The sequence below is a fragment of the Hemitrygon akajei genome, chromosome 3 (assembly GCF_048418815.1).
Source record: "Hemitrygon akajei chromosome 3, sHemAka1.3, whole genome shotgun sequence".
Taxonomy (NCBI): domain Eukaryota; kingdom Metazoa; phylum Chordata; class Chondrichthyes; order Myliobatiformes; family Dasyatidae; genus Hemitrygon; species Hemitrygon akajei.
In genome coordinates, this window is record NC_133126.1 from 195,149,266 (window position 1) to 195,210,213 (window position 60,948).

A 60,948-nucleotide genomic window follows, 5' to 3' on the forward strand; every position below is an offset into this window, starting at 1 on the left:
AAGGGCCATTCCCGAACAAAAGTTGCGCACGTCTTTCAACCTTTAAACCGTGGCAGGTAGGGAACGTATAACTTTGCACTTTATTTTTTCTATTGTAGACATCTTTCAATATAGCTATTGCAGTTTTGATACTCAGACCAGGGTATTACTTATACTGTAAAGGGCACTGAAGGTCAGAAAGATATACCTTGATGTACAAATGCACATTTCGCTGATAGTGGCCCCGCAAGTAGACAGCGAGCCTGAGTTACAGGGGAAGTTTGGATCTTCATACCTCGTAGCGTTCGAGAATGAGGAGTGAATTCATCGAACTCTACGAAATAATGAGGAATATAGATAACGTGGACTGTATTAGCTTTATTCACAAGGTTAAGGGAGCCCAACCGTAGTCGGTAGATATACACCAGGAGAGAAGAGATTTGAAAAGAGACGGGAAAGACTTGCTGTTTACAAAGAGGGTAGCGATATCTGGAATGTGCTGCTATTGGATGATCCAGGCAGGTGTAATTAAGTGACATTTTTATAGTTCTGTGGAGTGAAATGTCCTGGAGCAGTATAGCAACAAAATCTGGAAGGCAAAATCTCCTCTTATGTGCAGGAACCTTAAAGAAATCTATTCAATTCTATTTTTAGCTCCTTCATTACATGAAGTCAATTTACTTCACAACAAAAGTTGGAGAGAATGTTCATTTTGATGAGAAAGGCAATCCAACAGCCGCTTATGACATCGTAAACTGGAAAATTAATGCAAACGGTAGCCTTGAAGTTCGGACCGTTGGATATTACAACGGATCAGGTACTCCGGGTAAAGAACTTGTATTGAACCTGCATCAGATTGTCTGGAGCGGTGGTAAGCGTCAGGTATAGTTGCCCTTTGAAAGTGACCAATTTTGTTAACAGTTAAATCATAATAATACATATTCTAATACTAAGTCATTGTATTCAGCCGCACAAGTAAAGTACACTTGCATACATTGAATTATGGTATTAAAAATACTTAGTGAAGGGACACGGAGTCCAGTTCAACTTAAGCATCACGTTGACTCTATGGATTAATACGAGAGACTAAATTCTGGAGTAAAGCAACCGTAATGACGTTAATTCCATTTAGTAATATTTTACAGCCAACTTAAGCTATATAACACGCTTGCGGTAAATATTAAGTGACAATGTAGACGTCATAATGTTAAAACGAAGCATTGCTGAAGAATTCAAGACATTCCTGTCCAGTTGTAACTCTTGCCATTATTTCCGAGTTCCCTACACAACTAGTTATCCGAGAAACCTTGGTTGTGGGCAGTAGCGGTAATTCCATACTTTTGGATGACATGAAATGAATTTATCATTCAAACTCAGAGAGATAGAAACAGCCCTGACAGAGCAGAATGGTGACCCCGGTGCACGTACAGACTGCCCTCCAAATCTGCTAAACTTAGCTCCTCTTATCTTCGCAGTCCTCAGTTCAAATTTACACTGGTTAATATTTGAATAGTACTTCTATAAATATTGAAGTCACCATGAACAGTTAAAATGTTCACATAAAAACTAATTAACATGGAAAAAGCTTGGAAATTTCCATGGTGTTTCATCTGATGAGAAAAATACAAGCTAAGTTCCAGCAGCAGACTGTCTGTAGCATCGACTTTCCTGAATGGATTAAAACGGATGCACCACGACCCCACCACCAACCACACCAGCGAACATTGCGTGAACAATTCTCATTACATATTGAGGAGACGTTACATGGGGATTTGTGGTATTGGAGCTCTTAACAATGGGCAGATGGCATTTCTGTTACTTAGAACATAGAACAATAGATCACCATAAGGCTCTTTCTTCTCACGACGTTCTGCAACCATTTTAACGTAAACTATGATCAAACTATCCCTTGACTTTAAAATAGTTAATAACCTTCCATTCTTATTTTATTAATGCGTCTATCTGAGTCTTTTAACTCTTGCTAATATATCAGTAGTTATCATCAATCATGCAGTGCTTTCCATTCGCAACCCATTCTCTGTGTGAAAACACTACCCATGACTACCTCTTCACGAAACTGTCCTACATTTATCTCAAACGGATGATCTCTGGTAAAGGACATTGCTTCCCTGAATATAGGAGCTGGATGTCCATTCTATCTATGCCTCTTATAATCTTATATAGCTCCATTAAGTCGCCTCCCATCCTTCGCTCCAAACAGAAAAGCTCTAGCATGGTCAACCGGTCTTCGTAAGGCATGTTTTCTGATTTAGAGAGTGTCAAATAAAGCTCGTTTTACATCTGCTTTAAAACTCCCGCTTGAAATCCATAATGAGGAGACCAGACATGAACGCAATGTCCAGATATGATCTTATCAGAATGTTATATGTAACACTCAGGTTCTGTTAGCGCCTTCATCTAGGGGAAACCTGTGAAATCTCGTTTGGGTAGATTCTGCATGATGTGTTCCCCGTTACAATTCTGTACCACGAAATAACGAGCAGTACACGATATGCAATTAAAAGATTGAGCTTTATTAGTCTTAAGTTAATTACAGGTTAGTAAAGAACCAGTAAAGAAATACATTCTTGGCTTACATTCCATGGTAAGCCATGTCGGTAGCTATGGACTCGCATAGCAATCTTTCGAAATGGACGAGAATACCGAATGGTCAGGTTTACTTTTTGGTGACAATTGTTCATGACGGTTTTAAGGTTTCATACTAAATTTAAATTCAACCTGTATTATGATGGTTATGTTTAATCCCCATCACTGTTTTGATATACCAATATTGTAAACCCAGCAACATTGTCCTACACTATATAACAACGCATTTGTTACAACAGTGCAGAATTCTGAATTGCACAAGTACAGGGAATATGCACTAATCTTTCCAACGGCTGAATGACCAACAAAAATGCGGCACAGTTAAGGTGATGAGGAAATTAGCAAATTATGCTCTTCCTTTGTATTGATCGTGGAATGATCAATGCACAATGCAATCAGTTCATTGTCTTTGAAGCAATCTGCGATTCGCATCCAATAGCAACTCTAAAATTTGTAAAGAATAGAAAAGCGAAAACATTCAAGGAACATTCAAGGTGCAGTGCTTGTTGGAACTGTTAATCAGGTTAAGTAAAAGTAATAGGGTCACAGACTAATTCCACACATTTGAACGGCAGTCAGTATATTCCACGTGCAAATAACCAAATATTGTCTGTGTTTTTCGTTCAAGATTCCCCGGGCAGTCTGTTCTGAAAGTTGTTCTCCCGGTACAAGAAAGATAGCCAGGAAAGGACAACCAATTTGCTGTTTTGACTGCAAGTCCTGTGCGGATGGAGAAATTACTAACACTACAGGTAAGCAGATATACATGTTGGAATCTAACGTTTAACCAAAGTGATTCCTGAAGCGTCCCTTCAATGATGGAATGGTCGCGTTTGGTTTTCACAGACTCGACAGACTGCTTGAAGTGCCCTCCCCTGTACTGGTCCAACGATCGGAAAGATCAATGCATCCCGAAGAAAATAGAGTATCTGGGTTTTACCGAAATCCTGGGCATGGTGTTGGTGTTACTCTCTCTGGTTGGTGTGTGCATGTCTGGACTGACAGCGTGTCTATTCTTTAAACATCGAGACACACCTCTGGTTAAAGCTAACAACTCTGAGCTGAGCTTCCTCCTTCTATTTGCGCTAAGTTGCTGTTTTTTATGCTCGGTCACATTCATTGGCGAACCGTCACATTGGTCCTGTATTTTACGCCGCACGGCGTTCGGTGTCTCGTTTGTCATGTGTATCGCTTGTGTTCTGGTCAAAACCATTCTGGTGCTGACGGCATTTAAGGCAACGCATCCCAGCAGTAACAAGTTGAAATGGTTTGCTCAAAGACAGCAGAGGATAAGTGTCTTCCTCCTGGCGTCCGTGCAGGTTATAATATGTGTGCTTTGGTTGCTAATCGCGCCTCCTTTCCCCATGATCAACACTAAATATTACCGGGAGAGGATAATTTTAGAATGTGATACAGGGTCCTCTGCAGCCTTCTACTTGGCGTCGGGTTATATCGCCCTGTTATCGTGCATTTGTTTTGTCTTGGCCGTTCTGGCACGGAAGCTGCCAGATAACTTTAACGAGGCAAAATGTATAACATTCAGCATGCTCATCTTTTGTGCGGTTTGGGTCACTTTTATTCCGGCCTCAGTGAGTTCTCCTGGGAAATACACGGTGGCGGTTGAAGTGTTTGCCATCCTGGCGTCCAGTTTTGGATTGCTGCTCTGCATTTTTGCACCGAAGTGTTTTATTATTGTAATCACACCGGAGCGAAACACCAAGAAGCACATTATGGGTAAAGTAGATGAGAGGAATCTTTAAAGGTGCGTATCGATATGTCCTGGCCTTTAACACCATAGAGTCGCTGATTCACAGAGCAATACGGCACCCATGTAGACCCTTCGGCCATGGCCGTCCATACACGTCTTATTGTCAACCCAGCTGATCTCAAATGCCTGCGTTCGACCTGATCCCCAGATACTGCACCACTCCATGTAGCTCTCCAAATGTTGTTAAATTATACCATTGTATCTTCTTATTCTCGTCTTCTGGCATCCAGTTCGATAAACTCACAACAGTCTCTGTGAAGATGTTTTCCCCTCAGGTTTCTTTCAATTATTCCCTTCTCAACCGAAATCTATGTCCACTAAGTCTGGGCTGTCCTAACATTAGGAAGGATTGCTGTTCATGCCTTTCATAATTTTAAGCAATTCTATAAGGTTGAGCTCCCTTCGCTTCCGTAACGGAAAGTAAAGACCTAACCTGGGCAAACTATCCCTAAACTAGGATATCTATGTCCTGGCAATATTCTTTCTTTTCAGTTTAACACTGTTTTGCTATAACAGAGTGACCAATACTCGAGAAATAGCTCCAAGTATGGCCTCACGAATGACTTATACCAATGAAACGTAATGTCTCTACTCGGGCGCCCTATCTGATGAAGGACATCTTAACAAATACCTTTTATTACCATCCGACTGTATATTCCCCTACAATCAACCAACTACACACTAGTACCTTTCGGTTCTTCTTTTCCACGTCCCGCTTCTTTGCTCTACATTTAGAAGCAATGTAGAGTCCCACATTGATATTACTTTCTCGGATGTACTTATATTGAAATAATGCATTAACGTTCCGCTGCAGCAACGGACACAGAACTTACATTCATCCAGTTATTGGACTGAATTAAATGTTTTGATATGAATCTTCTGGTATTTTATGAGTAGAAAGCTTGAGTTAACGTACGGATTAATTGAACGGTCTGCAATCAATAAATGTAATTGCTACAAACGTAATAAGTCAATACTTTGATTTATGCACTTCGCGTATTTCATAGATAAAAACAAGTAACCATCATCGGGTCAGTATTGTATGCACCCGGTGCAGTCAGAGTAAGAGTTACTGACTCAAGGAGATCTATAGCACAGGAAAAGGCCATAGGTCCATGAGACGTAAGGACAGAATTAAGCCATTCGACCTGTTGAATATGTTTCACCATTCCTTCAAGCCGTGTTAGACCCTTTCTGGTGCCTTCTAACCAGAATCATAAGATCACAAGACGGGAACAGAATACGACCACTTCTCCGTGTCCTCTGGTCCGAGATTTTCCCATTTGATTTGCGAGTCAAATTCTTCAGATAGAGGTCGCCTTTATAACGACACAACTGGCAAAGCTGTTGAGTCAGATGCAATAACAATATTTATAAGATAGTGAATGTTTAGAGTCATTTGGTTGTAAAGTGCGCCAATTTGACTGGATTAAATTGGCGCCATTGTCGGCATGGATGCATTGGGCCGAAATACATAGATGTGGCTGTGCAACACACACAAAATACTGGTGGAACGCAGCAGGCCAGGCAGCATCTATAGGAAGAAGCACTGTCGAGGTTTCGGGCCGAGACCCTTCGTCAGGACTGACGCATCTCTGTTCTGAATGGGCGCCCTGCAAACCTCAAGTCATGTCCTCTCGTACTAGACTCCCCCACCATGGGAAACACCTTTGCCACATGAACTCCGTCCATGCATTTCAGCATTCGAAATGTTTCTATGAGGTACCACTCATTCTTCTAAACTCCAAGCAGTACAGTCCAAGGGCGGTAAAAAGTTCCTCATATGTTTACGTCCTGACGAAGGGCCTCGGCCCGAAACGCCGACAGTGCTTCTTCCTATAGATGCTGCCTGGCCTTCTGTTTTTCACCAGCATTTTCTGTGTGCCATATGTTAACCCTCTGGCTTTGAAAATTCTATAAGTTTCAAGTTGGTCGCCCCTAATTCATCTGAAATCGAATGCATCCTGGCAATCAAATGCTCTTCAATCCTGGAATAATTTTCGTGAAAATTATTTTGTACCCTCTCCAATGTCTGCGCATCTTTTCTAAGATAAAGGGCCCAAACCCGCTCACAATACGCCAAGTGAGGCCTTACCAGTGCTTTGTAAATCCTTGCACTTATATTCTTGTTTGTCGTCGTCAGCTCATGGTGATCGTATGGATAGTGTCGGTGTCCATATCGTAATCGTTGCTTCATATGGAAGTATACTGCCAGGCCTTTATTCCGTGAAGATACTGCTGCTTCCCTGTTTGGACCACTTCGGATTCGTACCCAGGACCGTCCACTGATGTCACGACAACACCGGTCATTACTAATGTCCGCACAATTACGACAACCATGTCTTTCGGAACCCTGGGTTGCACAACCTCTGATCCCATCTAGCTTCAGAGTTTTCAGTTTCCCAAGACCTTTTCCCCTCGTAATGGAAACATCACGCACCTCTGACCCCTGACGCTCTCGAAATTCCACCATACTGCTCGTGTTTCCGCAGTGAAAGCTGAGGCGAAATAATTATTCAATTCGTCTGGCACCTCCTTGTTCCATATTACTACCTCTGCAGCATCGTTTTCCAGCGGCCAGATATCCACTCTTCCCTCTTTTACACTTTATGAATCTGCAGAAACTTTTGCTATCGTCTTTAACATTATAGATTAGATTAACTTTGTATTCCACCCTTCCTGATTAACGATTTTTCAGTTGCTTTCTACTGGGTATGAAAAGCTTTCCAGTCCCCTAACTTCCCAGAAATTATTGTTCTATTATGCGCCCCCTATGGCTTTAAGCCATAAGACCATATGGTAGAGGAGCATAATTAGGCCATTTGGCCTGTCGGATAACTCCGTAATGACATCATGACTGATCCAATATCCATAAGTCCGTTTGCACTTCCGATGTTTGAAATTTCTCCCCTTATTAGATAATAGTCTGCGCTATCGTCCTTTTACATCATCATGCACTGCCCTACACTATATTCCAGCTAGCTCATTATTGCTCATTCTTCCAATTTGTTTCAGCGCTACCTTCTCCTCCACCTATCTTCATAGCATCCGTATACTTTACAAGGAAGCCGTTAATTCCACTATCGAAATCACTGACAATGTGAAAAACAGCGGTTCCAATACCGACCCCTGAGGAACACGACTGGTCTCTGGCAGCGAACCAGAAAAGGTTCTCTTTATTCCCACTCGCTGCTTCTTGTCTACAGTCAATCCTCGATACCTGCTAGTATCTTTCCTGTAGCGCCATAATATTTTAACCTGCTAAGCAGTCTCATGTGTGTCACTTTATCAAATGCCTTCTGAAAATCCAAGTAAATGACATTCATTGTCTGTCTCCTGCCTGCCTATCTTGCAAGTTGAATAGGGAGTTAACATTGGCATGTGGCAAAGGTAATGTCGCAGTAGTTATGGGGGATTTCAACATGCAGGTGAACTGGGAGAATCAGGTTGGTGCTGGACCCCAGGATAGGGAGTTTGTAGAGTGCTTAAGGAACAGCTTGTACGATAGCCGACCAGGGACAAGGCTATTCTGGATTTAGTGTTATGTAATGAACAGGATTTGATAAGCGATCTTGAAGTAAAGGAGCCATTAGGAGGTAGTGATTATAATATGATAAGTTTTTATCTGCAATTTGAGAAGGATAAGGGCAGCTCGGAGGTGTCAGTGTTGCAGTTGAACAAAGGAGACTATGGAGCCATGAGGGAAAAGCTGGCTAAAGTTAACTGGACGGATATCCTAGCAGAAAAGACAGTGGAACAGCAATGGCAGGTATTCTTGGGAATAATGCACAAGGTGCAAAATCAGTTCATCCCCCAGAGAAGGAAGGATTCAAAGGGGGGAAAGGGGCCACAGTGGTTGACAAAGGAAGTCAAGGATTGCATAGCATTAAAAAAAGGAAGTATGACAGAGCTAAGGTGAGTGGGAGGACAGATGATTGGGAAATTTTTAAGGAACAACAGAACTTAACTAAAAAGGCAATACGGGGAGAAAAAATGAGGTACGAACGCAAGCTAGCCAGGAATATAAAGGAGGATAGCAAAAGCTTTTTTAGGTATGTGAAGAGAAAGAAGATAGTTAAAAACAATTTTGGGCCCTTGAAGAATGAATTGGGTGAAATTGTTATGGGAAACAGAGAAATGGCAGAAGAATTTAATACGTACTTTAGATCTGTTTTCACTAAGGAAGACACAAGCAATCTCCCAGATCTATGGATGGGCCAAGGACATAGGGTAACAGAGGAAATGAAACAGATTGACATTAGGAAGGAAACGGTGATGAGTAGACTGATGGGACTCAAGGCTGACAAATCCCCAGGTCCAGATGGTCTGCATCCTAGGGTACTAAAGGAGGTGGCCCTGGAAATTGCGGATGCATTGGTAATCATTTTCCAATGTTCCTTAGATTCAGGATCAGTTCCTGAGGATTGGAGAATGGCTAATGTTATCCCACTTTTTAAGAAAGGAGGGAGGGAGAAAACAGAGAACTATCGACCTGTCAGCCTAATATCAGTAGTCGGGAAGATGCTATAGTCCATTATTAAAGATGAAATAGTGGCATATCTAGATAGCAGTGATAGGATTGGGCCGAGCCAGCATGGATTTACCAAGGGTAAATCATGCTTGACTAATCTATTGGAGTTTTTCGAGGATGTAACCAGGAGGTTAGACAAGGGAGATCCAGTGGATGTAGTGTACCTCGATTTTCAGAAGGCATTTGATAAGGTCCCACATAGGAGATCGGTCGGTAAAATCAAAGCTCATGGCATTGGGGGGAAGACATTTACATGGATAGAAAACTGGTTGGCAGATAGAAAGCAAGGGGTAGCGGTGAATGGGTGTTTCTCGGAATGGCAGGTGGTGACTAGTGGGGCGCCACAGGGCTCGATATTGGGACCACAGCTGTTTACGATTTACGTCAACGATTTAGATGAAGGCATTGAGAATAGCATCAGCAAGTTTGCTGATGATACTAAGCTGGGTGGCAGTGTGACATGTGATGAGGATGTTAGGAGAATTCAGGGTGACTTGGATAGGTTGGGTGAGTGGGCAGATACTTGGCAGATGACGTTTAATGTGAATAAGTGTGAGGTTATCCACTTTGGGAGTAAGAACAGGAAGGCAGATTATTCTCTGAACGGTGTAAAGTTAGGTAAGGGAGAAATACAAAGAGATCTAGGAGTCCTTGTTCATCAGTCACTGAAGGTGAATGAGTAAGTGCAGCAGGCAGTGAAGAAGGCTAATGGATTGTTGGCCTTTATTACAAAGGGAATTGAGTACAAGAGCAAGGAAGTCCTCTTGCATTTGTACAGGGCCCTGGTGAAACCACACCTGGAGTATTGTGTACAGTTTTGGTCTCCAGGGTTACGGAAGGACATCCTGGCTGTAGAGGAAGTGCAGCGTAGATTCACAAGGTTAATTCCTGGGATGTCAGGACTGTCTTACGCAGAGAGGATAGAGAGACTGGGCTTGTTCACGCTGGAATTAAGGAGATTGAGAGGGGTCTGATTGCAACATACAAGATTATGAAGGGATTGGACAAGATAGAGGCAGGAAATATGTTCCAGATGCTGGGAGAGTCCAGTACCAGAGGGCATGGTTTAAGAATAAGGGGTAGGTAATTTAGGACAGAGTTAAGGAAAGACTTCTTCTCCCAGAGAGTTGTGGGGGTCTGCAATGCACTGCCTCGGAAGGCAGTGGAGGCCAATTCACTGGATGCTTTCAAGAAGGAGCTAGATAGGTATCTTATGGATAGGGGAATCAAGGGATATGGGGACAAGGCAGAAACCGGGTATTGATAGTAGATGATCAGCCATAATCTCGGAATGGCGGTGTAGGCTCGAAGGGCCGAATGGTCTACTTCTGCACCAATTGTCTTTTGTCTATTGACTTCCACCAATAACTCTTAACAGATTTGTCAGGCAAGTTAACCCTTTACAAAAACCATGCTGACTTTGACCTATTTTATCATTAGACCTCAAGTACCTCTAAACATCATGTTTCATTATGGTCGGACATTTTTGTAACAACTGAGGTTAGGCTAACTGGCTTACAATTTGCTCTCCTTTGTCTCCCTCTAATCTTAAGGAGTGGAGTGATATTTTCAATTTTCTGGTAATCTGGGCCATTCCAGATTCAACTTATTCTTGAACGATCATGACAAATGCATCCGTTATCTCTTCAGCAACATCTTTCAGGACTCTGGAATGTAGTCCACCTGGTCCCGGTGACTTATCCACCTAAAGACCTTTGAGCTCGGCTCGCAGAGTTTTTCGTCTCGAACAACAATTTCACTGATTCCTGCTTCCTGACTCTTATGGACGTGCTGACTAATCCTCAGCTCTATCATAGTGGATCGAATCGTCCTGCCACATTGGTTTGAACCATTCCCAACAGCTCTAGCAAACCTGCCTTCAAGGATATTGGTCCCCTTCGTATTCAACTGGACTTGACTCTTTTGTAAAGTTCACACCTGCCCCAGAAGTGATCCCAATTATCCAGAAAACTGAATCTCTACCGCGCTTCCAATTCTTCAGACACGCGTTCATCCACCACCTCGTTCTATTCTTGTCCGCACTATCGTGTTGCTCGGACAGAATTCTCGAGTTGCGATCCTGTTTCACAGCTTCCATCCTAGCTTACTGTATTCTGCCTGCAGGACTTCTTCCATTTTCTACCTATGTTGTTGCTAACAGTATGTACGACAACTGCCGGCAGCTCATCCTCCCTTTTCAAGATTTTGTGGACGCATTCAGACACATCACTGACATTGGAACTTGGGAGGCAAAATACCATCCGTGTTTCCTTTCCGCGTCTGGAGCAATGGCTATCTGACACCTTAACTACAGAGCCACCTCTTACTGCTGCCATCCGGTTCAATTTTCTGCAGGGCAAGACTCAGTGCCAGAAGCACGGCCACTGTTGCTTCCCCCAAGTAGCCCCCAAGTGGCTCTCTGATCCCCTTTAGTCCATTGTGGTACAGATGGATCTGAGTTTAGGTTCTCCTGAAATTTCAACCATTCAAATTTCAATCACATTATAATCACTGCCCCATAAGGATCATTTTACCTTAAGCTGTATAATTCAATCATAACGCCCAAACTAGAACAGCTGAACCAAGAGCTTTTCTAAAAATCCATCTCCAATTATTCTAGTCACTCCTTCTCTCAGAATACAACCCGAGTTTCCCAAACTACATGCATATTATATCCAACATGGCTATTGAAACACAACCATTTTGGGATTTTTTCCATCTTCCGCCATAATTCGTAGACCACATCCTTACTACTGTTGTGGGGTTTTAGGGTGAACTCTTGCCCATAAGGGTTCTTTTACCTTAAGCTCTCGAATCAATTCCGGTATTTGCACAACGCCCACCCCGGAATAGTTGAACATCTGGTGGGCTCAACCACGAGCTGCTCCAAAAAGTCATCTCTGACCCATTTCCGAAATGTCCCCTGTTATGGTCCAGCAGCGGCATAATTTTCCCAATCTACTTGCGCATTGAAATCCCCCAAGTCTGTTGTAACATCGCTCTTCTTCTATGCATTTTCTGTATCCCGTAGTACCTTGTGGATATTTCTGTTCGGGATTAAACTGCTTACACTACTCCAGGTGCTGTCTGACCAATATTCTGTTTATTCTGCATCTCAGTCTAGCGTTTACGTATATTATAGACCTCTCGAAATAAAAACCTTTATTGAATCGTTCATAAGTACCCGACGCACTCTTCACACATCTGAGTTTCGAATTTGTACCCCACTTAGACTATCATCTACATATTTATTCCTTTATCAAATTGCACGATCACGCACATCTGTACATTATATTCCGTCTATCGGTTCGCTGCCCATTCTCTTGATTTTAATGAGCCCGTTCTAAGAGCTCCCGCCGACTCCGTGTTTCATCAACACTACCAGTTCGTCTACCTATTTGTATATCGTCCCAAAACGTGGGCACAAAACCATAGACTCAGTCATCGCAATCACTGGCGGTTACCGACAAAAAAGGTTGCAACACCGACACCTGTATACACCAACACTAGCCAACCAGAATTTGTTCCGTTTATTTCCACACTCTGCAATTAGATGATTGTACGAGCTTCAGAAAAATATGTCAAAACTTTGGGTTTTGTATTTCAATGAAAACAGTAATAGCAGTGGTTGAATATAGACTGCATCAAGTGTAGTCAGAGTAATTGAGTCAATGAGTTGTAAATGAGTTGTATAGCACAGAAACTGGCCCCAGCGACCATTCTAACCACTCGTTTGTTAACATTAGTTCTATTTGCCGGCATTAGGTTGCTATCTTACCATGCATTTAAGTACCTGTCTAAATAACAGTAGAATGCAGTGATTATACCTGACTCCAGATTCAACCTTATATTTCAGGTATTAACGATTATTGGTGTACAATCTCACCCATCAGATCTCCTTTAAATTTGTCCCCTCTCAGCTGAAATTCAAAGTCAGTCTTTCGCCCATAGGTAAAAATGTTTCAGACATTGTATTCTGTCAATGCCAATTATATTATAAGACCATACAACCATAAGGTAAGGGAGCGGAATAAGGCTATTTGGAACATTGAGCCTGCTCTGCGATTTCATCTTGGCTGATGTATTTCCCACTCAATCCAGTTCTCCTGCCGTCCCCCCGTAACCTTTAACGCCAAGTCCAATCAAGAACCTCTTAATCTCCACATTAACTCCACCCAGTGCCCTCGCCTCCACAAACTCTTGTGGCAATGACTTCCATGGATTCACCACTCCCTGGCTAAAGAAATTCCTCCTCATCTCTGTCCTAAATGGATGTTCCTCTACTTTGATGCTGTGCCTTCTGATCCTAGATTCTCTAACCAATTCACACATCCACACTATCTAGGCCTTTTGACATTCCATAGATTTCATTGAGATCACCATGATTCTTCTAAATTCTAGCGATTGCACGCCAATCCTTCAAGGGCTGCATGTATGATAACCGTTTGATTCCAGGAATCTTTCTCGTAATCCTCTGAAACCTCTCTAATATCAGCACATGGTTTCTTAAATAATGGATCCAAAACTGCCCAGAATACTCCGACTGAGTCCACACCTGTGCGTGGTACAACCTTAGCAACACATTCTTGCTTGTATATTCCCGACTTTTTGAAAAGAATTTTAATATCGCATTCGGTTTCCTCACCACCGATTCAACCTGAAAACGAGTCTTTTAAGAATCTTGCATTAGCACTTCCAAATCCATTTGAATTTCGGTGTTTCAAATTTTCAACCCGTTTCGAAAATAGTGTATGCTTTTATTCGTTCTATCAAAGTGCATGACCATACACTTCCAACATTTTTTTCGCATTCTCCTAATCTGTATAAGTCCTTTTGCAGCTTCTCCGTTTCCTCAACAGTACCTGCTTCTCCATATCATTCTCAGATTTGGCCACAAATAAATTTCGTCATCCAAATCGTTGACATACAACTTAAAAAGCAGTCGTCCCAACACTGATTCCCGTGGTATATCACTGGTCACTGGCAATCAATTCGAGAAGTATACCTTTATTCCCGATATTTGCCTCCATCCGATCGGCCAATGCTTTATCCATGCTTGTGTCTTTCCTATAATGCCGTTGGTTCTTATTTTGTTTCGTCGCCTCAAGTGTGGGACTTTGCCCAAGCCCTTCTGAAAATAGAAGTACAGAACTTCCACCGATACTCCTTTGTCTACTCTGCTTGTTATTTATTCAAAGAATTCCACCTGATGTGTCAGGCAAAATATTATCTTCAGGAAACCATGCTGACATTGGCTTATTGCATCATGTACCTCCATGTACCCTGAAACCACACTCTTAACAATCGAGCCCAGCACTGTCCATGCCACTGGGACGAGGCTGACCCTGAGAGTGGGCATGACGGCAGATCAACAAAGGCCGGGGTGTGGGAGCAATATAGAAGGCATAGGATTAGTAAATCCCAAGAGGATTTCTTCTAAAGGCAGGGAGACAACAGCCGTGTCTTTAACGGACGTCATAGCCAACAGAAAAGCCAGAGACGGCAGAAAATAGACCAGAAATTAATGGGAAGTTGAAGGATTGGAGAACTTTTTAAAAACCAACAGAATAAAACTATGGGGGAGAAGATTTTGCCTCTGAGAGTGGAGTGATATTTACAATTTTCCGGTCCTCTGGAAACATTCCCAAGCGATGATTCTTTGAAAAGCATTATTAATCTTCTACAATCTCAACTACTACCTTGTTTAGAACCATGTGGAGTAGTTCAACAGGTCAGGTGACTTACCTATCTTCAGACTTTTCACTTTACCAAGCACCATCTCGCTAGTAATAGCTAGTACATTCACTTCAGCGCCTTCACATTGTCGAACTTCCAGTATACTACTAGTGTATTCCACAGTGAAGACTGATGCAAAATACTTATTTAGTTTGTCCGCCATTTTCTTCTTCCCTGTTACAATCTCTCTAATGTCATTTTCTACCAGTTGAATAATGCTTTTTGAATCTCTTATATTCTTTATGCAACTGAAAAACGTTTCGGAACATTTTTGGTATTATTGTCTAGCTGACTTTCATATTTTATCTTCTCCCCCCTAGTTTTATTCTGTTGGTTTTAAAAAAAAAGTTCTCCAATCCTCCAACTTCCCATTAATTTTTGGTCTATTTTCTGTCGTCTCTGGCTTTTCTGTTGGCTATGACGTCCGTTGAAGACACGGCTGTGTCTCCCTGCCTTTAGAAGAAATCCTCTTCGGATTTACCAATCCTATGCCTTCTATATTGCTTCCATACTCCGGCCTTTGTTGATCTGCCGTCATGTCCGCTAGTGCCCTTTCCAATCAATCCTGGCCAGCTCCACTCTCAGACAACTGTAATTCTCTTTATCCTACAGTAGTAAAGAAACATCTAAAGTTAGCTCCTTTCTGTCTAATTACAGGGTCGATTCCATCATAGTATATCCACTGCGTCCGAAGGGTTCCATTAACAGAAGGTCCCTAATCATATCCGGTTCATTACACAACACCAAGTACAGAACTGCTCATCCCACTCGTGAGCTCCACCACAAGCTACTCTAAAAAAGCCATTTCGGAGGCATTCCAAAATTCTCTCGGGTACAAGCATGAATTCTATTTTCCAAATCGATATATATTATATATTGAAATCCTAATGCCTAACGGAACGTTGCCATTTTGACATCAACTCCTGGCTAGTGTTTGGAGGCCTGGAAATAATTACTGTCAGGGCTTTCTTACCTTTGCACTTTCTTAACCCTGCCCCAAGAGGATTCCACGCCTTCCAATCGTATGTCACCCCTCTAAAGAAAATGATTTAATTGCAGGTCTCCCTTCAGTTATCTTCGCTCCAGGAAATATAAGATAAGTCTCTCAAATCTCTGCACTTAATTAAAGGCTTTCAGTCCATGGACACATCCTCGTTAACATTTTCTGCAGCAGACTCTCCAGCACAAGATCATCTTCCTATATTTTGGCAAGCAGAAATGGGCAGATTTCTCCCGGTGTGGACTGATTTACAACATTCCACCATAACTTTCCAAAGTTTAGATTCTATGACCTACCAATGAAGGCAATCCTACCATAGATATCCTTCGTCATTCCATAACGACATCCATAGAGCTGTGGACTTTAGCACCAATATCTCTCTGTTCGTAAGGATGAGGTTGTGCTCTACCATTTACTGAATACGTCCTTCACCTTAAATCTTGTTTCAGGAGGTCAGCTTTCAATTAAATCTGCAATTGCTCTCTACAATTTTATATTGAACCTACATACTTATGTAGCCTTAGAGAAAACTAGCTTGTTATGTTTTGGTTCTGCGTCATATACCAGCAGGATTACTGGTCTTGGAATTGATTCTTTGAATCAGGAACTGAAGCGAGAAGTCAGGACGTCAAGGATGTAACATTGTTTCTGCTTCTATTCTGTCTACGCCTTTAAAAAGTCGAAAGGTTTCAATGAGATTCCCCTCTCATCCTTCTGAATTCCAGCGAGTACAGACAGCAAGCGTCCCTCGTATGATTACCCCTTCATTCTTGGAATCATAATTTTGAACCTCCTCTGGACTCTCTCCAATGTCAGCACATCTTTTCTAAGATGGGGTGCATAAAACCGTTCTCTATCTTCACGTTGAGGCCTCACCAGTGCCTTATAAAGCCTCAGCATCACATAATTGCCCTTGTATTCTTGACCTCCAGAAATGAATGCTAACATGGTGTTTGCCTTCCTTACTACCGACTCTAACTGCAAGTTAACCCTTAGGGTGTTCTGCACAAGTTCTCCCAAGTCCCTTTGCATCGCAGAGTTTTGGATTTTCTCCCCGTTTGGAAACATGGTACGCACATTTATTTCTACTACCAAAGTGTATGACCAAGCACTTTCCAACACTGTATTTCATTTTGACACTTTCTTTCCCATTGTCATAATCTGTCTATGATCTTCTGGATTTTGTCTGTTTCTTCAACAAGATTTGTCCCTCCACCAATCTTCGTCTCATCTGCAAACTTGGCAACAAAGCCATGTATTTCACCATCTACATCATTTATATCCAGCATAAGAAGAAGAGATCCTAACCCCAACCCCTGTGGAACACCACTGGTCACTGGCAGCCAAACAGAAAAGGATCCTTTTCTTCAACTGTCTGCCTCCTACCAATCAGCCATCGCTTTAACTTTCCGGGAGTATCATGGGCTGAACTGAAACTCTTAACAATGAGCAAATGTATTTTCACCATTTAGAACGTAAAACAAAACAGTACGGCACGTCATCAAATGATGTTGTGCCGACTTTTAAACCTACTCGAAGATATTTTTCCTCCTACATATCCCATAAACCTCTATTTCTTTTGTCAATGTGCCTACCTAAGAGTTTTTTAAATAGCCCTAATGTATCCGTTTATTCCACCTTTTCTTGCAATAATATCCTGGAACTTGGCACTCTCTATGTAAAAAATCTATCTATAAAATATCCCATCGAGGTTACTCCTCTTATCTTAGCCTGATGTTCTCAGGTATTAGACATTGTTGCCCTGGGGAAAAGAGCCTTCCTCCTTTATTCCAAGGGGAAAATAAATAGTTTGTTTAAACTCTCCTTATATGTTCTGCAGTCAAGACAACATGCTGGTAAATCTCTTTTCTGCCTTTTCCAAGCCTTCCATAGAATTCATATAGGGTAAACGAACACAGCACTCCCGGGTGATCGAACCAGAGCTTTATAGAGCAGTAGCATTACCTCGCAGTTCTCGCATTAAAATAAACAGAAACAATGGAGTTTAGGAAAAATCGAAATTAAGCGAGGCTCCCATTGACCTGGGAGTCTCTGCGAGTTGCCGAATTTTTAATTAATTCCACAGCGCCCGAATGCAAGGTGGTGTGTTTAGCCATTTCATTGTAAACTTTATTGATAGATATGGAGCTGCAAACAGCTCTTTCCAACCGAATGAAAAAAGGTGAATGGGCAGTTTTCAATTTATTTTGCTGTATAGTTTAAGAGGATAAAAGAGGATTCAACGACTCTTCGATGCGGAGTTTGTGGGCAGTCAAATTTAGTCTGCTTCCAATTGCCTTGTATGTGTCAGTGTATCAGGGTCACAGTAGATCTCCACACAGGTGCAGGGTATTCGGCCCCATTCAAAGTACCAAGTAATCAAATATCCCTTTAAGATTCCCCGGGCAGTCTGCTCTGATAGAGGTTCCCCTGGAACGAGAAAAACCGCCAGAAAAGGACAACTGATTTGTTGTTTCCAGTGGACGCTTTCGTCAAACTTGTAAAAACCATCTGATTTAGACCCTACAAACTGCATCGTATCCTCCGCTGTTTTGGTTCAACGAACGGATAGATCAATGCCTTATGAAGAATATAGAGTAACTGGTTTTTAACGAACTCCTGGACACTGTGTTAATTTTTTTCGCTCTGGTTGGAATGTGCATGTCTGGTCTGACAGTGGAACTCTTCTCTCCACATCGAGACACACCGCTGGATAAAGCTAACAATTCTGAGCTGAGCTTCCTCCTCTATTTTGCTGCTATTTCTTAAACTCAGTCACATCGATTGGCGAACCGTCAGAATGATATTGTATGTTACGCCACGTAACATCTGATGTCTCGTTTGTTCTGAGTATTTCTTGTGTTCTGGTCAAAGCGATTCTGGTGCTGAGGGCATTTAAGACAAAGCATCCCAGCAATAACAGGATGAAGTAGTTGTGACAAAGACAGCAGTGGATGTGTCTTAATCTTAGCGTCTGTGCGGAGTTTAAAATGTGTTTTGGCTGCTCATTGAGCCTCCTTACCGCAAGATCAACTCCAAGTGATACAAGATGTTCTGGACCCTTCTAATCGGATCGTCTGGAGACTTCTGCTCAGTGACGGGTTATAACGCTCTTTTGTTGTTTATTGGTTTTGTCTTCGTCTTTCCCGCACAGAAGCAGCCGTATATATAACTTTAACGACGTAAAGTCTTTAGCATGCTAACCTTCCCTGAGGCTTGGATCCCTTTTATTCGATCTCTCATTTCTCCTGGGAAATACAAGGTAGCGCATTAAGTGTTTGGACACCTGGTGTCCAGTTTTGGTTTGCTGCTTTGCTTTTTTGCACCGAAGAGTTTTATTATCGTAATCTTTTCAGAGAGTAACAGTAAAGAAACACATCATGGGTGAACTGGCATGAGTGGAAATTTTAGAAGTTGCGCATTAATATGTCCTGTGGCTTAATAATGTGTGTTTATGATTGCATCAGTTCACTCTAAATTTAACAAGGCGTTTACTTAATAGCAGGAAATAAAAGGAATAGATTAGTAGGAATCTATCACTTGGCAGTGATGTAATTGATTTTTCCCTGAGAGTTAGAGATGCGCGTTTAACCAATAAACGATCTAATATGCCAGTGCTTTGCATGTTATTGTTCTTCTTGTCAAGGCAATAACAGTAGCATCTTAACATTGAATGCATCAGTTCTTTGCTTGAACAAGATCAGTAGCTTGTACCTTCTGCTGATGTGCATAACCTCAGTCTGCTTCCCCTGTTTGCACCATAGATAATACTATGCACCATCTGATCGTCTCTCGTATTTCTTTGTTCTAGGGGATGAATTACAAATTCTCCAGTCTAATTTTACCTCTGAAACCTTTCATACTTCGAACCATTCCCATAAATATCTATGAAAACCACGGTTCGAATTTAGATCAGCACATAAAATGCTGGATGAACTGAGGGAGTCGGCCACATCTGGGAGGGAAATGTAGAGCTGAGACACTTCAGCTGCTAGAATGAAAGACAGATGGAAGATAGCAAGGGGTGAAGAGGTGCAGGGAAAGGGTGGAGAGAAATGATAAGTAGGTCCAGGTGTGAAAGGCCGATGAGGGGGCCGAGAGTGGGAATAGTTTCTGAGGCTGTGAGACGTAATATGGAATGTTGAATGGGATGAAGATGATGGAATCCAACAATATCGGAAAGTGGAGCATGGAATAAATGGAGGGAAGTGTGGAGGGGAAAGGATGGGAGGAGGATGAGCTTGACAGGTAGATGGATAGATTGAAAGCGTGGGAACAGTTACGGTGATGGAGGCAGGAGTATCGGGGTGAGAAAGGGACAGGTTACAGAGCGGTCTATTCAGCTGGAGAAGTCAGTTTTAATTTCTATTCATGCCATGGTGAGCTTTCCTGGGAAATACACTGTGGTGGTTGAAGTGTTTGCCATCCTCACCTCTAGTTTTGGATTGCTGCTTTGCAATTTTGCACCTAAGTGTTCTATTATCGTAAGTACTCCGGGGAAGAACGCAAAGAAACGCATTATGGCTAAGCATTAAAGACGAGAAAGTCTGCAGATGTTGCAAATCCAAAGCAACATAGAGAAACTGCTGAAAGTCAGGCAGCATCTATGGAAATGACTAAACAGTCTATATTTCAGGCCGATACCCTTCTGCAGGAATTGAATTGAATTGAATTAATTTTATTTCTTACATCCTTCACATACACGAGGAGTTAAAGTCATTACGGATTGTGCATTATGGCTAAAGCGAGATGAGAGGGAGCTTTAAAGATAAGCATCAATACGTCATGACGCTGAATACAGGACATTTCTTTGTGGCAACTGTTTCTGAATATAGAAACCCGTTCACTAATTATGTTGAACTGAAGAATTTAATATTCATCCACCACTTAGTGCTGCAGACATTCGTTCTATTCGGAGTTAGTGATCACTCTGTACGTTTGTAGATAATAATCGATTTTGTACGCTCGTGTATTCGTGCAACTATGCTGGAAGTTCATCTGCCTTATCCCGTATACTACAAGAATTCAAATATATCAACTTCAGTCCTCTATTTGCCACTGTTTTAAGCCAGTTACCTTAACTTCCACAGTATCACCCGCCTTTCCAATGATAATTCTTGCAGTGAAATATATGCAGGACAGCAGTCGCACCATGATGGATATTATAATTCCTAACATAATCTGAGGTCTTACCAACATATGCCTCCACAACCTCTCCACCAACTGTTCTAGAACTCTAGTTCCCATGTCTCTGGAACTCCAGTTTAAACCCTACCGTACAGCATGAACAAATCTTCCCGCTAGAGTAATTAGCCCCCTTCCCTTTCAGGTGCAAACCGTCCCTTCTGTACAGACTCCACCCTTCCTGAAATATTTACGAACGGCACCCAATTCTTGTGAATTTCCTGCAAAATCTGATGAGACATTGGCGTACCATGATTACCCCATCTATTAACAAACGAAAAAGAAAACAGCCAGCGTTATCAACATAAAGTAACGCGTTTTTTTCTGGGCGACTGTCTAAGCCTACCTTAGTTTTGCCTTATTTCTAACCCCGCTCTCTGATTTACTGAATCGGGTGATGTCTGCAGAACTGCAATGGCTGGAATTTCTGGAAACAATTCGGAAGGCAAAGGATATAGACACCCCAAAGAGATCAAAATGCAAGATGATAAAACCGTAGCAACAGGAGAATTTAATACTAACATAAAAGGAGGGCAGAAATAGAGGGCATAAATAGGGCCAAAATTAGAGCGAAGGTGGAGGATTGAGAAGCATTTACAAACCAACAGAAGGCAACAAAAGCAGTATTTAATAAGTTAAGCATGTAATATGTGCAGTTGTGAAGGCCAGGTCATTATGTACATTTAAGGCAGTGGCTGATATATTCTTGGTTGGTCAGAGCATGAATGGATACAGAGAGAAGTGAGGTGACTGGGGCTGAGAGGAAAATTGGATCAGCCAAGCTGAAACAGAGGATTAGCTAAGATGAAACAGAGGAGCAAACTCGGTGGACCAAATTCTGCTCCTATACTTCATGCTTGTATGGTCTTATATTAAGTAATTCACTTATGATCGTGGACAGGAACTCTTACAATGTTTATAAAGCGGTGTGCACTGCATATGAAAGAGTTAAGTAGCTATTCGTGGACAACCCAGATGGACGTCTTTCAACCTTTTGATTATGGCAGATTTTAAATGCATTATTTAAGTACTATTTAAGTAATGACACAGACCGTCCGGGTGAATAATAGACCAAACCCAGGGATCTGCGACTGACAAGGAGAATGCTGTGGTTGGCTTGGTCCTCTTAACCAAAGGCGCGTTGGCTCTGCTTCTTTTGTCTATGCCTCCAAACACATATAAACCTGTCTGGCCCTGCCTCAGATAATTTTAACTGGACACTACATTTTTGGAGGCAAAGTCTTTATCTTTGTGCAAGAAACTTAGGGCAATCTGTTGGATTTTGTACACAAAATAAACGCAAGGAAATCTCTTGCACTTTATTTTTAGTTCTTCAATTACATGAAGTAAACTTACTTGACAACAACAATCGGGGAGAACGTGCATTGTGATGAGAACCACGACTCTGTGTATACAACAGCCTTCGCTCCAAAGAGAAAAGACCTAGCTTAATCTACCTTTCCTCATCCCTCATAAGACATGTTTTCTAATCAAGGCCTGTACCTGGAAAAGCTCCTTTGTACCTCCTATAAAGCTCCCACAAAATTCCTATAATGTGAAGACCGAAAATGAACACATTTCACGTGCGCTGTACCTAGTTTTATCGACTGCAAATTTATTCCGAGGCTTTTGCACGAAACCAACAACAACAAAAAAGAGAGTTTGGGATAAAAAGAAGGTAAACGAAGTTTCGTTTAACCTGGTGGTAACTGCATTTTCTGACATTTTTATTTAGTTCATTACTAAGTGCCTAAGCACGGATGTTGTGTTCAGCCATTTCATAGCAAGCTGTGTTGGTATCTATGGAGTCGCAAACAGATCTTCCCAACCAAGTAAAAAGCAGAGTTCAAGGTGAAATCGTCCAAAAAATACCAGATACTGAGTTTTCGGGTGCTGACAATCCGAATAAATTCACATCCCTTTCAGTCCGTCAATGTAATAGGGTCAGAGATACCTCCGCACAGCAGGAATTCAGTCGGCCCCAATGTAAATTAAATGATCAGATATCGCCTATGCTTCTTCTCTTCCGGTTACCTGAGCAGTCTGCGCTGAAGGTTGCTCCCCTAGAACAAAATTTAAAAAAATAAACGGACAGGGAAGACAATTAGACTGTTTTGCCGATTGCACATCCTCTGCGGGTGGAGAAAACACTAACAGCAGACTTGTCTGCCATTTAATCTAAGAGATTCCAGAAACGACTTCCACATCCAGTTAGTGATCAATTTTTCCCCTCATCATCCACAGGCAGCTTTGTTTCCTCCCCTGTTCTGGTCCAACAATCCGGGAGATCAAAGCATTCCGAAGTAAACAGAGTATCTGTCTTTTACCGAAAGCTTGGACATGGAGTTGGTGGTTCTTGTTCTGGCTGGTGTGTGCTTGCATGGACTGAAGGCAGGTCGATTCTTTAGACATCATGACACACCTCTAGTTAAAGCTAAAACGTCCGATGAGTTTCCTCCTATTTGCGTTCAGCTCTGTCACGTTCACTGGCGAACCGTCAGACTGGTCTAGTGTGTTACGCCACACGGTATTTGGTGTTTCGTTGTTCAGTGTACTTCTTGTGTTCTGGACAAAAACGTTCTTCTGCTGACAGCATTTCAGTCAATGCATTCCAGTAATAACTAGATGAGATGGTTTCGTCAAAGAAAGTTAAGTACCTTCTACTTGGCGTCTGTGCAGTGTTTAATATGGGTAATTTGGCTGCTCATTAAGCCTCATTTCCCCGTGATCAACTCCAAATATTAGAAGAGGACGATAATTTTAGAATGTGATATGGGATCTTCTGCAGCCTTCTACTTAGAGTCGGGTTATATCGCCCTGTTATCGTATATATTTTTATATCTTGGCCTTTCTCGCACGGAAGCTCGAGAATGGAGATACCTCCTTCTCCCTGATTAGGGAGCGAGAGAATTTGTGGCATGTCGAATGCTGGGTGAGACGCGAAGTCTTTGGGTTAACTGTAAGTCTGTGTCTTTGCTATTGCTTTGCACACACATTAGCACTCGGAGGAGGTGTCGATACTTGCTTTTTTTGGCGGTTGGGTCAGGGGGAATGTTTGCTTGCTGTCGCTTACGCCTGGGAATGAGGGGAGCTGGGCGGGACTTTGGGGTTCTTATGTTTAACTCTCGTTCACTCTTAGGGCACTTCTCCGTTTTCGTGGATGTTTGCGAAGCAAAAGCATTTCAGGATGTATATTGTATACATTTCTCTGTCGTTAAATTGGACCTTTGAAACTTTGAAATAACTTTAACAAGGCATAGCCTATAGCATTCAACATGCAGATCATTTGTGCGGTTTGGTTCACATTTATTGCAGTCTCTCTCAGCTTTCCTGGGAGTACATGGGGGCGTTTGAAGATTTTGCTATCCTGGCGTCCCATTTGTATTGCTGCTTTGCATTTTTGCACCAGAGTGTTCTATTATCGCAATCGCTCCGCAGAAAAACACAATGATGCACAAATGGATAAAGTGTAATGAGAGGAAACGTTAAAATATGAGGCTCAGTATGTTCTGGTGCATATCATGTGTTTATATTTCTCTGAGAAATTGATCCAGATTACACAAAATCCGTTCACTTGTCAGGCTGAATTAAGTGATTTAATGTTGATCTATTGTTTAAGATTAGAATAATTTCTTTTTTCCCTTAAGGTTAGTAAACAATATGAAATTAAACGATTTATGCGTTTTGATATGCTGTGTTTATGTATTTCACGGCAGGGCATAACAATAATGTATCATTATTGTAGCAACTATACTTGAGCAATCTCTATTTCATTTCTCTTTGGAAAACCTTATGCACTATTCCTCAATTACAAATACTGTACATACACTATTACATTGCATTTTCCTTTTACTGGTGTGCTTTTTTTTTTGTTCCACGGAGAGTCCATTTTTAACTTGCTTCTGAAATCTCACAGCCAATGCATATGTATGAAACCACATACAAAGCTTTGATTAACACATAAAATCCCAGAGGCACCCAGGGAACCGGATCTAGTGGCATCGAGATTCATCGTCACCGAGGAGGACGTTAGAAGGGCTTTCCTGAAGATAAATCCAAGGTGACGGGCCCAGATGGCGTCCCGGGACGTGTTCTCCGGGTCTGTGCAAGCGAGCTAGCTGGAGTGTTTGCTGACATCTTCAACTGCTCCTTGCTTCAGTCAAAGATACCCTCGTGTTTTAAGACGGCAACGATAATCCCGGTGCCGAAGAAGAGTAAGGTGGCATGCCTGAATGACTATCGACCTGTGGCTCTGACATCAATTGCTATGAAATGCTTGGAGCGATTGGTTATGGCACACATCAACCATAGCCTACCGGTCAACCTCGACGTCTTGCAATTCGCCTACCAGAGCAACAGGTCAACAGCAGATGCCATCTCTTTGGCACTACATTCCTCCTTAGAACACCTGGAGAATAAAGACGCATACGTAAGGCTCCTTTTCATTGACTACAGCTCTGCCTTTAATACCATCATTCCAAATAAACTGATTCCTAAGCTCCGGAACCTGGGTCTCAGCACTCAGATCTGTAGCTCGATCTTCAACTTCCTCACAGACAGGACCCAGGCTGTAAATATAGGGGACAAGCTCTCCTCTACACTCACTCTGAGCACTGGTGCCCCATAAGGTACTCATCCCCCTGCTGCACTCATTGTACACCCATGATTGTGTAGCCAAGTTTCCATCGAACTCAATAAATAAGTCTGCTGATGACAGCACAGTTGTAGGCCGTATCTCGAGTAATGATGAGTTTGAGTACAGAGAGGAATTTAAGAAACTGGTGGCATGGTGCGAAGACAATAACCTATCTCTCAACGTCAGCAAGACGAAGGAGTTGGTTGTTGACTTCAGAAGGAGTAGCGCCCCATCTACATCGGTGGTGCGCAGGTGGAACAGGTCAAAAGCTTTAGGTTCCTCGGGGTCAATATCACAAATGACCTGATTTGATCTAACCAAGCAGAGTCCACTGCCAAGAAGGCCCACCAGCGCCTTTACTTCCTGAGAAAGCTGAAGAAATTTGGCCTGTTCGCTAAACCCACACTAATTTTTATAGATGCACCGTAGAAAGCATTCTTCTAGGGTGCATCACAACTTGGTGTGGAAGTTGTCCTGTCCAAGACCGGAAGAAGCTGCAGAGGATTGTGAACACAGCCCAGCACATCACACAACCCAATTTTCCATCCTTGGACTCACTTTACACCGCACGTTGTCGGAGCAGTACTGCCAGGATAATCAAGGACACGACACACGCAGCCAACACACTTTTTGTCCCTCTTCCCTCCGGGAGAAGGTTCAGGATCTTGAAGACTCGTACGGCCAGATTCGGGAACAGCATCTTTCCAACTCTGATAAGACTGCTGAACGGATCCAGACCCGGATCTGGGCCGTACCTTCCAAATATCCGGACTTGTCCCTCAGTGTTTTTGCACTACCTTACTCTCCCTGTTCTATTTTCTGTTTATGATTTATAATTTAAATTTGTATTATATTTACTATCGATTTGTACTCCAGGGAGCACAAAGCAAAGAATCAAATATCGCTGTGATGATTGTACGCTCTAGTATCAATTGTTTGGCGACAATAAAGTAAAAGAAAGAAGAAATTACCTAGTTTTAGAACTGTATAGAATTTCAACATAATATCCTATCTTCTGTACTCAATATTTTGATATATGAAAGCAAAAGCACCAAAAGATTTTCTAAGACTCCACCTGCCCTTAATGCTCTTTCAATGATTTATGGACGCATTTTAGATCTGTTGGTTCCATGGCATTCCCCAGTGCCAACCGTTCACTGTGTAAGACCTACACTGGTTAGTCAATCGGACGTGCAAAACCTCGTATTTGTCTGTATTAAATTCGATCTGCCGTTTTCGAACCCGTTTTCCAGTTGATCTAGATTCCTCTGCATGCCATTGCAACCTTCTCTGTCGTCCTCTGCACCCCAGTCTTGGTGTCATCCGCAAATTTGGTGACCCTGTTAACCACATTATCATCCATGTTATTCATATAGATGGCAAACAAAAACGGACGCAGCAGCGATAACTGTGTTACTCTATTAGTCAAAGTTCATTTGTCATTGGTGCACGCATGGACTTCTGGCTGTTCACCCACCCACTTAAGAATTCTAAGTACTCGATTCGGTATTTCTCGGAATCTGGAACCCGGGAGGCAACATACCATCCGGGAATCTCATTCTTATCCACAAAACCCACTTTCTGATTCCCTAATTATATAACCCCCGATCACCACAGCTCGCTTCTTCACACCCCTTTCCCTTCCGAGTTATAGTGCCACCCCCTTTGCTAGAGACCTCACGGCTGTAATTCTTCTGCTATGTCATCCCCGGCAACAGTATCCGAAGGTGAAGGGGATATAACTACTTCCCCAGATATCCTGTTTCTAGTATCCACTTAGAACATGATAAGAGCACACAAAAAATAGTAGGAGTAGGGCATTAGGCCTGTGGAACCTGCTCCATCATTCAATAAGATCATGGTTGATCTGGCCATGGACTCATCGCCCCCTACCTGCGTTTTCCCAGTAATCCTCAATAACCCTACTATGCAAAAATCTATACAACTTTATCATAAATATATTTCCTGAAGTAGTTTCTACATATACTGCCCCGAATCTTAAGACTATGTCCTCTAGTTTTAGTCTCACCTATCACTGGAAATAGCTTTCTGGCCTCTATTTTATTTGATTCTTTCATGATTTAATATGTTTCAAAAGACTTCCTTTTATTCTTCTGAATTTCAGCGAGTACAGTCCCCGACGACCCCACCTCTCCTCTAACCCCCTCACTTCTGGAATCAACCCAGTGAACATCCTGTTCATCGCCTCCAAAGCCAGTAAGGAGAGCAGAACTGCAGGTGCGGCCTCTCCAGCACCTGCTCTTAAATTCAATCCCTCTAGCAATGAAGACCAACACTCCATTTGCCTTCTTGATAGCCTGCTGCACCTGCAAAGTAACCTCTCGAATCACGCCATTCATCTCGTTCCAAGTGCAACTCCAAAACGCAGAGTGTTAGAAGTTGAATCTGGATAACTCCCTCATAGCTGCAGTAATTGGGGATACTGGAGGTTTCGATTCCGTCCTATATCGTGCAAGAGGAACATTGAGTTGTCTTGCTTCTCATCCTTACTGTTCCAATTGAGCAAATATATACCTTTTAATATAACCAATATCCTACACAGCCGTCTGTGGCAACGAATTCCGCAAATACACCATAATTTGTCTCAAGAAATTCCTCCTTAAAAATTTTAGAAAGGGACTTCCTTCTATACTGACTCCATCCTCACTGACCCTAGGCTGCACCACTGTAGGAAATTTCCTCTGAACCTCCACTCTATCTAGACCTTTCAATATTCCATAGGATTCTCTGAGATCTCCACTCATCACTGTTTCCTCTAAGCTGTGTGGGTACGCTGCCTTACTGTAACTGAAATGTTCCCGCACATATAATCATTGTGACAGCACAGCTATTCATTCTAATTATTCAGAGTATGAAAATTATAAATAAAACATTGCACAGCTTCCATGCCGTGAAGAAACGTTCCGCTCAGACAATGATTCATGCATGCAGTTGTAAAACAAAAATGGAGCGAACATTGTTCATCATTCTTCTAAACATCAGCGAGTTCAGGTCCAGAGCCATCAAACGCTCTTCAGAGATGAACCGTTTCATTCCTGGGATCACTTTGTGGACCTCTTTTTGACTCTCTTTAATGCCAGCACACCTTTGAAAGTAAAAATAAACTTTTTAACAGAGACACGCGAGCCAACATATTTTACACCATGACTTGCAATGTTAACACGTACAAACAAGCTGGATGAGCTCAGCAGGTCGGGCAGCATCCGTTGAAATGAGCAGTCAACTGACAGTTTGTACGTGTTGATTTGACCACAGCATCTGCAGTGTACTTTGTGGTGATTTGGAATGTGTCTGGAAACGGCTGCCAATGTAATGGCGTTGAAGAGATTTCTCAATATACAAATAAATATGCAGGGAATGGAGGGATATGAACGATATGTAGGCGGAAGAGACTTAGTTTAATTTCGCATTACGTTCGGTGCAGACATTGTGTTCAGTCTGTTCCTGTCCTGACTGTGTTCCATGTTGTATGTTAATGAATCAATAAAAAACGCTATAAATACAGGAGAATCTGCAGATGCTGGAATCCAGAGCATCACGCAAAACACTGGAGGAGCTCAACAGGTTTGACAGCATATGTGGAAATGAATAATATTATCTAGCTGAAAGGAAAGTGGGAGGAAGCCGGGATAAGAATTTTGTAGTGGGAAAGGGAAGCGATTACAAACTAGTAGATGATAGTTGAAACTTGATGGGTGGAAGAGGGGCGGGAAACGATAAGCTGGGAGCTGATAGGTGGGAGCAGTATACAAGAATGGACCATGGGAGAAAGAGGGAGATGACAGGCAGGAGAGCAGAGCAGAAGCAAGAGGGCAACCAGACCCTATACTCCATAACTGGATAATATGGGAGAAGAGTGAAGGGAGACATTTCTGGAAGCTCTTCTGTCCTGCCAGCTTGAACTAGATGTGGCTGACCAAATAAATGCTGTACTTAACCTTTAGGATCGTGGTCAGCGGAGAGGCGCAGATGAGGGAAGCCTTAAAATACCCAGTACCGACGTAAAGCCATTTAGTCTATCATTCTTCGAGCCTGTCTTAAGTAACAGACCAACATTAGCTATCCTCTAATCTTGGCACGCTAGACATGTCTAAGAATGTTATAAATGTTTCTTCTAGGACCTAACCCCTGCAGGTTTTGCACTAGCCTCCCGCCACATCTGAGGGAACATCTTTTCATGGCGTGGTGATTTATGGATCCTAATATACCTGTAAACAACAAGCACCATTTACTGCTCTATATTCCGCATTCCTTCCATGACCTCTCTATTGTTCTTCCTCAGTTCTATACTCTGTGCCCATCTCTAATTTATTTTGCTTCAATGCTTTCTGATATTTAAGTGGTAGTGCAAGTATCTCATGCTAACATTTTCAAAAATAGATTCCAATGTATCTCTCAGGTGGATTCTCTCTAGTCCAGTGACATCGGTTGTTAAACATTTTGCTGTCCTTTTGCTCTTAATAAATCTGCAGACCCCCCCTGGGATTTTGTTTCACTTTGTCTGCTCGAGCAACTCCATGCCTGCTTTGGTCCTCCTGATTTCCTTCTTAGTGCATTTCCTATGCTCCTCAAGTCCCCTTTTTATGGTGCTCTTTATATTGCTATGCGTCTTCCTCTTAACCAAGGCCTCAATGTCTCTCTAAAGTCAAAATTCCCTAAACCTGTTTTACTTGCTTTTTATTATGACAGTAAAACAGAACATCTGTACTCTCTACATTTCTCTTTTGAAAGCCCCCAAATTACCAACTCATCTTTGCTAGAAAAAAAACCCCATCCCAATCCACTCTTGTCAAATTCTTTCTGATGTCAACAGTGCTGACTTTTTTTCAGTCACGAATCTCAAACTGAAGGAAACAGCTATCGTTCCAGAATTATTTTGCAAACACTGCAATTATAATTAATGTAAGAGCTCCCCTACACACAGTTCTATCACCTAACCTGACTCGTTCTCTAATAGGAGATACAATATCGCTCATTCCAGTTGAGACCTCCATATATTAATTAAGGAATCAAGCCCATTAACATGGTAATTCTCTTCTTATTCCTCCGTTACATCCATATATTCTCAGGATAGAAACCCTTCAATTTGACGTTTCTGAGTACCGAAGTGGCACATCTATGACTAGCAATGCCAACCCCTCTTTAAACCCTCCCACTCTATCGACAATAGAATACTGCAACGAAGTTTCACGAATGGCTACAATGTCATAGTTGGATGCATTAATCCACACTCTATGCTAATTCGCTATACTTACACTGCTCCTAGAATTGAAATAGACGGAGCACAATATTTTATTCCTATCATACTAAGCTTTTCGATTCCTGTCTTTGTATGTCAGCTTAACATCGACTTTCCCCACAATTTCCCGACGATGGCCATTGTCATAGCGGCCATTGTCGGAGTGGACTGAGACAGAATGGGTCGCCTTTGGCTCAATCAGGCTTCCGCGAGAACAGGCAGAGGCGAGGTTTGAACGGGGCACAACTACTCAAGCGCGTGGAAGTCGGCCTCTGAGATCAGCGGGGGAATTTAAAAGGTGAGCATAGGCTGAGTACGAGCTGAGGTAAAGCAGGGTAAGCACCTTTAAATAATCTAATTAGATTAGGAGTAGGTAATGGAGGTAGTAGTTAAGTCAGTTGAGTGCTCCGTTTGCAGTATGTGGGGTGTCAGGGCGAGCACTGTTGTCACTGATGACTGCACCTGAAAAAAGTGCATCCAGCTGCAGCTCCTGACAAAGTGTTAGGGAACTGGAGCTGGAGCTGGAGCTGGATGAACTTCGGATCATTCGGGAGGCAGAGACAGAAATAGACAGGAGTTTCAGGGAGATAGTCACCCCTAATAGTCAGGAGACAGGTAGTTGGGTGACTGTCAGGAGAGGGAAGGGGAATAGACAGGAAGAGCAGAGCCCCCCCCTTGTAGGCGTTCCCATCAACAATAAGTATACCGTTTTGGATACTGTTGGTGGGGACGACCTACCAGGGACAAGTTGCAGTTGTTGCGTCTCTGGCACCGAGACTGAACCCTCAGCTTAAAAAGAAAGGAGGGAAAAGAGGAGAGCAGTATTGATAGTGGATTCGATAGTTAGGGGGACAGATAGGAGATTCTGTGGAAGAGATCGAGAATCCCGGATGGTTTGTTGCCTCCCTGGTGCCAGGGTCCGCAATATCTCGGATCGAGTTCTCAGTATTCTTAAGACGGAGGGTGAGCAGCTGGATGTCGTTGTCCATGTAGGGACCAATAACGTGGGTAGGAAGAGTGAGAAGGTCTTGAAAGGTGAGTTTAGGGAGCTAGGTGCCAAGTTAAAGGACAAGACCTCCAGGATAGCAATCTCAGGATTCCTACTAGTGCCACGTGCAGTTGGGTTTAGAAATAGTAAGATAGTGCAGATCAATACGTTGCTGAAGACATGGTGCAGGAGGGAGGGCTTTAGATTTATGGATAATTGAGCAGTTTTCCAGGGAATGTGGGAACTGTTCCGGCGGGACTGTTTACATATGAACTGGAGGGGGACAAATATTCTTGCAGATAGGTTTGCTAGATAGGCTCCAGTGGATTTAAACTAGATATTGGGGGGGGGGGGGGGGGGAGGGGAACCAGAGTGTAGGAACAGATGTATGGGAGAAGGAAGAAAAAGAAGACAGTAAAGTTCGTTGTACTGTTGGAGATAAACAGAGAGGAAGAGGTGGAGAATTTCTTAAATGCATTTATTTTAATGCTAGGAGAATTGTAAGAAAGTTGGATGAACTTGGAGCATGGATAGATACCTGGAAATATGATGTTGTAGCTAATAGTGAAACACGGTTGCAGCTGTGGTGTGATTTGCAACTAAATGTTCCTGGATTTCGTTGTTTCAGGTGTAATAGAATCGGAGGGACAAAAGGGGGAGGTGTTGCGTTGCTTGCCAGAGAAAATTTTACGGCGGTGATCCGGCAGGATAGATTAGAGGGCTCGTCCATGGAGGCTATTGGGTGGAATTGAGGAATGGGAAAGGTGTAGTAACAGTTATAGGGCTGTATTATAGACCACCTAATGGGTAGCGAGAATTGGAGGAGCAAATTTGCAAGGAGAGAGCAGATATTTGTAGGAAGCACAGGATTGTTATTGTGGGAGATTTTAATTTTCCACACATAGACTGGGAAGCCCATATTGTAAAAGGGATGGATAGTTTGGAGTTTGTAAAATCTGTGCAGGATAGTCTTTTGCAGCAATACATAGAAGTACCAACTAGAGAAGGGGAAGTGCTGGATCTTCTGTTAGGGAATGAAATAGGTCAGGTGACGGAGGTATGTGTTGGGGAGCACTTCGGGTCCAGTGATTACAATGCCATTAGTTTCAATATATTTATGGAGAAGGATAGGACTGGACCCAGGGTTGAGATTTTTGATTGAAGAAAGGCTAACTTTGAGGAAATGCGAAAGGATTTAGAAGGAGTGGATTGGGACAATTTGTTTTATGGGAAGGATGTAATAGAGAAATGTCGGTCATTTAAAGGTGATATTTTAAGGGTACAGAAACTTTATGTTCCTGTTAGGTTGAAAGGAAAGGTTAAAAGTTTGAGAGAGCCATGGTTTTCAAGGGATATTGGAAACTTGGTTAGGAAAAAGAGATATGTCTACAATAAATATAGGCAGCATAGAGTAAATGAGCTGCTCGAGGAATATAAAGAATGTAAGAAGAATCTTAAGAAAGAAATTAGAAAAGCTAAAAGAAGATACGAGGTTGCTTTGGCAAGTCAGGTGATCATAAATCCAAAGGATTTCTACAGTTATATTAATAGCAAGTGGATAGTGAGGGATAAAATTGGTCCCTTAGAGAATCAGAGTGAACGGCTATGTGTGGAGGTAAAAGAGATGGGGGAGATTTTGAACAATTTCCTTTCTTCGGTGTTCACTAAGGAGAAGGATATTGAATTTTGTAAGCTAAAGGAAACAAGTAGGGAAGTTATGGAAACTATGACGATTAAAGAGGAGGAAGTACTGGTGCTTTTAAGGAATATAAAAGTGGATAAATCTCCGGTTCCTGGCAGGATATTCCCTGGGATTTTGTGGGAGGTTAGTGTAGAAATCGCAGGGGCTCTGACAGAAATATTTCAAATGTCATTAGAAACAGGGATTGTGTCGTACGATTGGCATATTGCTCATGTGGTTTCATTGTTTAAAAAGGGTTTAAGAGTAAACCTAGCAATTATAGGCCTGTCGGTTTGACGTCAGTGGTGGGTAAATTAATGGAAAGTATTATTAGAGATGCTATATATAATTATCCGGAAAGACAGGGTCTGATTTGGAACAGTCAACCTGGATTTGTGCGAGGAAGGTCATGTTTGACAAATCTTATTGAATTTTTTGAAGAGGTTACGAGGAAAATTGACGAGGGTAAAGCAGTGGATGTTGTCTATATGGACTTCAGTAAGGCCTTTGAAAAGGTTCTGCACGGAAGGTTCGATAGGAAGGTTGAATCGTTAAGTATTAATATTGAAGTTGTAAAATGGATTCAAAAGTGGCTGGATGGGAGATGCCAGAGAGTAGTGGTGGATATCTGCTTGTCAGGTTGGAGGCCGGTGACTAGTGGTGTGCCTCAGGGATCTGTACTGGGTACAATGTTGTTTGTCATATATATTAATGATCTGGATGATGGGGTGGTAATTTGGATTAGTAAGTATGCAGATGATATTAAGGTAGGTGGCGTTGTGGATAATGAAGTAGGTTTTCAAAGTTTGCAGAGAGATTTAGGCCAGTTAGAAGAGTGATCTGAACGATGGCAGATGGAGTTTAATGCTGATGTATGAGGTGCTACATTTTGGTAGGAATAATCCAAATAGGACATACATGGTAAATGGTAGGGCATTGAAGAATGCAGTAGAAAAGAGTGATCTAGGAATGATGGTGCATAGTTTCCTGAAGGTGGAATCTCATGTGGATAGGGTGTTGAAGAACGCCCCTGGTATGCTGGCCTTTATAAATCAGAGCATTGAGTATAGGAGTTGGGATGTAAAGTTAAAATTGTACAAGGCATTGGTAAGGCCGAATTTGGAGTATTGTGTACAGTTCTGGTCACCAAATTATCGGAAAGATGTTAGCAAAATAGAGAGAATACAGAGAAGATTTACTAGAATGTTTCCTGGGTTTCAGCACCTAAGTTGCAGGGAAAGATTGAACAAGTTAGGTCTTTATTCTTCGAAGCGCAGAAGGTTGAGGGGGGACTTGATAGAGGTATTTAAAATTATGAGGGGGGTAGATAGAGTTGACGTGGATAGGCTTTTTCCATTGAGAGTAGGGGGAGATTCAAACAAGAGGACATGAGTTGAAAGTTAGGTGCATAAGTTTAAGGGTAACACGAGGGGGAATTTCTTTACTCAGAGAGTGGTTGCTGTGTGGAACGAGCTTCCAGTAGAAGTGGTAGAGGCAGGTTCGGCATTGTCATTTAAAGTAAAATTGGATAGGTATATGGAGAGGAAAGGAATGGAGGTTTATGGCTGAGTACAGGTCGGTGGGACAAGGTGAGAGTAAGTGATCGGCACGGACTAGAAGGGCCGAGATGGCCTGTTTCCGTGCTGTAATTGTTATATGGTTAATTACTCCACTATCTGTTCCCATCCCCTGCAGTTATCATTTAACCCTACTAGTTTTATTAGAAAACCATCCTGAAGTAAAAATGAATCCCACCAGTTCAGGTGCAAACCACCTGTAAAGATACATATGTCCGTGGAAAGAAACCCAATAGCCCACGATTCTGCATCCCACCCTCTTGTTACATACCCTTAGGCACCTCATTATCTTTCTTTTTCTGGTCTCACTAGCACGTGATCTTTACAAAACCATCTGCAGGATTCAGAACATTTTTTTCTCTTTAAGTAGACTAATTTGGTCTGTTATGTACTGTGCAAATATCTCATGCTATCAAATTCAACAATAGATTATAATATATCTCTTAGCTAGATTCCTCTGTAGTTTTCCCGGTCACGTCGTTTATTAAACAACTGGGTTACTTAGCCGACCTTTGTTTTCACCAAGATATATCACGGACAAGGACTTAAACGAAAATCAGAACAAAGCAAAAAAAAATCATCTTCTCCATACGTCGAAGTCTCTCCGCGGACAGTAGGCTAAGCAGGCAACTCACTGGACTGGACTCTATGTGCACAGCTTGGCCTCTCTACTGAGCCACTTTGTACGTTCCTCTGCATCAGCACCATTGACAGGTGTCTCTTGCAGGTCTGGAATGGTCAGAGCGTGCACACATTCTGCACATATGATCATGCTGACCACTGCGAGGACATCCATTTGCTTGTGAACCACTCATCTAACATTCCTCTCATCTTGTGTTACACCTGGCTCAAAACCCATGACCCTGATTTCACCTGGTCATCCTGTTTTGCTGCCACGAGCGGCTGTGGTGGCAAAGTCACTGGGTGTATTTAAGGCAGAGATAGATAGATTATTGATTAGCCAGGGCATCAAAGGGTAAGGGGTGAAATCAGGGGAGTCGGAATGACTGGAAGAATTGGATCAGCCCTTGATTGAATGGAGGAGAGGACTCAATGGGGAGAATGGCCTACCTCTGCTTCCATCTTATGGTATTATGGTCTTATGGAGTTGGAGACTGTCAAAATCGGGGGTTATAACAAAAGATAAAATGGCTGGAATTGCTTAGCACTTTAATATAACGGTCATTTTTAGGTGCGTCGAAAATCAATCTTACAAGAGTAGTGAAAACCGTGAAAAGAAAAAAATAAAACAATGTTTACGAAATTATATGTAACAGAAAACAAAATATTAGCCCCGTACTTATTCTTGCCTAATGTGAACTCCTGACAGCCCCTACCTCTCTCATACCGAGAGGGAAGAACTAATTTTTTAGGCTCATGGGCATACCATCATTAATTACCAGCGGTTTATTTAAGACTACACATATTAGAATATGATGCACCCTACAATGTAGTTATAATCACTTTACAAAATAAATAGATGATTCTGCATTACATGCAGCATACAAATGACATATGCAGAACATGCCGGGGAAGACAATAAAGTGCTTATACTCACCACAAAGACGACTGAATACCAATGCAATTTTTATTGATGAGTGAATGGCCGTGTGTAAGGAAAGCGGTTGCCGTGCTCCCCGTCAACTTACCACTCTCTCTCCTGCGGCGACAGAGGAGAGAGACAATGCTCAACAGTCGACACAGGTGGTCTGTCGTAACATTTTATTTACCTGCTTTATGGTGGACATGGAATCTGAAGGCTTGGAGCCCTAGGTACCACTTCGTCGCTCTGGAATGACGGTCCTTCATTGTCTGTCTCCATGTCAACGCTCTGTGATCTGTGTAAAGGTCAAATTACCTGCCAGGTAAATAGCACCGGAGGCTGTCAACGGCCGACCTAATGGCCAGACACTCCCTTTCAAAGATGGAATGCCTAATTTCCGTTGGAAAGAGATTTTGGCTCAGGGAAAGGACATGTCGCTATCCTCCAGTTTCTTCTTCTGCTACAAATGCTATAGTGCCTGTTCCTAACGCACCCGCCTGGCCAACGAGCCGTTTGTAAGAGTTTTGGTTCAGAAGAACAGGTGAAGAACAAATGTGGGTAAAAGGCCTTGAATTGCGTTTTCACACCTGATTGTTTACGTCACAGGGTTGCTTATCATTTTTCCAGTAAGATTAGCTGGAGGTGCGGACAGAGTGGCGAATTGGCATGTGTACATGCCATACCACTTGACCAGACCCAGGAAGAAATATACATTTTGAATTATTTTTCTTCTCAAACATCCACTAAAACAGAGAAGTACCCCAAAGAATGAATAACAATTAAACGTGAGAACCCCAAAGTCCTCTCTCTCACCTCCCCCAGTCGCACGTAAGCGGCAGCGAACAGCAATCCACCCCCCAGCAAAAAAACGCACCCGCGACAGAGCACAAGCATGAGCTAGGCGATAGCAAAGACACACACTTTGCAGTTACCCCAAACACTATCGTATTTCATCTGATATTGGACAAATCACATCTCTCCCTAATAAGGAAGAGGGAGATGTCCCCCATTTTCACAGCGAGCGGGAGATAGAACAACAACCCTCTGGTTTATGATGTTAAAGAGTCCGTTTCTTCATTTTTTTCAGTAGCTCTGTGCCCGAACATCGCAAGGAGTTCGGGTCTTCGGGCCCACAGCGAAAGACCTGCCGGCCTCCTCGACGACACGTAAGTCTCTTGCCGTGACACCGACCCTCGATCCGCCCGTCTCCAGATCCTCGATATCTTAGGCTTTCGAATTCGAGCCGGCCTCTCAGGCCACTTCAGCGTGTTCCTAATCTGCGGAACTCAAAAACAACTTAAGTTTTTATTTGCACAATTTTTCTTCTTTTGCAAATTGATAGTGTGTCGGTATTTGTTCATGTGTAGGTTTTCATAAGTTCTATTGTACTGATTCTAGTGCGTGCAGAACAGTAATCTGGAGGTGGTATATAGGTAATATATAAGTAGCTTGATAATAAATTTTACTTTGACATTGACCTTTGAGGTTGAAACTGCACAATGAATCTTTTGAGTTGTTTGAATCAATGTTGTTAAAGCACTATTGTTGTGAGGCTAAGTTCTTGTTATGTGTTATTTTTTGCTCCATTTAATTATCATCACGGACGGCATTTGCCTTCCAGCTTAAATGATCACTTGGCAACTCTCACATACGATGTATCTCAGTGCCACAAAACAGCTGTATTCACTAGCGATGTTCGTTTTTTTCCTGGCAGGTGCAGTTTCCCTTTGAGAATATCCTCTTCCGTATTTAAAGTCGGATTCGTGTTTGGAATCGGCATTAGTACACCAGAAGACCAGAGTGAATTGTCGCCATCTTCATGACTGCAATGTTTCACTTTGTTTTGGGAGTACTCGTGGGGTCGGCTCTTGCACTGGGTTCAGATGCGTTAAACTGTAGGCTTCGGGAAAGAATCCAACTTGCCAACGTTTCTAAGGATGGTGACGTTGTACTTGGGGGGATGTTTACTGTGCACTTAAACAGTTTCCAGCAGATAAATATATTCACCAAAAGAACAGAAGAAACGATATGTAGAAGGTTAGTTAATTACATGACCGGTTGTGGCTTTGATTAACCGGACTGTATTATTCTTTGCTGAAGAAACTTACCATGAAATTTTACAGAGAAGTTTTATTCTTTGTTCACTGATCTCCGAGGTAAATGCACATGGGGAAATCCGCACCAAGCGTCTTACTTTGTGAGCTATCGGCGGAGATAAGAAAATATCAGTCCTTTAATGTTAGTGTTGTTACCAATCTATTCAGTGGCCACATTATTACGTACAATCCGGAACGATTAAAATGGACACTGAGTGCTTGTTCGAGGTCTTCTGCTGCCGTGGCCCAGGTTTCAGGTTTTAAGTGTTGTGAGTTCATAGATACGCCTCTGCACAGCACTGTCGTAACGATTGGTTATCTGAGTTACTCTTGCCTTCCTGTCAACTTGTACAAGTCTGGCCATTCTCCTCTATGTTCTCTCATCAGCAACGTGCTTTTGCCCACAGGGCTGCCGCGCACAGGATATTTTTTTTGTTCATCGCACAATTCACTGTAAACTATCCAGTGTTTTTTGCATGAAATGGGAGATTACACTGTCAAAGTCGCTTAGTTGACATTTTTCCCCATTTTGATATTTGGCTCGAACAACAACTAAACCACTTGACAATGTCTGCATTCTTTTATGCGTTGAATCGCTGCCAGGTGATAGGCATTATCGAGCAGCTGTGCAGGTGTACCTAATTACTTAGCCAGTAATTATAGATTCAGATGTTTTGGCGAATGCGTTATTGAACGAGGTGTTCACATGACGAAACCTGAATATTGTCAATTAAGTCAAAAATAAAGGGCACCATTATCTGCAGATGTAACAGTGTATCAATAATAATTTAGCAATTCAAAATATCTAAATAAATGAAGTCTTCAAGGGATAGACTTACTATTCTGACATTTACCTAACCTCAAATGAACACCGACAGGTTCACTGATACGTTAACTTCTGTTGTATCAAACGTCGGAGACTCAGACGGTAACTTCGCTCTATCTCAGATTCAGATGAAACAAAAAATAAGTGTGTGAGCGGGTGGGATAAAGGCACAATTACCCTCTGAACTACTGTATTGACAACGGGTGGTGCTAGGTCTAACAATCCGAATAAAAGGAGCAAAATAAAACCTCTTGTTTGCCATCCCGATTCATTATGACTGGCGTGCTGGCATTTAAATGCAATAGTTAATCAGGGGCCTGGCTCGTTTGGCATTATTAAAACACGGCATGGAAATCTTTCCAGAAATGATCTACAACACATATAGTGGGTTTTAATTAATCTGTTTTATTTATTGATAGACGAGAGTTTAAAACCTTTATTGAAAGGAACAGATCACTCTGGTTCCATGTTGATATATAGTAAACCAATTCCAGTTCCAAATCCAACCTGTGGTGATTTTCAGTTTTGATTTAAGGGGATTCCGCTTGTTACAGACCATGATTTTTACAATTGAGGAAATAAACAGAGACGAGAGTCTTCTTCCGAACATCACACTGGGTTACAGGATTCACGATGACTGCGGTTCCCCCGAGATTGCGACAAAGATTGCTCTGGCTCTGGTGAATGGGCAGGAGGAAACATACGTCGATAAAGTGTGTGACGGGCCTCTCAGCATCTCCGGGATCGTTGGTGGCGCTGAGTCCTCGGTGTCCATCGCCGTTGCAAGGACAACTGGCTCTTTCAGAATACCACTGGTAAGATTTGGTTTAAACTTACAGTGGTCACTGTGACGTAAACGGAACTAACTTGTTTTTAATTAACAGTACCAGTGAATTAGGTTTATCACTGATACCTTCTAGTGTTTGAACGTTCTTCCTCCAATTTATTGTCAAGTATTTCGCAGTCACACCCGCACATTAAACAACACCCTAACATTCTGATTGAATACAGGTCAGCTACTTTTCTACGTGCGTGTGTCTCAGCGATAAGAACGAATATCCAACGTTTCAGCGAACTATTCCAAGTGACGAGCATCAGTCCAAGGCACTTGTGCATCTCATTCAGAAGTTTGGATGGACTTGGATTGGAACCGTTAGCAGCAACAATGACTATGGCAACTCAGGAATGAGAGCTTTTGTCGAAGCTGCTGAAGAATTTGGGCTTTGCATTGCCTTCTCTGAATCATTTCACAGAACAGACTCTACGGAGAAGATAACCAGGATTGTACAAGTGATGAAGGAGGCGACCACAAAGGTCGTGGTGGCTTTTGCCGGACCTGGCGAAATGCGTATTTTATTTGCAGAGGTTCTACGGCAAAACCTCAGCGGCGTGCAGTGGGTGGGCAGTGAGGCGTGGATTACAGCAGACTTCGTCGTTGTGGATAGTGGTCGGCGCTTCCTTACCGGGGCAATCGGAACTGCTGTGCGTGCGCAGGAAATTCCAGGGGTGCAGGACTTCCTGCTCACAATCCATCCTTCCCGATTTCCCGGTAATCCGTTATTGATGGAGTTCTGGGAGACCACCTTCGGGTGTACCCTTAGTTTCGATAACGGGACAAATGAAGTTGGTTCAATTGGCCGGCTCCCACAGTGTAGTGGAAATGAGAGTCTTCTTCAAATCAGCAATGCCTATACCGACTTGACCATGGACGGGAACTCTTACATTGTATATAAAGCAGTCTACTCGTTTGCTCATGCGCTTCACGATATGCTTTCATGTGAAAGTGGCAAAGGGCCATTCCCGAACAAAACTTGTGCACGTCTTTCAACTTTTAAACCGTGGCAGATATGGACTTTATAATGTGGGCATCTTTCAATGTAGCTATTGCAATTTTGATATTCAGACCAGGGTATTACCTGTACAGTAAATGGCAGAGCCTGCCGGTCGGAAAGTTATTCCTTAATATAAAATTAACATTTAGCTGATAGTGGTGCGCAAGTAGACAGTGAGCATGAGTAACAGGGAAGGTTTGGATCTGCATACCTTTTAGTGTTGGAAAATGAAGAGTGAATTCATCGAGCTCTACGAAATCATGAGAGGTATAGACAAAGTGGGCTGCATTAGTATTTTCCCAAGGTGTACGGAACACAAAATTAGATGGCACAGATACAGCTAAGCAGGGAGAGATCTGAAAAGAGACGGGAAGAGGAAATTTCTTTACAAAGAAGTTAGCGATATCTGGAATATGCTGCCAGAAGAAGTGGTCCAGCTAGGTGTAAATGTGAGACATTTGGATAGTTACATTGAGGGAAACGTCATAGGCAAATATAGCAATAAAATCTTGAAGACAAAATCTCTTCTTATATGCAGGGACCATAACGCAATCTTTTGAATTCTATTTTTAGCTCCTCCATTACATGAAGTCAATTTACTTCACAACAAAAGTTGGAGAGAAGGTGCATTTTGATGAGAAAGGCAATCCAACAGCGGCTTATGACATTGTAAACTGGAAAATTAATGCAAATGGTAGCCTTGAAGTTCAGACAGTTGGATATTACAACGGATCAGGTCGCCCGGGTAAAGAACTTATGCTGAATCTACATCAGATTGTCTGGAGCGGTGGTAAGCGTCAGGTATGGTTGTCTATTGAAAGTGGCCAAATTTGACAACAGCTAAATCGTAATTATCTATGTTATAGTACTAAGATATTATAACCAACAGCGCCTGTAAAACACATACATACAAACATATACGCATACATGCATAGATGCATACTTGCATGCATAATATTATGGTACTAAACATAAGGAAGGGACCCGGAGTCCAATGAAACCCAGTCAACACGTTGATTCTGTGGATTAATTCTCGAGACTAAGTTCCGGAGTAGAGAAATCATAATGACATTAACCAGATTTAGTAATATTTTAAAGCAAGCATAAGCTTTATAAGAAGCTTGCAGAAAATATCTAGTCACAAGATAGATGTCATAATATCAAAACTAAGCTTTGCTAAAGAAATCAAGGCTTTCCAGTGCAGATGTTATTCTGACCATTACGTCCGTGTTGCCCTACAGTTGGCGATCTGAGAACGTCTGGTTGTGGGCAGTCACGGTATTTCCACACTTTATGATGACATCGAATGAATTAATCATTCAAACGCAGGGAGATAGCGGAAACCTTGACAGGGAAGATTAGGATGCAGTACATAGACAAAATGCTGTCAAAATTTGCTATACCTAGTTCCTCTTACTTTAAAAGTCTCAGCTCAAATTTGCACAGGTTTATATTTGTCGAGTTATTTTATGAATACTGAAGTAACCCTGAACAGTTAAAGTGTTGACATAAAATTCAATGAACATGGAAAAATCTGGAAAATTTCCACAGGGTTTGCATTTGATGTGGGAAATGTAAGGCCATGCCCAACAACACACTGCCTGCGACCCAGTAGTACTGTATCGGCTTTCGTGCATTGGATTAAAGCGGATGCACTAACACCTCTCCACCCACCACACCAGTCAATACCCCGTGAACACTGCTAATAACATACTGAAGAAACATAACATGGAGGTTTGAGGTACTGGAGTTCTTAACAATGGGCAGATGGCATTTCTTATTTTTACAACATTGAACACAGAGCAATAAAACACTGTAAGGGTCTTTCTTCTCACGACGTTGTGCGAAAATCTTAGCGTTAACCACAATGAATCTACGCCTTGACTTCAAAACAGCCTATAACTTTTCAATCTTGTTTCATCAATGTGCCTATCAAAGATCCTTTTAATTTTCCCCAATGTATCAGTAGTTGTCATAAATCACGGCAGTGCTTTCCAGTCATTTACCAGTCTCTGTGTGAAAATACTATTTCTGATTACCTCTCCAGTAAACTGTCCCCCATTTATCTCAAACGAATGGTCTGCTGTAAAGGATATTGCTTCCCTCAGATTAGGCGTTGGATGTCCATTCTGTCTATGCCTCTTATAATCTGAGATAGGCCTATTAAGTCGCCTCTCATTCTGCTCCAAAGAGTAAAGTTTTAGCGTAGTCAACTGTTCCTCGTAAGGCATATTTTCTGATCTAGATTGCGTCAAGTAAATCTCGTTTCATACCTGCTTTGAAACTTCCACTTGATATCCATAATTAGGAGACCGGACATGAACACAATGCTCCAAATATGATTTAATCAGAATTTTACAGAAATGCAAAATTACCTCGCCGCTCTTGAAATTAAAAAGAGAAACAAAAGTGAAAGTTAAATAAGCCATATTTTGATGTGGATAGCTGTGAAAGTTGCAACATTTATAGTTCATCCCCAATTGCCCGAGAACAGAATGGTGTGAGTAACGATTCCATGGGAAGACATGTCGGCAACAATGGACTTGCGTATCAACCTTTCGAAATGTGTGAAAAGACCGAATGGGCAGCTTTACTTTTTGGTCACATTTGTTCATGGCGGTTTTACCTTTTTACCCAAAAGTTAAATTCACTATGTATTATGAAACGTTATTATTACGCATTATGCATTATGTGAAACGTTTATTTCACATCACTGGCTTGTTATTACAACATTGTAACCGCAGGAACAATATCGTACACAATATCACAAACATTTGTTACAGCTGTGTAGAATTCTGAAGTGTGTAAGTAAAAGGGAATATGCATTAAACTTTCCAAAGGTTGAATGATTAACAACAGAAAGGCACAGATAAGGTAATGAGGAAAATAATTAATTATGCTCTTCCTCTGTATTGAACGTGGAAGAGCAGAATACAATCAGTTCATCGTCTTTGAAACGACCTTCGATATGTATCCAACAGCAACTCTGAAAGGAACATTAGATGCAGTGTTTGTGGGAACTGGTAATCAGGGTAAGTTCCAAGTACCGTGTATCTGTAAAAGTAACAGAGTCATAGACAAATTCCACACATTGGGCAGCAGTGTGTACATTCCACATGCAAATAACAAGATATTGTTGGTGTCTTCCTTCAAGATTCCCCGGGCAGTCTGTTCTGAAAGTTGTTCCCTTGGAACAAGAAAGATAGCCAGGAAAGGACAACCAATTTGTTGCTTTGACTGCAAGTCCTGTGCGGATGGAGAAATCAGTAACGCTACAGGTGAGCGGAAACACATGTTGAATGTATAATTTACCCTAAGAGATTCCTGAAGCGTCCCCTCAACAATGACATGGTCGGATTTGATTTTCTCAGACTCAGCAGACTGCATCAAGTGTCCTCCCCTCTACTGGTCCAACGATCGGAGAGATCAATGCATAGCGAAGAATATAGAGTATCTGGGCTTTACCGAAATCCTAGGCTTCGTGTTGGTATTACTCGCTGTGGCTGGAGTGTGCATGTCTGGACTGACAGCGGGTCTCTTCTTTAGACATCGAGACACACCTCTGGTTAAAGCTAACAACTCTGAGCTGAGCTTCCTCCTTCTATTTGCGTTAAGCTGCTGTTTTTTATGCTCGGTCACATTCATTGGCGAACCGTCACACTGGTCCTGTATTTTACGCCGCATGGCGTTCGGTGTCTCGTTTGTCATGTGTATCTCTTGTGTTCTGGTCAAAACCATTCTGGTGCTGACGGCATTTAAGGCAACACATCCCAGCAGTAACAGGATAAAATGGTTTGGTCAAAGACAGCAGAGGATAAGTGTCTTCCTCCTGGCGTCCGTGCAGGTTTTAATATGTGTGCTTTGGCTGCTCGTTGAACCGCCTTTCCCCGTGATCAACACTAAATTTTACAGGGAGACGATAATTTTAGAATGTGATACAGGCTCTTCTGCAGCTTTCTACTCGGCGTCGGGTTATATCGCCCTGTTATCGTGCATTTGCTTTGTCTTGGCCTTTCTCGCACGGACGCTGCCAGATAACTTTAACGAGGCAAAATGTATAACGTTCAGCATGCTCATCTTTTGTGCGGTTTGGGTCACTTTTATTCCGGCCTCTGTGAGTTCTCCTGGGAAATACACGGTGGCGGTTGAAGTGTTTGCAATCCTGGCCTCCAGTTTTGGATTGCTGCTCTGTATTTTTGCACCGAAGTGTTTTATTATTGTAATCACTCCGGAGAGAAACACCAAGAAGCACATTATGGGTAAAGTGGATGAGAGGAAATTTTAAATGATGCGGACCCATATGTACTGGCCTTTTGCACCATAAATTCAAAGAGCAATACGGCACCGATACAGACCCTTTGGCCATGGCAGTCCATACACATCATACTCAGCTAACCTCAAATGCCTGCGTTCGGACCAAATCCCCACATACTGCGCCACTCCATGTACCTCTGCAAGTGTTTTTAAATTATACCATTGCACATGCTTATTCACTTCTTCTGTCATCTTGTTAGATATACTCCCCACATTCTCTGTGAAGAAGTTGCCTCTCAGATTCCTTTGAATCATTCCCGTCTCACCCGCAATCTATATCCACTAATAATGGGCTATCTTGACATTGGGAAAGATTATTGTCCGTGCATCTCATATTTTAAGCAATTCTGTAAGGTCGAGCTCCATAAACTCGGGCCTCTACTTCCTGGCACATGCTCGCATTCCTTGTTTTCAGTTTAACCACAGCTTTGCTGTAATAGACTGAATAAAACTGGAGATATTGCTCGAAGTATGGCCTCACGAATGACATACAAATGCAACATAATGTCCCTACTCAGATAATGTCCATCTGAGGTAAGACAACGTAACAAACAACTTTTATCACCATCCTGACTGCTTATACTGCCGCTATCAACCAACTACATATTTGTACTTCTAAGATCCTCTGTTTCATATCGCACTCCATTGCTCTGCGATTCCTAGTTTAAGTCCTAAACTGGTGTTACTTTCTCAAATTTACTTATATTGATATAATACAATAACGTTCCGCTGCAGTCGTGGACACAGAACTTACAATCTATCCACTTGTTGGAATGAATTAAGTGTTTCAATATGAATCTTCTGATATTTTAGGATTAGAAAAGTTGAGTTAATGTATGGATTTATGGAACGGTCTGCAATCAATAAAAGTACTGGCGATCAATGTAACATTTCAATACTTTGCTTTGTTCACCACGCACATGATAGAAAAAAAACATAAACATCTTTGGCTCAGTATTGTATGTACCTTGTGTAGTGAGAGTCAGAGTCACTGGGTCAACCAGTTCTTTGGCACAGAAACAGGCCTTAGGTCCATAAGACGCAGGGACAGAATTAAGCCATTCCACCTATCGAATATTTCCCGCCATTCCTTCAAGGCATCTTAAAGCCATTCTCGTGCCTTCTCCCCAGAACCGTAAGACTATAACACCATAACGAACAGCAGGAGAACACGGCCATTTGTCAACGTCCTCTGGTCCTAGACTCTGCCACCATAGGAAACATCTGAATCGAGAGAATACAGGCCCAGAGCCATTAAACGCTTTTCATATGACAAGCCTTTCAATCCTGGAGTCATTTTAGTGAATATCCTGTGAAATTTCCCCACTGTCAATACATCCCTTCAGAGATAAGGGGCCAATCACTGATCACGATTCTCCACCTGAAACCTCACCAGTCTTAATTAAAGACTCAACATTACATTTCATCTTATAGGACCCTGGTCAGACCCCACTTGGATTACTGTGTTCAGTTCTGGTCGCCTCACTATAGGAAGGATGTAGGAGGCATAGAAAGGGTGCAGAGGAGAATTACAAGGGTGTTGCCTGTATTGGGGAGCATGCCTTATGTGAATAGGTTGAGTGAACGGACGACGGAGGATGAGAGGTGACTTGATAGAGGTGTAAAAGATGATGAGAGACATTGATCGTGTGGGTACTCACAGGTTTTTTTTTCAGGGCTGAAATGGTTGCCACAAGAGGACACATGTTTAAGGTGCAGGGGCGTAGGTACAGTGGAGATGTCAGGGGTAAGTGTTTTACTCAGAGAGTGGCGAATGCGTGGAATGGGCTGCCGGCTACGGTGGTGCAGGCGGATACGATAGGGTCTTTTAAGAGACTTTTAGATAGGTACATGGAGCATAGTAAAATAGAGGGATATAGGTAAGCCTGGTAATTTCTAAGGTAGGGACATGTTCAGCACAGCTTTGTGGGCCGAAGGGGTTGTAGTGTGCTGTAGGTTTTCTATGTTTCTATATTCTAGTCCTTTTTACACGAATGCCAACATCATATTTGCACTCCACGTGCAATTTAATCTTTAAGGAATGTTGCAAAAAGACTTGAAAATCCCTTCGTTCCCTATGATTGGTGCTGAAGAAGACATTTGGCACGCTTGCCTTCATGAGCAGGGGAATGTGCACATGAGAATGATTTAGGAAGGGAGTTTACTCAAGTAAGGAAGTTTATTTAAGAAAACGAATTTATTATTTAAGAAAGTGAGTAGAGATAGCCCAGAAAATTATAGACCAGTGAGTCTTACTTCAGTGGTTCGTAAGTTGATAAAAAATAACTTAAGAAGCAGGAGCTTTGAAAGTTTGGATAGGCTTAATATGATTAGGAATAGTCCGCATGGCTTTGTCAAATACAGTTCATGCCTTACGAGCCAGATTGATTTTTTGAGGATGTGACTAAACACGTTGATGAAGCTAGAGCAGTAGTCGTAGTGTATATGGATTTCAGCAAGGCTTTTGATAAGGTACCGCATGCAAGGCTTGTTGAGAAAGTAAGGAGGCATGGGAACCAAGGGGATCTTGCTTTGTGGATCCAGAATTGGCTTGCCACAGAAGGCAAAGAGTGGTTTTAGATGGGCCATATTCTGCATGGATGTCCTTGACCAGGGATCTCTTCAGGGACCCCTTCGCTTTTTGAATTTTATAAATGACCTGGATGAGGAAGTGGAGGTTTGTCTTAGTAAATGTGCTGATGACACAAAGTTTGGGTGTTTTGTGGATGGTTTGGAGGTCTGTCAGAGTTTGCAGCGTCACATAGATAGGATGCAAAACTGGGCTGAGAAGCGGCAGATGGCGTTCAACCCAGATAAGGGTGAGAAGTATAGAAACATAGAAAAAGTGCAGCTCAATGCAGACCCTTCGGCCCACAATGCTGTATTGTACATGTACTTTTAGTAATTACCTAGTTCTACCCGTTGCTCTCTATTTTTCTAAGCTGCATGTACCTATACAGCAGTCTCTTAAAAGACTCTATGGTATTCTCCTCCACCATCGCCGGCAGCCCATTCCACGCACTCACTACTCTCTACGTAAAAAAAAGCTTCCCCTTGACATCTCCTCTGTATCTGCTTTCAAGCACCTTAAAACTATCTCAGTCCTGAGACATCAGTGACTCTCATCATCTTACACACCTCTCTCAGGTCACCTTTCAGCCTCCGTCGCTCCAAGGGGAAAAGGCCAAGTGCACCCAACAGCTTCTCATGGGGCACGCTCCCCAATCCAGGCAACATCCTTGTAAATCTCATCCGCACCCTTTCTGTAGTATCCACATCCTTCTTGTAGTGAAGTGACCAGAACTGAGCACAGTACTCCGGAGGGTGTGGCGGGGAGGTGGTGGTGTCGGACCAAGTTCATATATAACTGTAACATTACCTCTCAGCTCTTAAACTGAACCCCACGTTTGATGAAGGGTAATATTCCATATGCCTTGTTTACCGCAGTCAACCTGCGCAACAGATTTAAGTGTCCTATGGACTCGGATCCCAAGATCCCTCTGATTCCTCTGATCGAGCGAACTCGGCTGTTTCTTTCCTTGGTGCGACGGAGGATGAGAGGTGACCGGATAGAGTGTCAAAGATGATGAGAGGCATTGATCGTGTGGATGGGCAGAGGCTTTTCCCAGGGTTGAAATGGCTACCACAAGAGGGCACAGTTTTAAGGTACTTGCATGTAGGTACAGAGGAGATATCAGGCGTAGGTTGTTTAGGAAGAGCGTGGTGAGTGTGTGGACTGGGCTGCCGGCGACAGCGGTGATGGCGGATACGATAGGGTCTTTTAAGATACTGCTGGATAGGTACATGGAACTTAGAAAAATAGAGGTAACTTCTGAGATAAGAAAGTGTTCGGCACAGCTTTGTGGGCCGAAGGGCCTTATTTGTGCTGTAGCTTTCTATGTTTCCATGGTTCTGTAATGGGTCCAATTCTGCTCACAATGCTCCAAGTGAGGCCTCAGTAGTACTTGATAAATCCTGAACAACACATACTTGCTTTTTATATTCTTGTTTGTTCTCGTGGGCTCATGGCGATCTTATGAATAATGTCGGTGTCCATATGGTATTCGTGGCAATGTACGGAGGTAGATTGTCATGCCTTCATTCTGCGAAGTTACCGCTGTTTCCCTGTTTGGGACAAAATCGGATTGGTACTGAGGAATATGCGCTGATGTCACTCCACCGGCTGGATCATATGTACCTGTCCTGTTGAAATGTATGCTAACGTCACATTTGCCTTCATCGCCAGTGAGTGAACCTGCAAATTACCTTTAGGGAATCCTGCACTAGTTACTGACAGCCAATAAAAACTGAACTGAACGACCCTTGTTCCCAATCTTTCAATTTGCCTCCTCCCAATCAGCCTCTTGTTTCTCAATGCCAGTATCCTTCTTGCAATTCTATGGGCTCTTGACTTGTTAGGCAGCCATATGTTTGCACCTTGTCAAATCCCTTCTGATTATCCAAGTGAACAAGATTGACCTGTTCTCCGATGTCTATCCTGATTGTCATTTCTTCAAAGAATTCCAACAGATTCAGGGGTCATTTTCCCTTGAGGAAACCTTGTAGACTACGGCCTATTGAATCATGCTCCTCCAAGTATCCTGAGACCTCACCATTAATAATCGACTCCAACATCTTCCCAACAACTGTCGTCTGAGCAAGTGGCCTGTAATTCTCTTTCTTCTGCCTCGCTCCCATCTTGAAGAGTGGAGGGACATCAATCACCCGGAACCACTCCAGAATCTGCTATTTCTTAAAATCTATTACTAATGTCTGCACAATTGCGACAGCTGCTTCTTTCATAATCTTGGGTTGCACACTATTTGGACCGGCTGTCTCATCTACCTTCAGAGCTTTCAGTTTCCCAAGATATTTCTCCCTAGTAATAAGAACTTCACACACCTCTGACCCTTGGCACTTGCGAAATTCCAGCTGCTAGTGTCTTCCGTAGTGAGGGAAGAGGCTAAATAATTTTTCAGTTCGTCCAGCATTTCCTTGTCCCCTATTACTATCTCTCCAGAATCGTTTCTCAGCTATTGGCTGGAAATTATTGGCTAGATTACATCCATATTCCATCCATTCCTTCTTAATGACTTTCCAGTTGCTTTCCGTTGGGTATTAAAAGCTTCCCCGTACTCTAAATTCCCATTATTTTTTGTTCTTTTTCATATGCGTTCTCTGGCTTTAGACCATATGACCATACGGTTTCGGAGCAGAATTACGCCATTTGGCCTCACGGGTCTCTCCGTCATGTTATCATGACTGATCGAATATCCGTATGTCCCTTTGCACCTCCAATGTTGGAAAGTTCTCTTCCATTTAGATAATAGTCTGCGTTATCATTCCTTTTACCAACGTGCATCGTCATACACTTCTCAACGCTATGTTCCATCTACCACATTATTGCCAATTCTTTCAATTTGTTTGAGCACTACCTACTCCTCCACCTATTATCATATAATCTTCAAACTTTACCACAAAGCATGAATTCCACTATCTAAATAATTAACAATGTGAAAAGCAGAGGTACCAATATTGAACCCTGAGAAACAGCACTAGTTATTTGCAGCCAACCCGAAATGGCTTTCTTTATTGCTATTCGCTGCCTCCTACCTGCAGCCATTATCTCTATCCATGCCAGTTTCTTTCCTGTAGCGCAGGGTGAAGTAATGGGGAACAAAGTTGCTGTTGCCTCCAGCTACCTAGGGGCAATCGAATCTGTGATTGATTATAGAATGGATTCTCACTTTACGTGATCTTCAGCATTATTTACAAAGTGGGGTGCAATGAGAAGAAGGTACGAGCTGTACAGAATGGACAGGTTGCACGTGAGTTAGAGAGGGTCCAAATTCCTTGCAGGCAGGTTTGTAAGAGACAGTTGTTTGAGTGGGATTAAACTAATTTGGCAAGCGGATGGAAACCGCAGTGATAGTGCTGATGATGAGGTGGTCGGTTTAAAATTAAAGACAATGTGTACAGTGACTATAAGCGAAAAGAACCGCTGATAGGGCAAAAGTGCAGTTCACAGAAGGAATTGCAACATAAAGGGCGGACAAATTCAAAAAGTGTGAATACAACCTGATGGTGTTATATTTAAATGGGCGCAAATCATGAAATAAGGCAGATGCACTTGTAGCACCGGTTCAGACAGGCATAAATCATGTTGTAAGTATCACTAAATCATGGCTGAAAGAGGATTATAGCTAGGAGCGTAACGTTGAAAGATATACATTGTACCGAAAGGACAGGCAGGTTGGCAGAGGCGGTAGCGTGGCTCTGTTGGTAAAAAAATGAAACCACATTATTAGAAAAGTGACATAAGTCGGACGGTGTTGAATTTCGCCCTAAAATTTCAGACGGAGAAACTAACGTCAGATCTATCAGTATCATAGTGAATAAAGGAAATTAGAGGGATCTGAGAGAATATTTGGCCAAAATTGTTTGGAAAAGAACACTGACAACGATAACAGCTGAGCAGCAATGGTTCAAATTTCTTTAGGCAATTCGGAAAGTACGGGGTATATAATAAGACCGTAAGATCATAACGTATAGGAACCGAATAAAGCTCTTTGGACTATTGAGCCTGCTCCAGACATTGCATAATGGATGATCCATTTCCTACTCAACCCAACTCTTCTGCCTTCTTCCTGCAACCTTTCACACTGTGTCTAATCAAGAAACTCTCAATCTCCATCTAAAGTGCACCCAGTGACCTCGCCTCCAGCTTATGTGGCGACGAGTTCCATGGATTTACCACCTTCTGGCTAAAGAAATTCCTTCACATGTCCGTTCTAAATGGACGTCAGACTATTTTGCTGCTGTGCCCTCTAATTCTAGATTCTCCCACCAATCGACACATCCACACTATCTATGCCTTTCAACATTCGATAGATTTCAATGAGATCGCCAACGTTTTTCTAAATTCCAGCAATTGCAGGTCCATCTGCAGGTCCATCCTTCAGTCACTGCAGGTATGATAACCATTTCATTCCAGGAATTTTTTTTTCGTGAAACTCGGAATATTCTCCAATATCAGCACTTGTTTTCTTAAATAAGGGATCCCAAACTGCCCACAATACTCCAGGTGAGACCACACCCGCGCCTGCACAGCCTTTGAATTACATTCTTGCTTTTATATTCTCGTCCTATGGAAACGAATGTTAATATTACATTCGCATTCCGCATCGCCCGTCAACCTGAAAATGACGATTAAGGATTCTTGCATTAGGACTTCCAAATCTATTTGCATCTCGTTGTTTTAGATGATCAGTCCGTTTTGAAAATAGTCAGTGTTTTTATTCCTTCTATCAAAGTGCGTGGCCATGTATTTCCGACACTGTTTTCCATCTGATATCTCTTTTCTCACTCTCAGTAATCTTTATAAGTGCTTCTGTAACCTCCTCGTTTCCTCAACATTACCAGCTTCTCCACATCAACCACGAACTTGGCCACAAATTAATTCCATCATCCAATTTCTTGACATAAGTCTTAAAAATAAACGGTCCCAACACAGCTCCCACGGTATACCACTGGTCAATGGCAGCCAAGCGAAAAGGATACATTTATTCCCGATCAACCAATGCTTTATCCATGCTCGTGTCTATCCTGTAATACCCGAGGTTCTTATTTTGTTTAACAGACTCATGAGCAGCACTTTGCTCAAATACTTCTGAAAATCCAAGCACCCAACTTCCACCGAAACACCTTTGTCTAGAAACACAGAAACAAAGAAAACGTACAGCACAATACAGGCCTTCCGGCCCACAAAGTTGTGCCGAACATGTCCCTACCCTAGAATTTACTAGGTCTACCCATAACTCTAAATTTTTCTAAGCTCCATGTACACATCCGAAAGTCTCTTAAAAGACTCTATCGTATCCGCATTCACCACCGTTGCCGGCAGTCCATTCCACGCACTCACCACTCTCTGAGTAAACAAACTTACCCCTGACATCTCCTCCGTACCTGCTCCCCAGCACCTTAAACCTGTGTCCTCCTGTGGCAACCATTTCAGTCCTGGGAAAAAGCCTCTGACTACCCACACGATCAATGCCTCTCATCATCTTATATACCTCTATTAAGGTCACCTCTCATCGTCCGTCCCTCCAAGGAGAAACTGCCGAGTTCACTCAACCTGTTTTCATAAGACATGCTCCCCAATCCAGGCAACATCCTTGTAATTCTCCTCTGCACCCTTTCTATGGCTTCCACATCTTTCCTGCAGCGAGGCGACCAGGACAAAGCACAGTACTCGAAGTGGGGTCTAACCAGGTTCCTATATTGCTGTAACATTACCTCTCGGCTCCTAAATTCAATTCCACGATTAACCACAGAGTCAACCTGTGCAGCTGCTTTGAGCGTCATATGGACTAGGACTCCATGATCCCTCTGATCCTCCACACTGCCAACAGTCCTGCGATTAATAGTATATTCTGCCATCATAATTGAAGGCAGAGGTGTACCCAGCTTGTTATTTATTCAAATAATTCCAACTGATGTATCAGACAAAATAATCACTTCAGGAAACCATGCTATTTTTGAATTAATTTGTCATGTGCCTCCATGTACCCTGAAACTACATCCTTGACAATCGACTCCAGCATCTTCCCTAGCACTGAGGCCAGGGTGCCTACTTATAATTTTCTTTCTTCTGCCTCTGAAGAGTGGAGTATACTTGCAATTTTCCGGTAATCTGGAACCATGCCCGAATCGATGAGATTTTAAAAAACCATTACTAATATTCTACACTTTCATCCACTACATTCTTTAGAAACCTGTGGCGTAGACCATCAGGTCCAGGTGACTTATCTATCTTCAGACTTTCCTTGGCGCGACGGTTGTGTCACCTTGCCTTTAGAAAATAGCTTCTTCGGGATTTAGCAATCTCGCGCCTTCTATATTGCTCCCAGAAACTCCAGCCATTGCTCCCCTGCCGTCCTTCCTGCTGATGCCCCTGCCAATTAACCCTGGCCAGCTCCCCTCGCAGGCCACTGAATTTCTCTGTACGCAAGGTAGTAGAGATACATCTGACTTTAGCTCCTCCCTCTGAAATTACAGGGTGAATTCTATATACACTGCGCCTGAAGTGTTCCATTACCTTAAGCTCCCGAATCATATCCGGTTCATTACACAGCACCCAATACAGAATTGCTCATCACCCATGAGCTCAACCACAAGCTGCTCCAAAACTCCATCAGAATTTTCTTACCTTTGTAATTTCTTAATCCTACCCACAAAGATATTACATCTTCCAATCGTATGTCACATCGCTAAAGATTTGATTTAATTGCACATCTCCCCTCCGTTATCTTCGCACCAGGAAAAGTAAGACCAGCCTGTCAAATCTCACTCCTTTACTAAAGACCTTCAGTCCAAGGCAACATTCTCGTTAAATGTTCTGCAGACTCTCCCGCACAAGATCAACGTTCCCAATTTTCTGGGAACTAGAATTGCACCCAGTACTCCAGGTGTTGTCTAATAAATGTTTTGCAACATTACTCCATAGCTTTCCAAAGCTTAGACTCTATGATCTACCAGTGAAGGCAAACCTTCCATAGATTTCCTTCGTCATCTCATGACGACATTCAAGAAGCCGTGGACTTTGGCACCAATATCTCTCTCTTCACAAACATTATATCGTGCTTGATCATTTACAGAATACGTCCTATCCTTAAAGCATGACTCAGGTCCGTCATCATTCAAATGCGCTCCACAATTTTGTATTGAACTTATTTTCTTCTGAAGCCTTATGAATTTGATCGGTAAGTGCTGAGTCGGCGTCATATGCCATCAGGATCTCATGTCCTGGAACTGATGCTCTGGAGCAGTAAGTGAAAGGAGAAGGAAGCCCTTCCAAGGTGAAACAATGGATACCAACACTGCAGTTGCTTCCAGCATTCTTGGAACCATAATGTGTGATTAATTATAGAATGCAGGCTTTCCCTTTCATTGGATGTCAGTATTATTTACAGACTGGAATCAAACCTAAGGAAGGTACGAACTGTCCAAAATTGGCGGGTTACACCTCGACCAGAGGGGGGTCAATTCAGGTAGGTACTGCTGCTATTAAACTAATTTGTCAATAGGATGGAAACCGGAGTAATGATGAGATAGTTGGTTTACAAAGAAAGATGATGTGTAGTGAGAATCCGAGCAAGGAGGCCATAAGACCATAAGACAGAGGAGCAGAATTAGGCCATTTGCTCCGTCGAGTCTGCTCCGCCATTCAGTCATGGCTGATTCTTTTATTTCTCTTCCTCAACCCCATTCCTCGGTTCTGTCCCCGTAACCTTTGATGCAATGTTCAGTGATGAACCTATGAATTTCTGCCTTAAATACGAGCTCGTCTCACTAGCTTCAGATGGCAACAAATTCCGCACATCTACCACCCTTTGGCCAAAGAAATTTCTCCGCATCTCTGTATTGAATGGACGTCCCTTTCTCTTGTGGCTTTGCCCTTTTGTCGTAGACTCTACCAACATGAAAAACATCCTTTCCAATTCTACCCTGTCTAGGCCTTTCAACATTCGACAGGTTTCGTCCTTCTAAATTCAAGCGAGTACAGACCCAGAGCCTTCAAACATACCTCGCATGATATCCCTTTCGTTCCTGGAATCATCCTTATGAACCTCCTCTGGACCTTCTCCAATGCCAGCACATCTCTTTAAGATGAAGAGCTCAGAATGTTACACAATACACCAGTGCCTTACAAAGCCATACCATCACATCCCTGCACCTGTACTCTACACCTATTGAAATGAATGGAAACATTGCATTTGCCTTCCTCATCACCGACTCAACATGCAAGTTAACCTTTAGGCTGATCTACACCACAACTCCCAAGTTCGTTTGCATCTCAGATCGTTGGATTTTCTCCCGCAGTTATTTCTACTACCAAAATGCATAGCCATCTGCAAACCTGGCACAAAGCCATCTATTTCATCATCTAAATCATTTATATACAGCATAAAAAGAAGTGTTTCCAAAGCCAACCCCTGCGGAAGTCCACTCGTCACAGGACGCCAACCAGGCAAAGTTCCTATTATTCCCGCTCACTGCATTCTTCCAATCAGCTATATTCTAACCATGTTAGCAACTCTCCTGTAATACCATGGGCGCCCAACGTGGTAAGAAGCCTCATGTTTGAAACATTGTGAAAGACCTTCTGAAAGTCCAATAATACATCATCTACTGAATCTCCTTTATAATCCTACTTATTATCTCCTCAAAGAGTTCCAAGAGGTTCGTCAGGCAGGATTTTCCCTAAGGGAAACCATGCTAACTTTGTCCTACCCTGTCCTGTTTCACCAAGTCCTCCATCACCTCGTCCTTAACAATAGACTCTAACTTCTTCCTAACCACTGAGTTCAGGCTATCTGGTCTACAATTTCCTGTCTGCTGCCTGCCTCCTTTCTGAAAGTGTGGATGGTATTAGCTATTTTCCAGTCCTCTGGCACCATGATAGAGTCCGGTGATTTGTAAAAGATCATTTCGAATGCGGTCACAAACTCTAACGGTACCTCTTTCAGAATCTGAGTGTACAGCTCATCTGGTCGCTGTACTATTAAGTATTTCGGCTGTTTGAGCAATTCTCTCTAGCAACTGTACCCACTTCTCTTCCTTCACACAATGGAACATCTGGCACGCTGCTAGTGTCTTCCACATTGAGGCCTGATGCATGACACTCATTTCGTTCATCCGCCATCTCCTTGCCCCCTTCCTGTTATTGTTTCTCCTGCGTCATTTTTTAGCAGTTCCATATCCACTCCGAACTCTCTTTCATCTTTTACATGCTTCAAAAAGCTTTTACTATCCACTTTGATATTATTTGCTAGCTTGCTTTCATATTTCATTTTTTTTTCTTCTAGTGATTCTTTTCGTTGCTCTATGTAGGTTTTTAAAATCTTCTCAAACCTCTAACTTCCCACTAATTTCTGCATTGTTGTATGCCCTCTCTTTTGTTTTTACATTAGATTTGTCTTCCCTTGACAGCCGCGGTTGTACTGTTTTGCCATTTGACTGTTTCTTTACTTTTGGGAAAGACATGTTGTCCTCATTTTTCCAGAAATGCACGTCATTTCTGTTCTGCTGTCATCCTTGCCAGCTGCTCATTCCATTTTACTTTGGCCATTTCCTCTCTCATATCACTCTAATTTCCTTTACTCCACTCAACCACTGCTACGTCAGTCTTTACTTTCTCCCTATCAAAATTCAAGTCGAACTCTATCATATTGTGATCACTGGTTCTTAAGGCTTCTTTTACCTAAATCTCATTAATCGCCTGTGTTTCATTACATATCCCCCTGTCAAGTATAGCCTATCCTCTACTAGGCTCAACAACAAACTGCTCTAAAAATCCATTTCACAAGCATCCAGCCCAATCACTTTCCTGAGATACATTCACAATCTGATTTTCCAAATTGACCTGCATGTTGAAAACTTCCATTACTATCATAACATTGCCCTTTTGACAGGCCTTTTCTATTTCCTGTAGTAATCTGTGGTCCACCTCCCAGCCACTGTTGGGAGGCCTGTATATAAGTACCATCAGGATCATTTTACCCTTGCAGTTTATTAACTCAACCCACAAAGATTCAACATCTTCCGATCCTATGTCATACCTTTCTAATGATTTGATCCCATTCTTTACCAGTAGAGCCACGCCTCCCATTCTGCCTACCTTCCTATTCCTTCGATACAACGTGAAACCTCAACACAAGTTCCCAACTTCAACTATTCTTCAGTCAGAATTCAATGATGGCCACAACATCATACCTGGCAATCGGTGGTACTGCAACAAAATCATGCATATTATTTCTTTTGTCTGCGCATTGAGATACAACACCGTGAGTACCGCATTTGCTACCCTTTTTGATTTTGCATCCCTTGTGTACTGATACTCACCCTGTTGGCTGCGACTGTGTCACATCACCTGTGTGCTCCTCCTGACAGTCTGAGTGCACGCTATATGGAATTTGTTACCATCCATCCTATCCTGAATCCCACTATTCCGAGAGCACCCCCACCAAGTTCATACCTCCTCAAGTGATATCCCAATTACCAGAGTATCTGAACCCCTGCGCACTGCACCAGCTTCTCATCCACGTATTTATCTGCCAAGTCATCTTTTTTCTACCCTCACTGGTGCGTGACACAGGCAGCAATAAGAAATTAGTACCTGCTTCTCAGTTTTTCACCTAGTTCTCTAAAATCTCTTTTCAGGACCTCTTTGCTTTTCCTTCCGATGTCATTGGTACCAATATGTGCCAAGGCATCTGGCTGCTCTCCGCCCCTCTCCAAACCGTTGTGGACGCGATCTGAGACTTACCTGACACTGGCATCTGGGAAGCTACATAACATCCGGGTGTCCCGTTCACGTCTACAGAATCTCCTTTCTGTTCTCCTCACTAATGAGTCCCCTATCACTCGCGCTCCCTTCTTCTTTCTCTCTTTCCTCTCTGCACCACGGACCCATGCTCAGTGCCTGTATCCCGGTCGCCGCGGTATTCCCCCGAGATTTATTGCTGCCTATGAGTATCCAAAGTGATATACTTATTTTTTAGGGGAAAGGCCGCCCACAAGTGTGCTCTGCTCTAACTGCCTATTTATATTGCAATTCCTCCTGACTCGTCTCCTGCAAATTCGGGGTGACTACTTCCCTGTAACTTCGATTAATTATATCCCCCCTCTCCCGTTTTCGGAAAATGTCTTCCATCTGCTTCTCCAGTTCCCTAACACGATCTTCAAGGAGTTGCATCCGGATATACTTCACGCAGATGTAGTTCCCTGGGATACTCTGAGACGCCCAGGAGTACAACAGCCGGCATGAAGAATACACAACCGCCATTTATTCTACCAGGTGCAGTATGAGAAAAACAAAAAGGAAAACCTTAACTGAAGCTTACCCAGAGTCAACACCTCCTCCGAGCCGAAGCTCTCTTTGAGCCAAAGTCCAGCGATTCTTGTCTCACCCCTAGCCTACACCCAACAATGGTCGCCCTGACAATGGCCGCTCCACTTGTCCCTCCTGTACTTTGATTTCGGTTGCAGTGCGATGCAACCGCCGCTGATAGATCCTCTGAAATGGTCAAACGCCCGTGAAGCTCTCTTTTTAAATGCGCGTCGTCGTCGTGTGAGAAACCTCTTCACAGTGCTTGCACCCCCCGCTGATAGGGCCTCTGCAATGACGGGACAAAAGTGCAGTCAGCATCAGAAATTGCAATATGCAAAAGCAGGCAAAATCCACAAGGATGAATAGAGGACTGAAGGTGTTATATTTAAATGCGTACAGTATCTGTACTAAGGCAGATGATAGTAGACAATAGACAATAGGAGCAGGAGTAGGCCATTTGGCCCTCCGAGCTAGCACCACCATTTACAGTGATCATAGCTGGTCATCCACAATCAGTACCTCGATTCTGCCTTCTCCCCATATGCCTTGACTCCACTAACTTTAAGATATGGACTTGCAGCACAGTAACTTTGGCATGTATAATGGAGGCAGCTCTGAATCATGACTGAAAGAGGATAATATCTGGGAGCTTAAAGACGAAGGATGTATTGTACGAACTGGCGGACAGGCAGGTAGGCACAGGTGGCGGCGTGGCTCGCTTGGTAAAAAATGAAATCGAAGCATTAGAATGGTGACATAAGGTCGGTAAATGATTAATCGTTTTGGGTAGATCTAAGGAACTGCAAAGGTAAAACGACCCTAATGGATATTATATATGGACCGCCAAACAGTAGCAAGAATGCGTTCTACAAATTACAACGGGAATTGGAAAATGCACGCCAAAGAAGCCATGTTTCAATAGCCATGGGGGATTTTATATGCAGGTAGGTAGAAAAATCAGGTTGGTGTTGTATCTCAAGAACGGGAGTTTCAGGAATCCCTAACAGATGGCAGTTTAGTAAAGCTCGTGATTGAGCCAGTTATGGGATCAGCTATTCACGAATGAATGTTGTTAATTGATTGTAGAGCTAAGATAAAATACCCCTGATGGGAAGGCGATCATAATATGATCGAATTCACCTTTAGATTTCAGAATGAGAAGCTAAAATCAATGGTATGGTTATTACAGTGGAACAAAAGGATTTAGAGAGAGACGTGAGAGAAGAGTTGGCTAAAACTGACTGAAAAAGAAGGCAGACAGGGATGACAGCAGTGCAGCAACTGCTGAAATTTCTTGCGGTAATACGGAAGACACAGGATATATACAACCCCAAAAGGTAGAAGTAGTCTAAAGGCAACATGACACAATCGTGGCTAACAAGGGAATGAAAGTCAACATGAAATTGCTTGGTCAAAGCCTGAAGAGCTATGGGAAGGTGGGGCAGTGAAGTGCGCGAGTGCAGGAGACTGCAGCTGAGAGGGAACAATATGTCTCCATT

General features: G+C 42.5%; 2 protein-coding genes across 2 annotated transcripts in view; both read left to right on the top strand.

Annotated features, from left to right (window-relative positions):
- LOC140724625 (extracellular calcium-sensing receptor-like) overlaps positions 1-4,346 on the top strand; it is a 5,671-nt gene extending 1,325 nt beyond the window's left edge. Inside the window, exons 2-5 of the mRNA XM_073039049.1 lie at positions 1-56; positions 634-861; positions 3,215-3,338; positions 3,433-4,346. The exon at positions 1-56 is cut by the window's left edge and continues 778 nt beyond it. Coding sequence (XP_072895150.1) covers positions 1-56; positions 634-861; positions 3,215-3,338; positions 3,433-4,346 — 1,322 coding nt within the window. The remainder of the gene's footprint in view (positions 57-633; positions 862-3,214; positions 3,339-3,432) is intronic.
- A 22,548-nt stretch (positions 4,347-26,894) lies between these two features.
- On the top strand, positions 26,895-45,529 carry LOC140724626 (extracellular calcium-sensing receptor-like). The gene is made up of 8 exons (XM_073039050.1): positions 26,895-26,947; positions 27,567-27,679; positions 37,578-37,656; positions 39,936-40,227; positions 40,424-41,258; positions 41,819-42,045; positions 44,399-44,522; positions 44,616-45,529. Exons 1-8 carry the CDS (start codon positions 26,895-26,897, stop codon positions 45,527-45,529), a joined length of 2,637 nt encoding a protein of 878 aa, XP_072895151.1.
- The last annotated feature ends 15,419 nt before the right edge of the window (positions 45,530-60,948 follow it).

Bases quoted from the DNA above. Each gene is read 5' to 3' on its own strand.
- LOC140724626 (XM_073039050.1), top strand. From the start codon at position 26,895: ATGGACTTCTGGCTGTTCACCCACCCACTTAAGAATTCTAAGTACTCG. The intron at 27,680-37,577 runs GTGCGGCCTCTC...CATTTTTTTCAG, and splicing joins TAAGGAGAGCAGAACTGCAG to TAGCTCTGTGCCCGAACATC. The intron at 37,657-39,935 runs GTAAGTCTCTTG...GGTGATTTTCAG, and splicing joins GCCGGCCTCCTCGACGACAC to TTTTGATTTAAGGGGATTCC.